Genomic DNA, 66,000 nt, shown 5'->3' with positions numbered 1-66,000 from the left:
AATGCCATTGTTCTTTGCACTTCTCGAGCAATCTGTCGAGCTGTCCAGTCTGCTTTTCCATTTTCTTCACAAATTTTGGAGTTTCCTGATTGGTGTCCTTTGCACTGCATAATTGCTACTTGTTCAGGTTTTTGTATTGCTTTTATCAATTGCAGGACTGCATCTTGATGTTTAATGTGTGTGCCTTGAGAAGACGGCAGTCTTCTTTCTTTCCACAGCACTCTGTGGACATGCACTACTCCAAAGCATACTCTGAGCCAGTCCAGATGTTTCCCCTTTTCCCTTTACTCAATTCTAGTGCTCTGCTTAAGGCAACCAGTTCTGCCCTCTGGGCAGATGCATTTGCTGATAATGCTTTTGCCTCCACCATTGCACTGACTGTTGTTACCGCATATCCAGCGTATCTGGTCCCGTTCTCCACCAAGCTGCTTCCATCTGTGAATAGCTCTCACTCTGCTTGCTCCAGTGGGATGTCTTTCAGGTCTTCTCTTGCCAAATAGGTGTCCTCTATAACTTCTACACAGTCATGCTCTAATGGGCCTTCTTCAGTTGTGGTACCCAGGAACAGAGCTGCATTCAAGAGGTCAGTTGTCTTTAGTGTGACATCATCCTGCTCAGTCAGGATTACCTGGAATTTCATCATCCTGCTTGGAGATAGCCAATGGCCCCTCTTTTGTTCTAAAACAGTGCTCACCATGTGTGGCACAGAGACATCTATGTGTCTACCCATGGTGAGTTTCCTGGCTTCTTGTGGCAGCATCACGCTGGCTGCAACTGCCCGCAGGCATGAAGGCCATCCAGCACTCCTCTTGTCAAGCTGTTTGGAAAAGCAGCCTACCGGCCCTTCCCAGCTTCCCAAACCTTGGCTCAGCACTCCCAGTGCTAGGTGTAGTCTTTCATGCACAAACAGCTGGAAATCTTTGGACAAGTCTGGCAATCTGAACGCCGGAGCAGTTGTCAATGCCTCCTTCAGTTTGAGGAAGGCCTCCTTCTGTGCTCTGCCCCAGGTAAACGGCTGCGTCTTCTGGGCCTCATCCAGGGCTTTTGCAATTAGTCCATAGTCCATGATCCACAGGCAGCACCACCCTGTCATCCCAAGGAAGACTCACAGCTCATGCACGTTCTGGGGTTCTGGAATAGCACAAATAGCTTGAATACAATTAGTACCCAGCTTACATTGCCCTGGTGAGATTTCACATCCCAGGGAAATCACAGTCTGCCAGGCAATTTGTGCCTTTTCTTTAGACTCCTTATATCCTCCCATTCCCAGCTGATTTCAAATTTCAATTGTTACCTTTATGCAGGGTGTTCTCTCTTCTGTAGCTATCAGTACACCATCAACATACTGTAACAGCAGGTATTGTTTTCTCACTACTTGCCTGTTCTTGGTCCAAATCTCCAGCTCCTTCCCCAGCTGGCTTCCAAATAGGGTTGGACTGTTCTTGTATCCTTGTGGGAGTCGTGTTCAGGTGAGCTGAGTTTTCCTTCCATTTTCTGGATTTTCCCATTCAAAGACAAACAGTTTCCTGCTTTCTTTCTCAAGGGGTATGCAGAAAAAGGCATCTTTTAAATCAAGTACAGTAAACCATTTCTATTTCTCTTTTATAGATGTTAACAATGTGCAAGGATTAGCTACCACTGGGCAAATATCTTTAGTTGTTCCATTTATTGTTCTCAAATCCTGCACCAGTCTTTATTGGTCAACACAGAAATTTGGGCTCCAGTGTTAACTACAAAAGTACAAAGTGGATGTATAGGACCCACTATTATTGAGAAACTGCTCAGACTATTCAGCCTAGTCTTCACAGAAGTATGGAGAACATCATTTATTTCTATCTTTAGCACACTTTTATAGGGTTTTACAGGGTCCCTGAGCTAAGCAAGTTACTCTTGGTTAATCCACACAGGTTTACATTTTTCTCTTATACGCAAGGATGTTGTTTTGCTTCATTCTCTCTGCTTCAGGAAAGTTTCAAGGACATGAGCCTTTAATATCACAACTTATACCAAAGGCTGGTTTGTGCAGACAGGCCTTTACTAAAATATCATGCCCACCTTCTGTTCAAATATTCTCTACACACTATTGCTGTAATCAGTATGTCTCCAGTTTTGTTATTTCCAGTTTTGAGCATTTGAAATAAAAGCAACCTCTGCCTCTCTGCTCACCCAGGAGAGGCAGAGTTCCCAGTTTCCTTGATTCTGAGGCTCTTTGGGCTCCACTCCCAGAAGCTGAGAAGGAGACGGCTTTGGCTCACAGCCCAGAGCCTGTGGAGCTGTGCTGGGTTATCCAATGGGGCATTCCATACAATGAACTTGGGACAGTGCCAATTAGAAACAACTTCACTCAACTTTGAAGTGAGAAGCCATCTATTACCTTGCTGGGGACCCCCTTCTTTATCTCCAGTGACCACCAATACTGGCAGTGAGAGATTTCTTTTCTCTTGTCTGGGTTTTCCTTAAGAGAACCAATGCATCTAACACCTTTGCTTTCTCTGATTTTTCTTCTGCCATTTTTACAGGTCCATCATTTCTACTGGAATGAATTAGCTCTTTTGTAGGGTAAATTTGATTCAGGACAGGGGTTTCCCCCTCTTCTGTTTCTTTTAGCGAGTCAGCATTTTTGAATTTTCATCCTGGAGGGCTGCTCGCAACAGATTGTTCTTACTCTTTTCTTCATTGAATTGTTTTTGCAAAATTTCAACTAGGTTTTAGAAGGAGTCTATTCTAGTTCTTTCCTCACTTCTTTGCTTAAAGCCAGTTTTTGGAGCTGCTGTAAAACAAGCTCCCAAAACTGAGCAGAGTAGAGTTTTATTTTTGCCCAGTTTAAATTTTCTTTCACCTTGTAAAGAACATACTCTATCAATCACATTTTCCAAATTAAACCAGTGACTAAGCACCCACTTTTCCCCTCTTGGAGAAGGTCTGGCATTGTGTTTTGCTAACAGAGCATAAAATGCAGCTTTAACTTCTGCACTGCCCTTTTCAGTCATTTTTACAAAGGGAAAACCACTACAGGGAGGTATAAACTTCAATTATACACACACACACACACACACACACACACACTCACTGCTTTTTGCTTCCCTGTGTGGGTAAAAAGACCAAATCTGCTCCGGAGGCACTCTTTCAGTTTAAAATTCTGATTGTCTCTTCATTACACCAAGCACTCAAAATTCACACACACAACAACAACAAAAACATTCCCGCCCTTTTGCACTAAGAGATCTTTTGTGAAATTCTGCAGACAGAGCCCTCAAGTGAGTGTGGGGTGCTTTTCACCTCGGCGTGTGCAGTTTGTGGGAAATTCGAGTTGCCCCCCTTGCTTTCTAGACACCGCTCACTCTCTTGGGAGTGTCGGGCTGGGTGCGGCTGGAGCAAAACATCTTTCCCCTAATACAGACTGCACAACAAACCTGCAGCCCCTTCTGTCTGTCAGAAATCCTGTCCGTGACTCCAGTTTAAATGTCACGATTCGCTAACGCCAGTGGGAGTCGCGAGAAGTTTCCTTGATCTCAGAGGGCACAAAGGACACAAGGGATTTCAGTTTAAATCACAACAGCAATAATGTACATTTATTTTAGTGATAACAAGGGTTATGTGATAGAGGAGAGGGAGTGAGAGAGAGAGGGAGGAGAAAGAAAACAAAGTAAAGAAAGAGAGAGGTTATAGCTACCAACAGATGAGACAGTGTCACAGGGGTCTTTTTCCATGGGGAGATCTCACCAAAATTAATTTAGCCTTATGTAATTCTTCCCCAAAGTGACCTTGTTTCCAATGTGCTAAGAAGCACCCCAAAGGAGAAGTACCTGCTATGAGAGCATTGCTGCCCAAAACCCCTTTAAGCTTCTCCATGTCACAACTACAATACACCACAAATGCCGATCCTGCGACGCTTTCGCAGTCGTCTGACGGACGGCGCCCAGGCAATCCCAACAGGAATTCCTTTAGCCCAACCAAGCGCAGCTTTTGCTGCGTCTTATTGGCAGGCACCCAAACCAAAGTGAAAGCACCTTACCTCTTCTCCTGGGGACGCTGTGAGCAGCGCAGACGGTCGTGCGGCTCCCCGAGAATCCCTCGGTGCCGGCTGGAGCAGGATCGGGTCGCAAGCTCGCTCAGCAGCACTCACAAGGTCCCATCTGGGTCACCAAAATGTTAGAGTTCAGGAACACACATCATCACACAATGATTATATGCAGGTGCTTTATTGAAGAGCTCTGGGTGTCAGGGGTACACAGACCCAAATCTGACCCATCTTGCTTTTGAGTTGAACATGTTTTATACTCTATCGTTATACAACTTAGATATTAATTATTAAACTTACATTGCTCTATTGTATGCATTGTTTTTACCCAAGCATGGATTTCTCGTGATCCCACCCCAGCCCCCTAACATTGTTCCTCATGTTCTTTAAACAATAATTATATCTAATCACATCTAACAATTCTATCATTTATCATATACTGATTACACAGGTGCAGTTTCACATGATCTTTAGCAAGCACAAGGCGTAACATTTCCCCGGGCCTACTTTTCCCAGGGCTTACCAAGCCTAACTTTCTTTCTGAGTTCCCGAATTTCCTAAGATTTTAAAATGTTTTACGATCACCTCCAGACACAAAGAGTCCTGTCTGAACAGTCACAGTGCTACATCTATTTTTAATTTTAATTTTTATCAATTTTTCCAGAGCCTGCTGGCTGTGTTCAAGGTTTTCTCCCTATTTCCTCCCTAGTACACATTCTCCAGAAACTCTGCTTTTACATCCTTTTGCATTGATTAAAGTTACCTGCAATGACGAGTCAATCGAAACCCTGGGAAAACTTGAACTTAAATGTGTACCTAGGCAAAATATTTACCTCCCACATCTGAAGCCATGAGCTGCCAAGTACTGTCCCCACTGTCATACCCTGTCCCCTGGAGGTGTGCTGATGCCATTTCAAAAGGGTTGCCAATGAAAACAAGTTTGAATATTTTGGTAGTTTCCACATTGGCATTCAAATCCTTGACTAGAAAAATCACAAGATTTCTAGGATTCTTCCATACCAAAGCTGTCATTCTCCCCCGTGATTTTAGAGTGTCTGAACAGTCAGACAAGGTTTTAGTTTTAGACTCTACAGACAAAGTCCCTGCTGTTCGGCGATCCCATTCCATCAGCATATAGTCCTGATGATTCCTTTAGGCAGGAGCAGCAAAGGCAAGAATGAGCAAAACAAGCTGCTCCTGTGTTCTCATGTCCAGCACAGCAGTAACTGGGAATTCAAGAATGGATTCAGGAGACAATGGGTGCACAGGGAGCCACCAAGACTTTGGGATGCTGAAATGGACCAGCCTGGTGCCTGTGCCCGGGCTGCACCGCGCTGAGCTCCAACTGGACAATCTAACAATGGTTGAATGGACACACCATGGGCCACTGGAGACTCCTACTCCTAGTTCTGTGAGCTACACTATTCACCTGTCATTCACCAGATGATTTTTTCATCTTTGCTTGAAATCCAGGAGAGGAAAAGGTCAACATGGAAAAGTGTTCTCCCAATTCTAGTGACACCTTGTGCCTGCACACCACCTGTGCCCATGGCAGGGTGCTTGGAGACTGGATGATGTTGATGATACTTTGCAACACCAAGTGCTCAGGGATTCTGGGATTGCCCAAGTGGAGAGCAAAACTGAGCCGTGTAAGTCCCTGCTTTTTTTCAGCACATGCTGCTTCTTCCTTTGTTCCAAGCAAGTCCAGGATTTGGTTTCATGTGTCTTTAAGGTGCCTGGACAGATGACAGGGAGGGCAGCTGCCCCATCAGACTCTCCCTCTCTCTCTCTCTCTCTCTCTCTCTCTCTCACTCAGGATGGCGCCAATGCCGCTGCCTTGGGACACCTGAGTGTGGAAGGCGAGCTCGCCCTCAAGTACGGCCATCCAAGTCAGTCACGGGCACAGGCTGCAGCTGAAGCTGGCAAGCGTTGCTGTGAGGCTGCAAGTGAAGAGAAAGCCATTGTGGCCAACTCTGCTGAAGCCTTTTGCCAAAGCAAAGGCAATTGTGCCCACAGCCTCCCCCTGTTTGGCACCCGGCTGCTGCGGACGCCTCAGTGCGCAGGTGCCGACGTTGGGGCTGCTGCTGTTCCTGGGCACACTCTGCTGCTGTTTCTGTGCGCTCCAGAGCCACTTGGGCAGCAGCCACTGGGCAGCCCTGCTGGAGGAGACATCGCCACCCTCCCCATGGTGGCAGCAGCTCTGTGGGCCCCGAGCTCTGTGTCAGGGGGCCTCGGTCACAGCAGCGTGGCCTGGGCATCCGCGAGGGCCCGGGCTGGCCGTTAGCCCTGCCTCTGCCCACTGCCCCTTCCTGGAGGCACCCAGTGGCCGTGGCCTGGCAGCACCCCCTGCCCTCCATGTCCCCAGCCAGCCCAGCCTGGGCACCTCGGGCTGTCCCCACCCTCCCGCTGGGGTGGTGTCCCAGCCTCCAGGCCTTCTGCTGCAGGCCTGGGGGACATTTTGGGGCAGCACCGGAGCAGCCGGGTGTCAGGGACCAGGCGGCTGCCCGGGGGTTGCTTATGGCCTCTGACACCCAATTCCTCAGGGCTTCCCACCACCCCGGCTCCTCCAGGGCCTTCTGTCCCCTTGGAACCTCCTGCCACCCACTCCCTCACACATCCCCCTCGTGCCTTCCCAATGCCTTGTCCCGTCTGGGCCTCCGCAGCCCCTCATCCCCTCATGGTCTCCCAGCACCCCGTGCCCTCAGGGGCTCCCCCAGCCTGGCCCGGCAGCAGCGCCGCAGCCCCACAGGAGCTCCAGCAGCTCCTCAGCCATCACGGCAGCAACACACGGGCAGCAGGACACAGATGGCGCTTCCTGCCTGCCACAGGGCTTGTGGCTTCAGCACAACCACCAAAGGCCAAGGGGCTTCTGGCCATTTCCCCTGCAGCACTGAACGCCCCGGCAGGTTGCTGAACACAAGAACCCTTTTCCCTCTCTTCCCCTATGCCCCACACACCCTGGGCAGCAAAAGAAAGGTCTTGGGACTCTTGTGGTTTATAACATATCCTATATTATTTACATACTAGATGGAAACGAAACAAAGAACAATCTCTATGAAACAAAAACTAACAGATGGCCCATGTGGCCCCAGAAGACAGAGCCTCTCAGCCCTAACATATCCTACATTATTTACATAGTAAAAAGAAGAGAAAAAAGGAAAAGAACAACCCTTATGAAATAAAAAATCCTGGCTGGCCCATGTGGCCCCAGAAGACAGAGCCTCTCAGGTCAGCTCTGAGTACACCTCCAGCAGCGCAGCCAGCCCAGGCCCGACAGACGAGGCCGTGTCCTCCATGCCCTGAGGATTTGGTCTTGCATCCTCTGCAGGATGGAATATCGGGCACTCTGGATGGCCCGGAGTACATACAGCGTTTCAAGTGCCAGGTCTGACACGGCACCGCTTCTGTCCTCCGTCAGGCGTTCGAGGGCTGCAAGAGAGACGAACAGAGCCACGGTCAGATCCCAGAGCTGTGGGGGCCCAGCGAGAGCCCCCTGCCAGGGCCATGCCAGCCGGCTCTTGCCTTGGCCAGGAGGGAGCAGGGACCAAGGGGGTCAGCCCGAAGCTGCTGGCCACAAATGCCACACGTGGCCCTGAAATCTCGCTGTGCTCTGCCCATGCTGCCCCTCATCGGCACAGGGAGCAGAGCCCTCCACAGCCTGGCCAGGGCTTGCAGCTGCCCCCAACAGCCAACACTGTCAGCCCGCTGCCATGGCTCACCTCTGCACAACACCTGGAGCTCTGCGTGCTGCCCCCTCAGCTGCTCCCCGGCCATCCCTGAGAACACAGAGCCTGTCAGGGTCCCAGCAGCACAGCTCCCTGCCAGCGGCGCTGCCAGCCCTGTGGCCACACGGCCTCCTGCCCCGGCAGGGCTCAGCCCGGGCCCTTACCGCATCCTAACCCAGCCCAAGGGCACGGCTGCCAGAGGCCGGCAGCAGCAGCCCCGAGGGCAGCCGGGGATCCAGGGAGCCGGGCCCGGGTGCCGCTGCCGGGGCAGCAGCCGGGGCTGGGGCCGAGCTGCGGCGGGGCGGGGAGGGAGCCCGGGCTCGGGACTCACCGATGACCCTGATGGCCGCCGCTCGCAGGGTCTCCTGTGGGTCCTGCAGGTACTGCAGGGCCCGGCGCAGGTGCTCGGCCAAGGGGATCCTGTGGTCGGCCAGCTGGAGAGAGCGGCAGGAGGGAAGGGTTGGCGTGGGCTCTGCCCCTCGGCCGGCGCTGCTGCCTGCGGCCAGTCCCGGCCTCCCGTGCCCGGCCGGCCCTGAGAAGCCGTGCGGCCCCCGGCTGCAGCAGTGGGCAGGGGCACAGCTGCCAGCCCCACACACTGAGCACCGGGGCCAGGGGGCTTCTCTAGCCATTGGCTGGCACTTGCAGGCTGCCCTTACCACGAGCTTGGCAAACTTCCACAGCTTCTCCTTCCTCACAGCTTTTTCCAGGTCTGGCCTCTTCAGAAAGCCAGCCGCGCGAAGGAGCGTTGTCCGAGAGGCCTGGGGAGCAGCAGAGAGCCGCAAATGGCCCCACAAGGCAGGGCACAGGAGTGTCCCAGTGCCAAGGGCTGGAGGAGGCTGCAGCCTGCAAGCCTGCGTCAGGGCAGGAGGCAGCTGAGCCCCCTGCCAAGGCGCAGCAGCAGCCCAGGAGTCCTCACCTCTGCCACATGCCGATTCTCATCTTGGCAGTGGAAAAAGAGTGGGAGCAGGCTCTGGTACACTCGTTCCCTCAGGGGCTTTCTTCCTTCTTCTTCTGCCGAAGACATCACTCTTCGAAGGAGAAACATGGAGAGCAGCTGCACCTGGCTATCGGGCTGTATGAAAGGAAGGAAGGAAAAATGACCTCATCATTGGCTTCTTGTGGCCCACATTGGCGCAGGCCTGCAAATGCACAGGGCACAAAGTGTCCGGGCAGCAGGCAGTGGCCGTGGCTGGGGCACAGAGCCTTACATTGTCCAGGAGTTTCAGGAGCGGCTCAGCCAGCTGCAGGGCCCTGCGCCAGGATATTGGAGTGTCTTCATCCGTGAAAATATAGCTCAGGAGAGCAATGCTCATCCTGGCCACATCACTGTCCAAGTCCCACAGGAGGTGCACTAGTCTTCCTGTCAGGCTCTGAATTCTTTCGGCCTGTGCAGAACACAAGGGTGTGAAAGCCCGGGCAGCTGCCGCAGGGCCCAGAGGCCAAAGGGCTGTCCCAAAGCACTCGGGCAGCTGAAGCAGGAGGCAGGAGAGCTGCGAGGAGCTGCCTCAGTGCCCAAGGCAAAGGCCAGCCAAGGCCAAGTGACAGCATTGCCCAGCCTCATGCTGCCCACACGGCTTCAGCTGCTGCCCCCTTCTCACCATGGAGGGACGGTCCTTTAGCAGGAGGAGAGCCCTGAGGACCTGGTGATGCATCTCTCTGGAGTTGTACTACAGGTACTTATACAAGATCTCCATTAGGCTGTCACCACAGTCACTCAAGTCCAGGCAATCTAGGAGCTGAAAGGCACAGGGCAGTGAGAGGGGAGCCGGCTGGCAGGAGCCTGGAAGTGCGCAGGGCTGGGCCCAGGCAGCAGCACAGGGCGGCGGGTGCCATCCCAGGCAGCTGTGGCCATGCCAGGGGACAGGGATGGCAGGGAGCTGAACGAGGTAGTGCTGGCCATCAGGCTCACCTCCACAAGGAATGCCATGGCAGAGACATCCCAGTGTGGCAACGGTTTGCTGAGCACCTCAAGCAGGTAGCTTAAGATGCCTTTACACAAGTGGCCAGATGCACGGCGCATTACCCTGGAAGGCAGAAAATGGCAGAAAGAGTCTCAGCAAGGGCGTGAAAAAGCTCTCCCAGGACTGATGGACACAGTTGTCCTATTGCCCCAGCACCCTGTGAGGGTATTTGGGCCCTTCAGATGTGGCTGCTCCTGGGCACCCTCCTCTCACAGCCTTTTGCAGTCTCCTTGGCCATCCCTCGGTGACAAGGCCCTCAGGCCCATGGCCACGGGGACTGTGGGGGGCATCCCGGGCAGGGGGCACAAATGCCAGAGGCAGTGGGGAGAAGGGGGGCTCACCTGGCCAGCAGACCCACGGCATAGTGGTGGGTGTCAGCACAGAGCAGCGTGTCCCAGCCACGCTTGCGTTCCATTGCCACCACCACATGCTCCAAGTGGAGACTGCAGAGCAGGGCCTTCAGGGTCTGCACTGCAAACCTGTGTGCACAGCAAAGCCCAGGTGACGCTGGGAGCGCTGGCTCCGAGGCTGGGGAAGTGGCAGGGACAGGAGGAGCGGCATGGAGCACCTGTTGGGGCTGGTGGAGAGGCCGTGTTGCTCCTGGCATTCCTTCCAGAAGGTATGGACGTCCTCTGTCATATACAAAGTACTGAAGTATGTTTGGAAGAGCAGATGCACAAAGAGGCGGGGGAAATAGACTGTGAGGATCTGTGGGCAACAGGGCCCCTGGAGGATCTTCCACATCACCAGAGTTGCCTGCAGAGGACAAAGCAGCCCGAGACAGCGCTCAGTGCCGGGGCGTCCGTGTGGCAGGGCCTGAGCGTGGCAGGGAGAGGCCGGGGCAGACGCAGGGGGAGCAGCGGGCCTGGTGGCCCTGAAGCTGCCCCTAGGCCATGTTTGTGGCCAGTGCCTGAAGCAGGGAGATGCAGTGGGGGAAGGAGGCAACAGAGCTGCTGGAGAGGCGGCCGGCCTTGCGGTGAGCAAAGGCCAGCTCCAGAAACTCACAGTCAGGGAAAAGACAGCCGTCTTGTCCCCATCAGAGGTGCCCAGGTTTTTCTGCGGCCAGCTCCCCACCACATTGATGAGGAGCGGTGTCACTTCCTCTGAAATCCAGGGCGAGAGCAAGATGGTCGTCCACATGGCCATAGCAGCTCTGCGGGGTCAGACACAGCTCCGTGGGCTGGGCAGCAGCGGGGAGCTGAGCTGGCCGCCAGTTCTGCCTGTGCCCACTGCCCCTGAGCGGCAGCAGCAGCCAGGCAGCCCAGCCCTGTGGGGACAGGCCCCTGAGGGGCAGGCTGGCAGCACGGCAGTGGGCTCAGGGGCCGACTTTGTAGCAGGGCTGGCAAAGGGAGCAGCCAGAGGGCCCTGCAAGTCTGTGTTGCTCACAGCCCTGGGCCGGGCTGTACAGGGTGATGGGCTGGGGAGCCCTGAGGCCTCAGGGCAGCTGGGCCCCCTACCTGTCACACGTTGGGGCCACCCGCAGGAGAGTGATGGCCACATCATCGGGCTCTGCCTCGGCCACTTGTATCAGGGCCCAGTCCATCCTGTGCTCAGCAGCCTCATTGGCCATGAGCCACTGGTGGATGTACCTCACCACGCCGGGCACCTGGAGAAGGCACAGGGAGACTTGGAATGCTAGCAGAGGGAGTCAGCAATGTGCCCAGCTTCTTCCCCAGACAAGTGCTTCTCTTCCACCATGCTGCCATGGCCTCAAAAGCTTCAAGTGAGCAGCAGGCGTGGCTTGGGAAAGCCAAGCAATTGCTGGAGGATCAAAGGCTGGCCACAGGCTGCTTACTTGCTCTGGATTGAAAAGAGCCGTCTCTACAAGCAGATCCAGCTGGGCAGCGCTGCTCTGTTCTGCCAAGACCTCTGAGGATGCTTTGACCTCAGTGTCCATAGGTCTGGTGTCTTCCTTGCCAATTCTCTTGATGAATTGGTAAAGAAACTGTAGGAGAAGGGCAGGAAGGCAGGGAAGTTGCATGGAGTGCTCCAAGTGCGGTGCTGGGCTGAGCAGTGCCAGCAGGCCCAGCGCAGGTGGGGATGGCTGCAGGTACCTGCGCTGCTCTGCGGAAGCGGCCACGGGCGGTGTCCTGCTCTTGTGTGCCGTCCATGGCTGCATCTGGCAAAGAGCAGCCAGAGCTGAGGGGCTGCGGGAGAGGCCGGAGAGCACAGCCCAGCCCTGCGTTCCCCAGGCAGGGACAGTCCCGGGATGCCCCAGGGGATGCAGCACGGCCACTGCTGCGGGGGCAGCCCCAGCCCCTTTTTTGTGCTGTCCATGGGTGTGTGTCCACAGGACAGTGTGGGATGGGATGAGATGGGATGCAATGGGATGGGATGGGGCCAAGATGGCCGCAGGCACCAGCCCTGTGGCCCAGCTCTGCCACTCACCCTCCTCCAGCGGCTGCAACTGCTGCACCTCTTCGGTCTCTGGTGCTGGGGCAGCTCCAGGGCCTTCTTCCTCGACCTCCTCCTCTTCCTCCTCCACCCAGGCCAGCTTGGGCACTCTTGGGGGTCGCTGCTCCATATCTTCTTCCAGACTCTCCAATCCTTTCCATAGGAACAGCACCAGGGGATGGCATGGCATGGAATGGGATGGGGCCAAGCTGGCAACAGGCACTAGCCCTAAGGCCGAGCTCTGCAACTCACTCTCCTGTGGTGCCTGGAACTCCTGCACCTCTTCAGACTCCTGTGCCAGGACAGCTCCAGAGCCTTCTTCTTCCTCCTCCTCAAGCCAGGCCAACTTGGGCACTCTTGGGGGTCGCTGCTCCATGGCAGTGACTGGATTTATGGCTGCTTGCAGGAGAGATGGCTCGGAAAAGCTCAGAGTCAGCAAGTCCTGCAGTCGTGCCTGGAAGGCACCTGCAAGACTCAAGTCCTGGCAAGACTGCAAGACAGCGAGTCCTGCACTTGGGTCTTGAGGGCTCCTTCCACAAGGACAGGAGGCTCCTGGTCACGGATTGTGGTCTGGCCTCAGGGGCAGAGACTGCAGGGATTTTAGATGCCTCAGACAGGAACCTCCGTGAATGAATGAAATGTTGCAGGTCCTGACACCGCTCCGGGCGCTCCACGATGGCGTTGGGGAGCTCAAACCACTCCAGCAGCTGCACCACATTGGGGAAGCCTGTGGACACCTTGTCCAGCAGCACGATCTCCAGAGGTGCGGTGGTGCCGTTCGGCTGCGGGAGGAGCACGGTGCCGTCAGTGGGGCTGAGGCCGTGCCAGGGCTCGGGAAGCTCTCAGCCAGCCCGGGATGCTCTGTGCCCTCCACTGGCCCCATGCCCGCTCTCCCTCCAGGTGTCCTGGCGGCTCCCACCCTTCCAGGCCCCAGCTCATCCCCGCCTGGCACTCCCCAGCTTCTGCCGCTGGCCCCGCTCACTCACCAGCTCGCCCCAGTGCCGGATGCGGTTCCGTGGCACCTTTTTGATGGCCACCTGCAAGCCAAAAGGAACAGCGGATTCAGCTCGCCGCCCACCACATCCAGCTCCATCCTACTCCTCTGCTCCCTCCTCCTCTTCTGCCCTCTCCTCCTCCTCGGCCCGCCACCGGCCCCACCGCTCACCGGGAGTCCGTCCGAGAGCCTCGTGGCCACGAAAACTCTGCCGAAGCCACCGCGGCCCAGCAGCGAGTCGATCCTGTAGTGCTGCTGCAGGGCCTGCTGTGCCTTCCCTGGGGAAGAGACGCTGCCGTCAGCGCTCGGCCCCAGGAACGGCCCCCGAGCGCTCCCCGACCACCCCGGGCCGGGCATCCGCAGGCGTTCCCTCATTGGAACGCGACAGCGGCGGCTCGGGACCGGCGGCTGCACCGCTGAGCGGTGGAGCTCGAACCGGGGAAGCCGCAGCGGAGGCGGCGACAGCGGCCGCGCCGCCTGTGTCCTCCGCGGGCCCCGGGAGGAGCCGGGTCCGGGGCCCGAACCAGAACCGGAACCGGAGCCTGCATCGGGGCCGGGGCCAAGGGCAGGGCAGGCGGAGCCAAAGGGTGGCAATGCCGCCCCAGCCCCAGGCACTGATGCCCGCCCAGCACAGCCAGAGCCAGGCAAAGAGGAGACCTCCGCGGGACGGGCAGGGATGGGGACGGGGACGGGGACGGGACAGCCCCACCTGGGGCCGGGCGTGGGCCGGGGGCATGGCCCAGCCGGGCACAGGGAGAGGGAGGCTTGGAGAGGAGGGGGCACCGGGAAAGGGAGACCGGGAGAGGATGCGGGACTGCGGGAGAGGGAGAGGAGAGACAGAAAATTGCTAAATTCTCTTCTTGCCGCTGCTGCCGCTGCTGCCGCTGCTGCCGCTGCTGCCGCTGCTGCTGCTGCTGCCGCTGCTGCCGCTGCTGCCGCTGCTGCCGCTGCTGCCGCTGCAACTGAAGCACCGGGGCCGTTTGTCCCCGTGTCCGTTTGTCCGTTGCCCGCTCGGCCCCGCGCCGAGCCCCGCGCTCCCCGGGCAGCCCCTGAGCCTGGCCAAACACGGGAACTTTGCCCTGGTGAGCCGAGAGCCAGAGTCTGGACTCCTGCACAGGGACACAGCAATGCCCTTGGCTGCTGCTGTGCCTTGTCCCTGCTGAGCGTCAAACACTGACTGAGCACATTCCCTGAATGCAGAATTTGTACCTGAGCCAAGCACTGCACTTGTGTCTCCAGCATTGCTTTCCAAGTAAAACAGGGGAAGGCAAACTGGGTATAGCTCATGGTATTTTACAGTGTCTAAAACTTGCCAAGTCTCAAATCTTAGAGGTGAGATCCATTTGGAATGAATGGGATGGAGAAACAGTGCAAGATGGAAAAGGGGAACATAAAAATAAATAGAGAAAAATAGAGAAAAACATATTGGTTGTTTCTTTTGATTTTATTTTCATTTCTTTAAAAAGCTGTTTCAATTTTCCCAGAATTTTCTCCACAGTCCCATCTGTTCTTTCCAAAAACCTGTCCTGAAGAACGAGGTGCAGCTCCTGTCACAAGATGTGCCCCCAGCTGCAGCTTCTCTTGGCTTCCCACACTGTGCGTGCAGCACAACTCTTGCAGCAAAGCAGGACAAATGGTTGAAGAACCTGACAACTTGTTCTTTCTTTTCCTTGTGCACTGGGGAGTTGTGCCATTGCTAAGGTTTTCATCGTTACTCTTCTAGCCAAAGAAAACATGATGAGGTACCAGGAATTGTGAGGGAATACAAGCCTGGCTGAATGTGGAGAAAGAATCTCCAGAGCCTGCAGCCAGCAGTGGAGAGCTCATCATTCCAACAGCCCCGTGGGCATGTTGAAAGTGATCTGGAACATGAAAATGGGCTGACAGAGTTTGTTTCTGTGTTCAGTTTAGATGATTCTCTATCTCTTGCAGTGGTTGAAATCAAGAGCACAATCAGTGGATGTTAAGCACCAGAACATGATAAGCTGGACCTCTCAGTAGATGAAAGAAAGACTGAAAAGGAGAAATGCAGGGAATGACTTGGTGAACTTTGTGTGTAAGAGGGGTCATTTTTTCCTAATAGTTCCCAATTCATTCCCTTTGCTTTTATCCTTTTAACAAGACCAATTGCATCTCCGATTCCCCAGGAAATGAGAACCCCGAGCTTGTGGAACTGCCTGAAAGGTGCCCTGTTCCTTTTTCTTCTGCTGCTCAGAAGAAACAATGAAGTGAATTGGGAAGTTCTGGTTTTTCTTTCTCCTGGTGGATTTTTTCATTTTATTTGCCACTGCAGAGGCAATTTCTGTGATGGCCTCTGTCAGTTGATTCTACTTCAGCAGCAGCAGCAGCAGCAACAGGGCTGTGTTTGAGCACTGCAAATGTGACCTGTGTGGCTTCAATTCCCCTCGACTTAGTGCTCAGGGACTTGGGAGCATTTTAATGTCTGCTACTCATGATGCCTGAAACAAAAATCCTGAGTTCCCCATCACAAAAGCACAGTGGGTAGCACTGATTGGAAGAGGCAATTGCAGCTGTACTGCTAAAATTCAGGTGGCAAGTAGAAGAGGGGCAAGAGCAGCCAGGATCTAAAACTGCCAAGACAAATGTAGGTTAAATAATTTTGTGTGACTTTTCTCAAATTTTGTGGGATTTTTCTGAAATTTTGTGGGATTTTGAGCAGATTTAAATAATTTTGTGGGATCTTTCTTTGTAAATATATTTTGTGGGAATTCTGAGGTATTTTTCTTGAATTTTGTGAGAATTTTTGTGGAATTTAGTGGAAATTTGAGGAGATTTTGTGGGATGTTTCTGGAATTTAGTGGGGTTTTGAGAAGATTACTGCAATTCTGTGGAATTATTCTTGAATTTTGTGGGATTTTTCTTGAATTTTTTTGGATATTCAGGAGATTTTGTGAGATGTTTCTGGAATTTTCAGGGATTTTGAGAAGACATGAAGAATTTTAAGGTATTTTCTTAGATTTTGTGGAAATTTATGGAGATTTGCTGGGATGTTTCTGGAATTTAGTACAGTTTGGGGAAATTTTAGGAATTTTTTTAGTTTTTGCAATTTCGTTGAGATTTTCTTGAGATTTATGGGATTTTGCAAAAGTTTAAATAATTTTATGGGGTTTTTCTGGAATCTTGAGGGATTTTGAGGAGACTTGAAGAATTTTGTGGGATTTTTCTTAGATTTTGTGGAATTTTGTGGAGATTTGGTGGGATGTCTCTGGAATTGGAGGGGTTTTGAGAAGATTTAGGGAATTTTGTGGGATTTTTCTGTATTTTCGTGGAATTTCTCTTGAATTTTGTGGAATTTGGAGGAGACGTGAAGAATTTTGATGCATTTTCCTGGAATTTTGTGGAGATTTGTGGAGATTTTTTGGGATGCTTCTGGAATTTTGTGGGATATTGAAAAGATTTAGGGAATTTTGTGGGATTTTTCTTGAATTTTGTGGAAATAGGTGGAGATTTTTGAGATGGTTCATGAATTTGGTAGGGCTTTTTCATGGAGTGACTTGACCTTTAAGAAGCTTTGGGAGCTGGGAGGAAGTTGGAGCTGCGAGAGGCTGATGGGAGTCTTTTCTTGTGACCAATTATTGGTCATTTCTAAGAACTGACAGCAGTTTTGACCATTGAAAAGTGAGATCAACTTGTGAACACCACTTTGAGATGTAAAGCCAGGGCTCTCTTGTTCTCTTTGGTTTCTGGCTTCTGACGAGGTAACAGGCTCTGTCTCGGCCTCCTCCCCCCTCCAGGCCGGACAAGGCCGCAGAGGGCGGCGGGGGAGAAATGGAGCCGGCCGGCCTGGCTTGGTTTGCAGTTTCTGCTGCTGGACTGAAACCTGACACCATCAACATCTGCAGCTTTCCAAGACTTTAACTCTTTTACTACCTGGATAAAACATACAGATTACTCCTTTTTCCCAGAGAGACAGAGAGAGACAGACAATCAACATAAAGACGACATCATAAAACCATCAAAAACTGTGATGAAAGGAGTTAAGTTTTAGATGCGGAAGAGAGAATAAGGAGATGCTTTAATTAAACTGAAATATTTTTCTGTTAAAGCTATGGAGATGGACAATAGTGTTCTGAAAAAGAGCTCCTTTAATTCATGACAGAGTATATTGGGAGGAATGGAGTGTTCAAAGTGTGGATTTTGAGCAAATAGTGAAGCGATTGTGATGCTGTGAGATACTGAAACAGAGGGAGAAGTAATACTTGAAGATTTGTGGCCTTTTGCGAGGCAAAGAGAAAACTTCTCTTTCCAGGGAGGCTCACGGAGACAGATGACGAGAACTTTTGCCTTTGAATAACTCATCCTTAAAAATGACATCCCAAGACTCATTTGACCCATAACACACCTCAGAGTGATGTGAAATGGGAGGAGTGAACTGCTGACAGATTTTTTCCAGGCAGCTGGCATCAGAGAAATAGAAAACTATAACAGAAATGGTTTTCTTGCGAAAACTCCATAGATTAGCAGAAGACTTCTGTTTCTCTACAAAGCTGATGAAAAGACTCTAGCAGTAATTGGGAGTGTTTTAAACACCAAAGTTCCAAGTTTTTTGTCTCTATGTTGTCATGTGAACAAAGGAATGGTTGGGTAGTGGGGGAGAAAGAGGTTTTCTGGAAGTTATTCTGGTTTTCTTATTCTTGTAGTTCTGTTAAAAAACTTTCTTTATTCCTTTTAAGTCTCTTTTGCTCTTGTTCTAATGTATATCTCACAGCAAGAAATAATTAAGTTTTCTTGTAATTTTTTAGCTACTGTTTTAAAACCATGACATTTATTTGGTGCGTTGGCTGGGAAACAAAATTAGCAAATCTAAACCACAACATTGTGCTGCACCCCAGGGCCAGGCTCTGCCTCTCTTTGCTCTGGCTGCTGCTTCCAAGCTGTCCTCTGTGATTTGGATTTGCAAGCCACCTCTCTGACCAGCTTCCACTTTGCTTGTAAAATTCAGCACCATGTGGGTGGCTGAACAAGTCCCAGAGCTGGGGAGAGGGATTTGAGATGCAATTTGCATCCCAGAGTTGTTACAGTGGGGAAAATGTTGCATCCCTCCTGTGCCTGGAGCTGCTAATCTTGTTGCAAACACTGAAAACCTCTTTAGCTTCTCTCATTCTACCTAAATTTGATGACTGCTTTGATTTCACACCTCTTCCATGCAGGTTTTTCCTCTGTCCTTGACTAGAATTGTCAGGCCTGAGAAATTTTGTTGAGCCTTGGGACAGCTCCCATCATCACTCCCTGCTCCTAATGCTGCTTTGAATTCTCTTGGGAATGTGAGCATGAGGGAAACTGGGGGGACTTTAGTGAGAGGAAAAGTGAGGCACAGAGGCTGAAGTGCAAATGCAGAGTGTGCAGGGTCAGCACAGTCTGCAGTGTTGTGGGGATTTGGGCCATGCAAACAGATGTTTCTTCTCTGGGAATGGCTGATTCCTTTGGTGTGTCTCCTCCTGAAATTGCTGTGCACCAGGGCTGGTGCTGGAGCTGCAGCAGCACAAAGTTGCCAGGGAGCCATGTGGGAGCCAGTGGGAATCATTTCTTTGCTGCTTTGGATGAAAAGTTGTGACATGAATCTCAGTGTCAGGGAGGTGCCACGTTCATGCTGCTGCAGTGCCCACACACTGTGTCTGGAGACAGCTCAGGAGAAAAGGAAGAAAAGCCAGGATGAAATCCCATGTGCTACTGAACTCTATCAGAAAGTGCTTGGAGTGAAGTGTGTGAAGTGACTGGGGAGAGCTGGATAGAAGGGACAGCTCTGAGAAGTGTGTGGCACATCACTGACATCCTTGCAGTGATCTTTGCACAGAGATGAAAAAGTATCAGTTTGCATGGCCTGAATCTGTGGGTCTGGAAATTCTGCGTGTTGCACAAGCTGTGCTGAGCTCATCTGGCTCTGAAATATCTGAAATATCATCTCTGCACCTTAGGCAGGAAGAGCATCAGAGTTGTGAAGAGATGAATAAAAATCAGTCATAACCCAGAAGCAAACCTTGGCAATAGACGTGTGGCAGGTGAGGAGACAAAGCTTTCATTCTTGTCCTGGGAGAATGAATTCAGCAATAAAAAATCCTGTCTCTTGGCATTAAAATACTTTAGTTTCAGCTCTGCCCCAGCCCATCAATGTCCCTGTGTGGTTGGGGGTAGGTTCTCCCCCTGTAGCCCTCTGCAGGTTGGTGCTAATTCAAGATGTTCTGGCAGGTTCCAATGTTTTGGTGCCCGAGCAGGGAGTGCAGAACAGGGATTACAAGTGCTGACATTTGCTGTGCTAGAAAGTCCAAGGGACAAATTTGTGCCAATTAAGGTCTCCCCTTTAACTAGGAGGAACAATTGATGTTGTGCTTGTAGCAGAGTGTGGTGAGAGAGGGGGTTTCCAAAGGAAATCTTGGTGCATGTGGGCCAGAGGCCCCTGTGCTGAGGCTCCCTCCAGGCTGGCTCCAGCCCCTCAGGGTGCCCAGGAAGCAGGCTGCCCGCAGCCCAGTGCAGCCTCCTTAGCCCTGGGGCGAGCCAGGGAAGAGCCATGGATGAGACTGAGCCCTGCTCCCATGTGGGATGCCATGGGACAGGGCCCACTGGGATTTGCCCCTCCAGCTACCAAGTGTGTGCAGAGAAACTGCAAGGAGAGGGTGAGCTCTGTCAGTGGGACCCCCTGTGCACAGGGAGCCCACTCCTGGGGTGGCTGTGCCAGCTCCCGCAGGGACATCCAGCCCTGGGAACCTGGAGCGAGTGGAAAGCACAACTTTGCAAATGTGCCCAAAGCAAATGCAAAGAGAACTGGGGTGTGAAAAACAAAGAATGTTTATTTGTAGAAGAAAAGGAACAAGAATGAGCTACACAACATATTTACATTGTAAGAATACTGGTAACAACAACAAAAAACTATAGAACCTATTTACCTAAGAACATATCTAACAAAACTATATGGAACGTATTTACAGAACACTTAAGCAAACTCTAAAACATCTATCAGAACACAACAACTGTAAAACGTATATACAGCAGGGTGGCATCTGTGTCCGGGATGTGCCTCAGTCCTGGAAGAAAAACAAGTAGCACGGTCAGTGCAGTCAGGCATGGAGGGGTGTTCCATGTGCTGCCAGGCTGGGACACTGGCACAGTGGGACTCTGCTGCCAGAAGTGAGGCTGGCTGGGGCTGGGGGCTGTGGCCCAGGCACTGGAACAGGGCTTGTGTGGCCCAAAGCAAGCCCAGGCCAGGCCAGGGATGGCCAGCAGAATCCAGTGCATGGGCTAGCGTGTCCCTGAGCAGGGAGTGCCCAGCCCAGCCCCAGGCTGGCAGCAGGGGACCCACTCTGCCTGTGGGGAGCACCTGCCTGTTCTGCTGCTGGCATCGCTCTTCATCCCAACACCATGTCCTCCTCCTTGTCTTCCGTATCAATATCCATCTCCTCAATATTGTCTTCCATGTCCACCTCCATTTCTACTTCCGTCTGATCCACATCCACATCCATCTCTTCCTCTCTGGTGTTCTCTCCATCCACTTCCATTTTCTTGTCCGTATCCATCTGTGTATCCACCTCCATCTCCTCCTCTGTGTCTGTGACAGCCTGCAGAGGTAGCAAAATCTCCCAGTGGGGTCCCTTTCCCACACTATCCCACAGAGCTCCAGCCCAGCCAGGCAGCTGCGGGGTGTCCACCTCCGTGGAATAGTACCATACCTTCTTTGGAGCAAATGCAGACATCCTGCAGGGATGGAGAGCAAAATGCACACACTGGGGAGCTTTTGGGACTGCTGGGGGTATGAGGGAGCAGGTGACAACAAGGTGACAGGGGTAGGCCTGGAGCAGGGTGAAGAGCGTGCTGACACAAGGAGCCAAGGGTTGTGTTGTGGCCGTTGCTGGATGCTGGAAGTTCTAGCTGGAGCGTGCACTGTGACATCAGTGCCAGGAGCCCAGGCCCAGGCTGAAGTGGACAAGGGAGATGCTAGAATGATGGAATCCCTGGGTGCTTGGGCTTGGAAGGGACCCTAAAGACCATCTTGTTCCAAGCTGAGCAGTCTTCCCCCAGAACAGGTTGCTCAGAGCCCTGCTCCCAGCTTGCCTTGGATGTTGCCAAGGATGGAGCATCCCCAGCCTCTGTGCCCAGCCTGGGCCAGTGGCCCAGCAGCCTGAGTGGAAAAGAGCAGCTGCATTAGATCCAACTTCAATCTCACTTCTGCAGTTGAAAGCCTTCTCCTCTCTGTGCCCATCTTTCCTAGAGCTGCAGGGAGGCCTCCCCAGCCCCTTCTCTTTCCAGGCTGAGCATCCCCAGCCCCACATGGACAGCACTCAGATCCGTGGGGGTCGAGGCTAAAGGGTGGCAAACGGCATCAGGAAGTGAGAGATGGAAGCTTTTGGAGATGGAAGGTTTGCCTCTAAATGTAGAAAAGAAATGAAAGTGGAGGGGAAAATGATGGGACTGTGGCTCTGTTCTAACTGGGGAAGATTTTCTTTTCCTCTTTTCTGTCGTGCTGATCGATGTATTGTTGTTTGAAAGGAGGTTTGGCAAAATATTCATTGTCTTCTCGATTAATAAAAAAATCCCAAAAAATTCCAGTTAAATCTGACAAAATTCCCACAAAAATCCCATAAAATGGCAGAAAAATTCCACAAAATTCCCTAAACTTTGTTTAAATCTCACAAATTGCCGAAAAAATCCACGAAATTGCAGAAGAATTCCACAAAAAGTACTGGAAAAACCCCATAATGCTTTAATTTTTCCTTAAATCCTACAAAATTCTTGAAAAAATGCACAAAATTCCAGAAAAAAAACAACAAAATTCCCTAAATCTCTTCAAATTCCCACAACATCCAACAAAAATCCCTCAAAATTCTTAAATTCTCCTCAAAATCCCACAAAATTTCAGAAAATTCCACAAAATTCCTGAAAACTTTGAAAAATTTTACAAATAGTCCATAAAATGCACCCTACAAAAAACCTTAACTAAATTCTGTAAATTATCTCAAAGTCCAACAAAATTCCAGAAAAACTCCACAAAATTCCCTAAATCACCTCAAAATCCCACAAAATTCCACAAAACTTCCACAAAATTCCATAAATCTCTGCAATATCCCACAAAATTCCAGAAAAAATACACAAAATTCCAGAAAAATCCCACAAAATTTCCTACATTTTCTCAAAATCCCACGTCTGATATACTGACATTTCAAAAAACAAACACCTAAGGAAGTTGAAGCTGCTGGAGGCTGAGAGGAGTTTTTCTCCTGGCCCATAAGAGGCCATTGCTGAGAAGTGCCAGCAGTTTTGCCCATTGCAAAGTGCCATCAAGCTGGGAACAGCACTTGAAGCCCTAAGGCCGGCAATTTCTCTTGGCTCTCTTTGCTTTGCGCCTTTTGAAGAGGTAGCAGGGCTCGGCTTCAGCCTCCTTCCCCCCAGGCCAGCCAAGGCCACGGGAGGGGAGCGGGGCTGGCCGCAGCTCTGCGCTTCCCGGGGAGGATGGAGACTGGCAAGTGCCAGGAGCCCCTTCTCAGAGGCTTGGCTGGGCCTTGCACAGCGGGGCTGCCGGGCCAGGCCGCTCCCTGCCTGGCCTGCACTTTGTGCCGCTGCTCAGTTTCACCACAGGCTGCCACTAAAGGCAGGGAAAGATAGCAGCTTGCAGCTTTGTGCTCAGATAATGGCCACACTCCCCACAGCAGCCATGGGGGAAAATCATCTGTGTTCCTGAATGCCAACAATTTCAGCAGATTTTACTGGAATTTTGTGGGATTTTCTGAAATTCTGTGGGATTTTCTGGAATTTTGTGGGATTTGGAGGAGACTTGAAAAGTTTTGGGGGATTTTTCTTAGATTTTGTGGAAATTTGTGGACATTTTGAGGAATTTTGAGAAGAATTAGTGAATTTTGTGGGATTTTTCTGGAATTTTGTAGGAATTGGTGGAGATTTGGTGGAATGTCTGAAATTTGGTAGGGACTTCAGAACATTTAGGGAATAGTGTGGGATTTTTCTTCAATTTTCTGGAATTTTCTTAGATTTTTTGGAAATTGGAGGAGATTTTGTGGGATGTTTCTGGAATTTTGTGGGATTTTTTTTTGTAATGCTGTGCAATTTTCTGCTATTTTGTGCGATTTGGAGGAGACGTGAAGAATTTTGATGGATTTTCCGTGAATTTTGTGGAGATTTGTGGGGATTTTGTGGGATGTTTCTGGAATTTGGTAGGGTTTTGAGAAGATTTAGGGAATTTTGTGGGACTATTTCTGAAATCTTGAGGGATTTTGAGGAGATTTGAAGAATTTTGAGGGATTTTTGTTAGAGTTTGTGGAAATTTGTGGGGATTTTGTAGAATGTTTCTGGAATTTGCTAGGGTTTTGAGAAGATTTAGAGAATTTTGTGGGATTTTTCTGGAATTTTGTGGGATATTGAAGAGATTTTGTGGGATTTTGGTGGGATGCTTGTGGGATTTTGAGGTGACGTGAAGAATTTTGATGGATTTTCCTTGAATTTTGTGGAGATTTGTGGAGATTTTGTGGGATGTTTCTGGAATTTTGTGGGACTTCAGAACATTTAGGGAATAGTGTGGGGTTTTTCTTTAATTTTCTGGAATTTTCTTAGATTTTTTGGAAATTGGAGGAAATTTTGTGGGATGTTTCTGGAATTTTGTGGGACTTCAGAACATTTAGGGAATAGTGTGGGGTTTTTCTGTAATTTTGTGGAATTTTTATAAAATTTTGTGGGTTATTGGATATATTTTGTGGGATTTTGGTGGGATGTTTTTGGGATGTTAGTGGGATTTTGAGGAGACTTTAAGAGTTTTGATGAACTTTCCTTGAATATTGTGGAGATTTGTGGGGATTTTGTGGGATGTTTCTAAAATTTGGTAGGGTTTTGAAAGATTTAGAAAATTTTGTGTGAATTTTCTGGAATCTTGAGGGATTTTGTGGAGACAAAGAATTTTGTGGGATTTTTTCTTAGATTTTGTGGAATTTTGTGGAGTGCTGGTGGGATGTTTCTCGAATTTTGTGGGATATTTTATTCTAATGTTGTGGAATTTTCTGCTATTTTGTGAGATTTTAAGGAGACTTGAAGAATTCTGTGGGATTTTTCTTAGATTTTGCGGAATTTCTTTTTAATTTTGTGGAATTTGGAGGAGACGGGAAGAATTTTGATTGATTTTTCTTGAATTTTGTGGAAACTGGTGGAGATTTTGTGAGATGTTGCAGGAATTTGGTTGGGTTTTGAGAAGATTGAGGGAATTTTGTGGAATTTTTCTGGAATTTTGTGGAATTTTTCTGGAATTTTGTGGGATACTGAGGAGATTTTGTGGGATTTTGGTGGGATGTTTGTGGGATTTTGAGGAGACGTGAAGATTTTTGATGGATTACCTTGAATTTTCTGGAGATTTGTGGAGATTTTGTGGGATGTTTCTGCAATTTGGTAGGGTTTTGAGAAGATTTAGGGAATTTTGTGGGACTTTTTCTGGAATCTTGAGGCATTTTGAGGAGACTTGAAGCATTTTGTGGGATTTTTCTTAGATTTGGTGGAAATTTGTGGGGATTTTGTGGGATGTCTCTGGAATTTGGTAGGGACTTCAGAACATTTAGAGAATAGTGTGGGATTTTTCTTCAATTTTGTAGGATTTTCTTAGATTTTTTGGAAATTGGAGGAGATTTTGTGGAAAGTTTCTGCAATTTTCAGGGATTTTGGAGAGACATGAAGAATTTTGAGGTATTTTCTTAGATTTTGTGGAAATTTGTGGAGATTGGGTGGGATGGTTCTGGAATTTGGTTGGGTTTTGAGAAGATTTCGAGAGTTTTGTGGGATGTTTCTGGAATTCTGTGGGGCTTTTCCAAAATTTTGTAGGATTTTGAGGAGACTTGAAGAATTTGAGGGATTTTTCTTGAATTTTGTGGAAATTGGTGGAGATTTTGTGAGATGTTGCAGGAATTTTGTGGAATTTTTTTTGTAATGTTGTGGAATTTTCTGCTATTTTGTGGGATTTTGAGGAGACTTGAAAAAATTTGAGGGATTTTTCTCCGATTTTGTGGAAATTTGTGGGGATTTTGTGGGATGTTTCTGGAATTTGGTAGGGTTTTGAGAAGATTTAGGGAATTTTGTGGGACTTTTTCTGGAATCTTGAGGGATTTTGAGGAGACATGAAGAATTTTGAGGTATTTTCTTAGATTTTGTGGAAATTTGTGGAGATTGGGTGGGATGTTTCTGGAATTTGATTGGGTTTTGCGATGATTTAGGTAGTTTTGAGGGATGTTTCTAGAATTCTGTGGGACTTTTCCAAAATTTTGTGGGATTTTGAGGAGACTTGAAGAATTTTGAGGGATTTGTCTTGGATTTTGTGGGCATTTGTGGAGATTTTGTGGGATGTTTCAAGAATTTTTGGCATATTGAGGAGATTTATGGAAGTTTGTGGGATTTTTCTTGAATTTTGTGGACTTTTGAGGACATTTTGTGGGATGTTGCTGGAATTTGGTAGAAATTTGAGAAGATTTAGGGTATTTTGTGGGATGTTTCTGGAATTTATTTGGGATCTTTAACAGATTTTGAGGGATTTTGAAAAGAGATGAAGAATTTTGAGGGATTTTTCTTAGATTTTGTGGACAGTTGTGGAGATTTGGTGGGATGTTTCCGGATTTTTGTAGGGTTTTGAGAAAATTGAGAGGATTTTGTGAATTTTTTCTGGAATATTCTAAGGATTTTCAAGAATTTTGTGTGATTTTGAAGAGCTGTGGGAATTTTGTGTGATTGTTCTTCAATTTTATGGGCATCTGTGGAGATTTTATGGGATGTTGCTGGAATTTGGTAGGGGTTTGGGAAAATGTAGGGAATTCTGTGAGATTTTCCTGGAATTTTGTGGGGCTTTTCAAGAATTTTGTGAGATTTTGAGGAGACTTGAAGAATTTTGAGGCATTTTTCTTAGATTTGGTGGGAGTTGGTTTAGATTTTGTGGGATGCATCTGGAGTTTGGTATGGTTCTGGGAAGATTTAGGGAATTTTGTAGGATTTTTCTTGAATTTTTCTGACATTTGTGGAGATTTTCTGGGTTGTTTCTAGAATTTTCTGGGATATTGAGATGATTTAGGGAATTTTGTAGGATTTTTTTCTGGAATATTCTAAAGCTTTTCAAGAATTTCTTGGGATTTTGAGGAGCTGTGGGAATTTTGTAGGATTTTTCAAAAATATTGGCATTTCTGTAGATTTTGTGGGATCTTTTTGGAATTTGTTAGGGTATTGGGAAAATTTAGGGAATTTTGTAGGATTTTTCTGAAATTTTGTGGATTTTTGTGTAGGTTTTGTGGAATGTCTCTGGAATGTGGAAGGGTTTTGAAAAGATTTAGGTAATTTTTTGGGATTCTTTGGGAATCTTGTGGGAAGTTTCAAGAATTTTGTGGGATAAGGGGGATATTTAGGGAATTTTATGGCATTTTTCTTGAATTTTTTTGACATTTGAGGACATTTTGGTGGATGTTTCTGGAATATGGTAGACTTTTGAGAAGATTTAGGGAATTTTGTGGGATTTTTAAGGGATTTTGTGGGATTTTGAGAAGAGCTGAAGAATTTTGAGGGATTTTTCTGGAATGTTCTGGATTTTTGGTAGATTTTGCGGGATGTTTCTGGAACTTGGTAGGGTTTTGTGATAGATTGGCATTGAAGAAAACAAAGTCAAACACCTAAGGAAGTTCATACTGCTGGCGGCTGATGGGAGTTTGTCTCCACGCCAACAGCTGGCCATTTCTAAGAATTGACAGCAGTTTTAAGCACTGCAAAGTGAGATCAAGCTGTGAACAGCAGCTTAAGCCCTAAGGCTGGGAATTTCTTTGTCTCTTGGTTTGCTGGCTGTGAAAGGTAACTGAGCTCCAGCTGGCTTCCCGTCCCCGGCCCAGCCCATGCGGCCCGGGCAGGGGCTGGGCTGGGCCTGCCGCGGCTCCCGGCCGGGAGATGGGGCCTGCGGGGCTTGCCCCGGGCTCTGGCCGGGCCAGGCCGCTCCCTGGCTCGGCTGCACTTTTTGCTGGGACTGAATTCACCACAGACTGCCCAGGAAAGAAAGAACAAGCTCTTGAGCTGCGGCGGGCTGAGACAGTGACCACACTCTCCAGAGCAGCCATGAAGAATCTTCCAGCGCACACAGCTCCAGCCGCTGCTCCGGCAGAGATCACAGAACCATCTACAAAGCCTGGGCAAGATTTTAACCTTTTCATTACCCAGATGAGACTTGCAGATTAATACTTTTACCCAGAGAGAGAAAAAGAGAGGAATCAACATGTAAAGAGACTTTATAAACTATCAGAGACAGTAAAGAAAAGAATTAAGCTTCAGAAGAGGTGGAGAATAAGGAGATGCTTAAATTAAGCTGAAATATTTTTCTGTTAAAGTTATGGAGATGGACAATAGTGTTTTTAAAAAAACTCCTTTAATTCATGACAGAGTATATTGGGAGGAATGGAGTGTTCAAAGGGTGGATTTTGAGTAAAAGGTGGAGTAATTGTGATACAGTGAGGTGCTGGAACAGAGGGGAGAAGCAATAGTTGAAGATTTGAGGCCTTGAGAGGCAAAGAGCAAACTTCTGTTTCCAGGGAAGCTCACAGAGACAGATGAAGAGAACTTTTGCCTTTGAATAACTCATCCTTAAAAATGACATCCCTAGACTCATTGACCCATACACACCTCAGAGTGATGTGAAATGGGAGGAGTGAACTGCTGACAGGATTTCTGGGCAGCTGGCATCAGAGAAATAGAAAACTATAACAGAAATGGTTTTCGTGTGAAAATCTCCATAGATTAGCAGAAGACTTCTTTTACTATACAAAGTCTGATGAAAAGACTCTAACAGGAATTGGGACTGTTTTAAACACCAAAGTTCCGAAGTTTTTTGTCTCTATGTTGTCATGTGAACAAGAGAATGGTTGGGTAGTGGGGGTTAAAAGTGTTTTCTGGAGGTTTATTCTGGTGTTCTTATTCTTGTAGTTTTGTTAATAAACTTTCTTTATTCCTTTGAAGTTTTAAGCCTGTTTTGCTCTTGTTCTAATCCCTATCTCACAGCAAAAAGTAACTACGTTTTCTAGTAGTTATTTCATTTCAGCTTTAAAACCATGTCAATGTCTCATCAAAATCCCACAAAATTCCACAAAAATCCACAAAATTCTACAAACATCCCAGAAAATCTCCATCAATTTCCACAAAAACTAAGAAGAATCCCTCAAATTCTTCAAATCTCCTCAAAATCCCACAGAATTCCTGAAAATTCCACAACATTCTAAAAAAATAGCACAAAATTCCGGAAATCTTCTCAAAACCCTACCAAATTCCTGCAATTTCTCACAAAATGTCCACAAATTTCCACAATAACTTTCAAAATTCTTAAAAAGCCCCACAAAAGTACAAAAAATATCCCACAAATTTCCCTAAATCTTCTCAAAACCCTGCCGAATTCCAGCAACATCCCACAAAATGTCCACAAACGTCCACAAATGTCCACACAATTTCGGAAAAATCCCACAAATTTCCCTAAATCTTTTCAATATCCCTCAAAATTCTAGAAACATCTCACAAAAATTCCTCCAATTTTCACAAAATCTAAGAAAAATCCCTCAAAATTATTGAAAAGCCACACAAAAATCCAGAAAAATCCCTCAAAATTCCCTAAATCTTCTCAAAACCCTTCCAAATTCCAGCAACGTCCCACAAAATGTCCAAAAATGTCCACACAATTATGGAAAAAAATCCCACAAATTTCCTCACATCTCCTCAATATCCCACAAAATTCCAGCAACATCTCATAAAATGTCCACCAATTCCCACAAAATCGAACAGAAAAATCCCACAAATTTCCCTAAATCTCAATATCCCCAAAAATTCCTGAAACATCCCAAAAAATTTACTAAGTCTTGTCAAAATCCTACCAAATTCCAGCAACATCCCACAAAATGTCCACAAATGTCCACAAAATTATGGAAAAATCAAACTAAATTCTTGAAAAGCCACAGAAAATTACAGAAAAATCCCATAAAATTCCCTAAATTTTCTCAAAACCCTACCAGATTCCTGAAACATCCCACAAAATCTCCACAAATGTACACAAAATTCAAGAAAAATCCCACAAAATTCCATAAATCTACTCATTTCCCCACAAAATTCCTGAAACATCCCACAAAATCTCCACAAATTTCCACAAAATTCCAGAAAAATCTCTCAAAATTCTTCATTTCCTCTAAATCCCACAAAATTCTGGAAAAGCCCCACAAAATTCCCGGTAAATCCCACAAAATTCCCTAAATTTTCTAAATACCTATCAAATTTTAGAAACATCTCACAAAATCTCCACCAATTCCTACAAAATTGCAGAGAAATCCCTCAAAATTCTTCTAGTCTCCTCTAAATCCCACAAAATTCCTTAAAATCCCCACTAAATTCCAGAAAAATCCCACAAAATTCCCTAAATCTTCTCACAACACTACCAAATTCCAGAAACATCCCACAAAATCTACACAAATCTCCACAAAAATTCAAAAAACATCCCACAAAATTTTTAAAATTTTCTCAATATCCCACAAAATTCCAGAAACATCCCACAATATTCCCTAAATCTTCTCAAAATTCTACCAAATTCCAGAAACATCCCAGAAAATCTCCACACATTTCCACAAAATTCTATAAAAATCCCTCAGAATTCTTCAAGTCTCCTCAAAACCCCACAAAATTCTTAAAAAGCCCCACAAAATTCCAGGAAAATCCCACAAAATTTACTAAATCTTCTCAAAACCTTACGAAACTCCAGAAATATCCCACAAAATGTCCTCAAATGACCACCAAATTCAAGAAAAATCCCACAAAATTCACTAAATCTTCTCATTATTTCACAAAATTCCTGAAATATACAAGAAAATCTCCTCAAATTCCCACAAAATGCCCTAAATCTTCTCAAAACCCTACCAAATTCCAGAGACATCCCGAAAAATCTAAACCAACTCCCAGAAAATCTAAGAAAAGTCCTTCAAAATTTTTCAAGTCTCCTCAAAATTCCACAAAATTCTTTAAAAGCCCCACAAAATTCCAGAAAAATCCCACAGATTTCCACAAAATCTAAGAAAAATCGCTCAAAATTCTTCAAGTCTCCTCAAAATGCCACAAATCCCACAAAAATCTCACAAAATTCTGAAAATATCCCACAAAATCTACTCAATATCCCAGAAAATTCCTAAAACATCAAACTGAATCTCCATAAATCTCACAAAATCTCCACCAATTCCCTCAAAATCTAAGAAAAATCCCTCCAAATTCTTCAAATTTCCTCAAAATCCTACAAAATTCCAGAAAATTTCACAAAATTCAAAAAAAATCCCACAAAATTCCAGAAACATACCACAGAATTCTTAAAATTTCCTTAAAATCTCAAAAAGTCCAGAAACATCTCACAAAATCTCCACCAATTCCCCCAAAATCTAAGAAACATCCCTCAAAATTTTTCGAATTTCCTCAAAATCTTACAAAATTCCAGAAAATTTCCCAAAATTCCCAAAAAACCCAACAATTTCCAGAAGCATCCCAGAAAATTCTTTAAATTTTCTCAAAATCCAACTAAATTCCAGAATAATCCCACAAAATTCTTGACACAGCCCACAAAATCTCCACAAATTTCCACAAAATTCCAGAAAAATCTCACTAAATTCTTCAAGTCTCCTCTAAATCCCACAAAATTCTTGAAAAGCCCCACAAAATTCAAGAAAAAATCCCACAAAATTCCCTAAATGTTCTCAAAACCTGACCAAATTCCAGAAACATCCCACAAAATCACTAGAAATTTCCAGAAAATCTAAGAAAAATCAATCAATATTCTTCAAGTCTTTCAAAATCCCACAAAATTCAAGTAAAAGCATCACAAAATTCCCTAAATCTTCTCAAAATCCCACCAAATTCCAGAAACATCCTGCAAATTGTCCACAAATTTCCACAAAATCTAAGAAAAATCCTTTAAAATTCCTCAAGTCTAGATAAAATTTCACAAAATTCTTTAAAAACCCCACAAAATTCCACTCCCCTCAAAATCCCACAAAAAATGCCAAAAAATTTCAGAAACAGCCCACTGAATTCTTAAAATTTTCTCAAAATATCAAAAAAATCCAGACTAATCTAACAAAATTCACTAGATCTTCTGAAAATCCCACAAAATTCCAGAAAAATCCCACAAAATTCTGAAAATCCCTCAAAATCTCACAGATTTCTTGAAAAATCCCTCAAAATTCCCTAAATCTTCTCAAATACTTATCAAATTTTAGAAACATCTCACAAAATCTCCATCAATTCCTAAAAATTTCCAGAAAAATCCCTCAAAATTCTTCAAATCTCCTCAAAATCCCTCAAGATTTCAGAAATAGTCCCACAAAATTCCCTAAATCTTCTCAAAACCCTACCAAATTCCAGAAACATCCCACAAAATCCCCACAAATCTCCACAAAATTCACGGAAAATCCATCAAAATTCTTCACGTCTCCTCCAAATCGCACAAAATAGCAGAAAATTGCACAGCATTACAAAAAAAATCCCACAAAATTCCAGAGGCATCCCACAAAATCTCCACAAAATCTAAGAAAATAGCACAAAATTCTTCATGTCTCCCCAAAATCACAGAAAATTCCAGAAACATCCCACAAAATCTCCTCCAATTTCCAAAAAATCTAAGAAAATTCCAGAAAATTGAAGAAAAATCCCACACTATTCCCTAAATGTTCTGAAGTCTACCAAATTCCAGAGACATCCCACCAAATCTCCACCAATTCCTACAAAATTCCAGAAAAATCCCACAAAATTCACTAATTCTTCTCAAAATTCCTCAAAATGTCCACAAATTTCCACAAAATCTAAGAAAAATCCCCCAAAATTTTTCAAGTCTCCTCCAAATCCCACAAAATTCCAGAAAATCCCACAGAATTTCAGAAAATCCCACAAAATTCCAGTAAAATCGGATGAAATTGTTGGCATTCAGGAACACAGATGATTTTTCCCCATGGCTGCTGTGGGGAGTGTGGCCATTATCTGAGCACAAAGCTGCAAGCTGCTATCTTTCCCTGCCTTTAGTGGCAGCCTGTGGTGAAACTGAGCAGCGGCACAAAGTGCAGGCCAGGCAGGGAGCGGCCTGGCCCGGCAGCCCCGCTGTGCAAGGCCCAGCCAAGCCTCTGAGAAGGGGCTCCTGGCACTTGCCAGTCTCCATCCTCCCCGGGAAGCGCAGAGCTGCGGCCAGCCCCGCTCCCCTCCCGTGGCCTTGGCTGGCCTGGGGGGAAGGAGGCTGAAGCCGAGCCCTGCTACCTCTTCAAAAGGCGCAAAGCAAAGAGAGCCAAGAGAAATTGCCGGCCTTAGGGCTTCAAGTGCTGTTCCCAGCTTGATGGCACTTTGCAATGGGCAAAACTGCTGGCACTTCTCAGCAATGGCCTCTTATGGGCCAGGAGAAAAACTCCTCTCAGCCCCCAGCAGCTTCAACTTCCTTAGGTGTTTGTTTTTTGAAATGTCAGTCCATTAGACGTGGGATTTTGAGAAAATGTAGGAAATTTTGTGGGATTTTTCTGGAATTTTGTGTATTTTTTCTGGAATTTTTTTGGATATTGCAGAGATTTAGGGAATTTTGTCAAAGTTTTGTGGAATTTTGTGGGATTTTGAGAAAATTTAAAGTATTTTGTGGGATTTTTTAATGGATTTTTTTAGATTTCATGAAAATTTGAAGAATTTTGTGGTATTTTTGTAGAATTATGTGGTATTTTTGTAGAATTATGTGGAATTTTTGTGGAATTCTTGGGATTTTTGTGTCATTTTATCAGTTTTTACTGCAATTTTGTGGAATTTTTCTTGAATTCTGTGAGATTTTTGTAGAATTTTATCAGATTTTACTGGAGTTTCGTGAATTTTTGGTGGAATTTTGAACATTTTTTGTGGAATTTTGTGGGATTTTGAAGAGACTTAAGGAATCCTGTGAGATTTTCCTGGATTTTTGTGGACTTTTGTGGGATTTTTGTAGAATTTTTCTGGAATTTTGTGGAATTTTGAGAAAATTTCAATATTTTTGTGGAATTCTTTTGGAATTTTGTAGGGTTTTTTTGAATTTTATGCAATTTTGAGAAAATTTAGGGAATATCGAGGAATTTTGAGGTGATTTGGGAAACCGTGAGATTTTTCTGAAATTTTGTAAGGACTTTGAGGAGATTTAGGGAATTTCATGGAATTTTTTCTGGAATTTTGTCGGATTTTGTAAAGATTTGGGGAATTTAGTAGGTTTTTTGTGGGATTTTTCCATAACTTTGATGGATTTTTCTGGAATTTGGTATTTTTTTTCTGGAATATTGAGGGTTATTTCTGGCCATCTGTAGAAACTGGAGGAGATTTTGTGGTAAAGTTCTGGAATTTGGTGGGATTTTGAGTAGATCTAGAGAATTTTGTGGAGGTTTTCCGGAATTTTGCGGGAATATGAGGTAATTTAGAGAATTTAGTTAAGGTTTTTTGTAGAATTTGTTGATTATTTGTGGAATTTTTTGAAAGTTTTCAGGAATTTTGTGGAATTTTCTGAAATTTCATAGGATTTTCAGGAGATGTCAAGAATTTTGAGGGATTTTTCTTGGATGTTGTATGAATTTGAGGAGATTTAGGGAATTTTGTTGGTTTTTTTCTGGAATTTTGTGCATTTTTTCAAGAATTTTGTGGGATTTAAAGAAAAATTAAAGAATGATGGGATTTTTCATTAATTTTTGTGGAATTCTTCTGGAATTTCATGGATTTTTTTCTGCAATTTTGTGGATTTTTTCTGCAATTTGTGGGATTTTAACAAAGTTTAGGGAATTTTGTGGGATTTTCCTACCATTTTGTGGGATTTTTGTGGGAATTTTGTCAGATTTAACTGGAATTTTGTGGGATTATTTTATTAATGGAGAAGACAATGAATATTTTTCCAAACCTCCTTTCAAACAACAAAACTTGGGGCAGCATGACAGAAAAGAAGAAAAGAAAATCTTCCCCAGTTAGAACAGAGCCAGAGTCCCACCATTTTCCCCTCCACTTTCATTTCTTTTCTACATTTAGAGGCAAACCTTCCATCTCCAAAAGCTTCCATCTCTCACTTCCTGATGCCGTTTGCCACCCTTTAGCCTCGACCCCCACGGATCTGAGTGCTGTCCATGTGGGGCTGGGGATGCTCAGCCTGGAAAGAGAAGGGGCTGGGGAGGCCTCCCTGCAGCTCTAGGAAAGATGGGCACAGAGAGGAGAAGGCTTTCAACTGCAGAAGTGAGATTGAAGTTGGATCTAATGCAGCTGCTCTTTTCCACTCAGGCTGCTGGGCCACTGGCCCAGGCTGGGCACAGAGGCTGGGGATGCTCCATCCTTGGCAACATCCAAGGCCAGCTGGGAGCAGGGCTCTGAGCAATCTGTTCTGGGGGAAGATTGCTCAGCTTGGAACAAGATGGTCTTTAGGGTCCCATCCAAGCCCAAGCACCCAGGGATTCCATCATTCTAGCATCTCCCTTGTCCACTTCAGCCTGGGCCTGGGCTCCTGGCACTGATGTCACAGTGCACGCTCCAGCTAGAACTTCCAGCATCCAGCAACGGCCACAACACAACCCTTGGCTCCTTGTGTCAGCACGCTCTTCACCCTGCTCCAGGCCTACCCCTGTCACCTTGTTGTCACCTGCTCCCTCATACCCCCAGCAGTCCCAAAAGCTCCCCGTTGAGTGCATTTTGCTCTCCATCCCTGCAGGATGTCTGCATTTGCTCCAAAGAAGGTATGGTACTATTCCACGGAGGTGGACACCCCGCAGCTGCCTGGCTGGGCTGGAGCTCTGTGGGATAGTGTGGGAAAGGGACCCACTGGGAGATTTTGCTACCTCTGCAGGCTGGCACAGACACAGGGGAGGAGATGGAGGTGGATACACAGATGGATACCGAAGAGAAAATGGAAGTGGATGGAAAGAACACCAGAGAGGAAGAGATGGATGTGGATGAGACAAAGGAAGAAATGGAGGTGGACGTGGAAGACAGTATTGAGGAGATGGATATTGATATGGAAGACGAGGAGGAGGACATGGTGTTGGGATGAAGACCGATGCCAGCAGCAGAACAGGCAGGTGCTCCCCACAGGCAGAGTGGGTCCCCTGCTGCCAGCCTGGGGCTGGGCTGGGCACTCCCTGCTCAGGGACACGCTAGCCCATGCACTGGATTCTGCTGGCCATCCCTGGCCTGGCCTGGGCTTGCTTTGGGCCACACAAGCCCTGTTCCCGTGCCTGGGCCACAGCCCCCAGCCCCAGCCGGGCTCACTTCTGGCAGCAGAGTCCCACTGTGCCAGTGTCCCAGCCTGGCAGCACGTGGAACACCCCTCCATGCCTGACTGCACTGACCGTGCTACTTGTTTTTCTTCCAGGACTGAGGCACACCCCGGACACAGATGCCACCCTGCTGTATATACGTTTTACAGTTGTTGTGTTCATGATAGATGTTTTAGGGTTTGCTTAAGTGTTCTGTAAATACGTTTCATGTAGTTTTGCTAGATATGTTCTTAGGTAAATAGGTTCTATAGTTTGTTGTTGTTGTTGCTACCAATATTCTGACAATGTAAATATGTTGTGTAGTTCATTCTTGTTCCTTTTCTTCTACAAATAAACATTCTTTGTTTTTCACACCCCAGTTCTCTTTGCATTTGCCTCGGGCACATTTGCAAAGTTGTGCTTTCCACTCGCTCCAGGTTCCCAGGGCTGGATGTCCCTGCGGGAGCTGGCACAGCCACCCCAGGAGTGGGCTCCCTGTGCACAGGGGGTCCCACTGACAGAGCTCACCCTCTCCTTGCAGTTTCTCTGCACACACTTGGTAGCTGGAGGGGCAAATCCCAGTGGGCCCTGTCCCATGGCATCCCACATGGGAGCAGGGCTCAGCCTCATCCATGGCTCTTCCCTGGCTAGCCCCAGGGCTAAGGAGGCTGCACTGGGCTGCGGGCAGCCTGCTTCCTGGGCACCCTGAGCGGCTGGAGCCAGCCAGGAGGGAGCCTCAGCACAGGGGCCTCTGGCCCACATGCACCAAGATTTCCTTTGGAAACCCCCTCTCTCACCATACTCTGCTACAAGCACAACATCAATTGTTCCTCCTAGTTAAAGGGGAGACCTTAATTGGCACAAATTTGTCCCTTGGATTTTCTAGCACAGCAAATGTCAGCACTTGTAATCCCTGTTCTGCACTCCCTGCTCGGGCACCAAAACATTGGAACCTGCCAGAACATCTTGAATTAGCACAAACCTGCAGAGAGCTACAGGGGGAGAACAACCCCCAACCACACAGGGACATTGATGGGCTCGGGCAGAGCTGAAACTAAAGTATTTTAATGCCAAGAGACAGGATTTTTTATTGCTGAATTCATTCTCCCAGGACAAGAATGAAAGCTTTCAGTCTCCTCAACTGCCACACATGTCTATTGCCAAGGTTTGCTTCTGGGTTACGACTGATTTTTATTCATCTCTTCACAACTCTGATGCTCTTCCTGCCTAAGGTGCAGAGATGATATTTCAGATATTTCAGAGCCAGATGAGCTCAGCACAGCTTGTGCAACACGCAGAATTTCCAGACCCAGAGAATCCTGAGATTCAGGCCATGCAAACTGATACTTTTTCATCTCTGTGCAAAGATCACTGCAAGGATGTCAGTGATGTGCCACACACTGCTCAGAGCTGTCCCTTCTATCCAGCTCTCCCCAGTCACTTCACATACTTCACTCCAAGCACTTTCTGATAGAGTTCAGTAGCACATGGGATTTCATGCTGGCTTTTCTTCCTTTTCTCCTGAGCTGTCTCCAGACACAGTGTGTGGGCACTGCAGCAGCATGAACGTGGCACCTCCCTGACACTGAGATTCATGTCACAACTTTTCATCCAAAGCAGCAAAAAAATTGTGATAGATAGAAACTCTTTTGTTCACCTAAATATATAGATATGATAGAATGCTTTGTGAAATTGTACTTTAGATATAAAGTTGAGAAAGGGGTTTGAAGGCCACTATCTCGCTGAAGTTGGCATAATTAATAACAGCCTAGCAGAAATTCCTGGAACACTAGGACAAGATAAACTTGGAGAGAGAAACAGTGAGAAAAGGTCAATGGAACAGGAGTGAGGAAGACTTGAAGCCTCCCTTCTACGACCACAAGAGGGGAGAGAAAGATCATCTAATGACCAGAGACGCATGCTCAGAAACGCTGCAGGAAAGCCACATCACCAGGAGGCCGAAACAAATAAAAGGACAGACACGGAAGCGGGAAGCGGCGGCAGCTCTGTGGGAAGAGGTTTCTCCTCCTCCTCCCTGCCGCCCGGCGCCGACTTTGCTTATTGCTGGCTTGCTATAATTAATAAAAACCTTTTCTTATATATCCTTTTTTAGTGTATTTATAACAGAAATGATTCCCACTGGCTCCCACACGGCTCCCTGGCAACTTTGTGCTGCTGCAGCTCCAGCACCAGCCCTGGTGCACAGCAATTTCTGGAGGAGACACACAGAAGGAATCAGCCATTCCCAGAGAAGAAACATCTGTTTGCATGGCCCAAATCCCCACAACACTGCAGACTGTGCTGACCCTGCAGACTCTGCATTTGTACTTCAGCCTCTGTGCCTCACTTTTCCTCTCACTAAAGTCCCCCCAGTTTCCCTCATGCTCACATTCCCAAGAGAATTCAAAGCAGCATTAGGAGCAGGGAGTGATGATGGGAGCTGTCCCAAGGCTCAACAAAATTTCTCAGGCGTGACAATTCTAGCCAAGGACAGAGGAAAAACCTGCATGAATGAGGTGTGAAATCAAAGCAGTCATCAAATTTAGGTAGAATGAGAGAAGCTGAAGAGATTTTCAATGTTTGCAACAAGATTAGCAGCTCCAGGCACAGGAGGGATGCGACATTTTCCCCACTGTAACAACTCTGGGATGCAAATTGCATATCAAATCCTTCTCCCCAGCTCTGGGACTTGTTCAGCCCCCAACATGGTGCTGAATTTTTCAAGCAAAGTGGAAGCTGGTCAGAGAGGTGGCTTGCAAATCCAAATCACAGAGGACAGCTTGGAAGCAGCAGCCAGAGCCAAGAGAGGCAGAGCCTGGCCCTGGGGTGCAGCACAGCCACACAACACATGCCTGAAACTCTGAGAAATGAAAGAATTTGCCACAGGAGATACAGAAGGTACTTGATGGAATCCCTGCCTCCTTCATGATGCATCAGCATGCAGGAGAACACAAGGATGAAGATTACAGCACCTTCTGCTGCTGCTGCTTCCATCTCCTGAGTCAAATCTCACCAAAATCTCTCACTCTTGGGCATTCCCAAAGCCTCAGATTCACTCAGTCCTTGCAGGATTTCAGTGCTGAGGAACATGATGGGAGATAAAGGCACTTGCAGACACCAGAGATGCATTTTCTGCCTGAGGTGCATTTCACTGCCCAGAGTAGCTCCTCTAAAACCATTCCAATCAGCCCCTTGGACAGCACCAAGCCAGCAGCAGAACATCAGCGCCTGAAAATGCTTGGAAATGCCATTCTTTGAGATTTCTCTCCAGCTCTCCCATTTCATGGTGCCATTGCAGGGCTTTATCCCATCACTCAGAACTTGCAGCAAGTCTTGGCAACCAGCTTCAAATGGATTTGTAGTGCTGAGCAAATAAGAGGCAATTTGACTTTGTCTCCAGTGAATGGAATTTCACCTCAATCAGATGAACTCCGTGTTCTGTGATTGGCCATGTATAGAGCAATGGCTAGCTAGCAAAGGTCATGTTCCCATGCAGCAATTAGCTGAGAAAGAATTAAATAACAATAGAGTACCGTTGGTTTGAGATGTTGGAAGGTCAGAAAGACCTTGGTGATAACTGTGAACTGAGAACAGGACACTGTGATCAGAAGAATGAGAATTCAGCACAGATGAGAGACCACAAGAATGTGGGACTAGGTGGAGTCAAGCTTAAATGAAATATCCAAGAATGAGCTTGCTTTTGCACTATGTATGAGCCTAATTATTGATGCTATATAAGTGGTTTTAGAGTTACCAATAAATGAGACTTGCTGATCATTCATATTGAGTGCTGCATTCCTCCAGCCGAACTCATCAAATGGCGCCTGAACAGGAGGGACCTTTGGGACCTTTGGGACCTTTGGGACCTTTGGGGCCTTTGGGACCTTTGGGACATTTGGGACCTTAAAAAAGAGTTGGGAGTTGGCCAAGGGAGTTGGTGACATGGGATGGGTCCTCTGTAGCAAGGACGGTGAAACGCAACAGCTGTGCCGCGTTCCAGGCAACCTCACAGGAGAGTCCTGATCACACAGCAACGGTGCCGTGCCCAGGCGACCTCAGAGGAGAGTCCTGCCGTAACGTGCTGCCGAAACCTTGTAGGGGCTGCAACAGCGCTGACGGTAAGATGGAAAGGCAAGCCGCAAATGATTTATTTACCTGCTTTTTAGAAAAGCGACAGGTTAAAGACTTTGATTTGCGCAAAGAGCTCCCTGGACTTCTTGCTTATGGGTATGCCCAGGGTTGTTTTCAGAATCCCCATACAGTCCATGAATTAAATGAGTGGCGAAAATTTGGAGATAAATTGTGGGAAGCTACTTTAGATGATGATAAAACTGCTAAAAAATTGGGAAAACTGTGGCGGACAGTTCATAATGTTCTTTTGCAGTATCAGGCTGAACAGGCAGCTGCCACAAAAGCATCTGCAGCATGTCAAAAAATAGATTATTGGAGGGAATAAATGAGTGTCCATTGCCACCCGCCACGAACACAGTAATTTTGACCCCCCCCACGCAGTCACTGTCCTCTGCTGCCGCTGCTAATCCTTTTGGGCCATCTCCAATTCCTTCACCTACTAACCTTGATTCTGGAACGGAGCCTTCGGCACCGTTACCATCCTCCCCTATGGGAAATAAATCTGTCCCTGGGGTAGGGCGTGAGTTAGGAGAGGCTATTGCACGGGAAAGAAGGGAGACATGGGCTACGTTGGCACGGAATATTTTGCAAGAAGGAGATCAGGAAATAGCAGATGTTGTATTGGAAGTAGCATGTCCCGTAACCTTTGCAACGATGCAAGGGGGAGGAATACAAACTCAAATTACAGCTTTAGATTGGAAATGGTTATCACAGTTGCGATCTACAGTCAGTCAGTTTGGAGTGACCAGCGAACGGGTTAGACAGATGATTGATTATTTATGGGGTACACAGATTTTGTTGCCTGCAGATTGTAGGAGTATTATGAAATTGATTCTTAGTCAGCATCAGCAGTTGTTGTTTAATGTGCACTGGCAAGCTTATTGCCAAGAAAGTGTAAATGTGCAAAGACAGGCAGGTGATCCACTGCATGGGCTAACTTTGGAAGAACTTATGGGATTAGGAGCATATAGTCAAGTGGAAGCACAAGCTATTTTGGGGCCAGGTAAGTTGAGAGAAGGAATGCGGTTGGCACGAGCTGCATTTGATCGGATTAAGGAGCCAGGAGGTATTCCATCTTATATGGGTATTACACAGGGGCGAGATGAGCCATTTGGAGCATTTATTGATAAAGCGGCTGCAGCTATAGAGAGGGCAGGTGTTCCTGAATATATGAGGGGAGCATTATTAAAACAATGTGCATTACAGAATTGTAATCCAGCAACCAGGTCAGTTTTGAATTCCCTAAATGCTAATTGGACTATTGAGGAGGCATTAGAGAGGATGTCTAATATACCGGTGGGCTCACAGGCAATGTTAGCCCAGGCAATTAAAGAACTAGCATCAAATCAGAGTCAGGTTTTAGCAGCTCTTGCACCCCTACAAGCAGCTACAACCAACAATGGCAGGATTCCAGCCTCCCGATACAAATGTTTTTGCTGTGGCAACCTTGGACATATTCGGAAGGAATGTACTGTACCATCTGTTTGGTGCAATCAGTGTCGCTCCAATACCCACACTGATAGTGTTTGCCGCCGGAGATCGGGAAACGGGAAGGTCAGCGCGAGAAGCCGCCGCGCCAGGACACAAATAGCAGCTGCCAGAACATCAGTGCAACTTCCCTCCAGCCTGCCACAGCAGGGAGCCTCGGCCTGGACCTGGCAGCCTCAGTGACTGTGGATTTATTGACATCTCAGCCCCACAAGATTCCCACGGGAATTATGGGACCAGTGATAATAAATGGAAAGCTGTGGGTGCAATAGTGTTGGGACGTTCATCTGCTAGTCTAATGGGATTGTTTATTTTACCTGGAGTAATTGATATGGACTATTCTGGTGAAATATATATCATGGCATATACACTGGCACCACCAGCCAGAATTGATAAGGGACAGCAAATTGCACAACTGGTGCCAGTACCACAATATACCCATCAATTGACACCATTGAAAAATCAATTACAGGGTACAGGTGGATTTGGTTCTACAGGAGGACTTACATTGCTTACCCTGGGCTTAAACACTTGACCCAAGCGAAAAGTTGTTCCCAATTATAACGGAGAATCCCACCAATTAGAAGGACTATTGGATACTGGAACAGACTCAAGTATTGTTGCTCCACAGTACTGGCCCCAGGAATGGCCTTTGTTGTCCAGTATGGTTACTGTTACAGGGGTGGGAGGCTTAACTTTGGCAAAAAGGTCTCCTCAAATCCAGACTCAATTAGATGGGAAGGTCATCAATTCTGTTTTGTCAATTGTTCCATTACCAGACAAGGTCCAATGTCTAATAGGGTGAGATATTTTGTCCCAACTTGGTGTTATTTTGACCAATGAGCACCCTTTAGAATAGAGGCCATTGTTTGGACTTTCCCACTCCCATTTAAATGCATAATTCAGGAACCAGTATGGGTTGAACAGTGGCCTTTAAAAAGGGAAAGTCTGCAGCTAGCTCATCAATTAGTGCTGGAACAATATCAACAAGGACATTTAAAGTTGTCAACAAGTCCTTGGAATGCCCCTATTTTTGTAATTAAAAAGAAATCTGGGAAATATCGATTGCTGCACGACTTACGTGCACTAAATGAACAAATGGAGCCAATGGGGGCACTGCAATCTGCTTTGCCCAATCCTGCAATGTTGCCAAGAGATTGGCCCTTGTTAATAATTGATTTAGAGGACTGTTTTTTCACCATCTCACTGCATGAACAGGATACTTGCAGATTTGCTTTTACCTTGCCCTCATTAAATCGAGCAGAACCAGACAAGAGATTTGAATGGACAGTTTTACCACAGGGTATCCGTAATTCTCCTACCTTGTGCCAGCTTTATGTTGATAATGCTTTGCAGCCACTACGTGTTCGATGGCCTACAACCATTATTTATCACTATATGGATGATATTCTTTTTGCTCAGTCACAACCTTTTGCCGATAAACAAGTTACAGACATTCAAACACAACTACTTCAGAATGGACTGGTTGTTGCATCTGAGAAAATACAGCAGTCATCCCCATGGAAATATTTCGGGGGGACTTTAACTGAGCAGTATGTTGCCCCTCAGAAACTGTCATTGAACATGTCACTTCATACTGTTCATGATGCTCAGCGATTGCTGGGGGATTTGCAATGCCTTAAACCTGTTGTGGGTATTCCTAATGAACTTTTACAACCCTTATGACCTTTGTTAAAAGGTACTGATCCTACAGCACCTATACAGGTCACCAGTGAACAACAAGAAGCTCTCAATAAAATAATGGACTGTATCCAGACAGGTGTTGTTTGTAGGCGAGATCCAGACTTGGACATTAACCTTTCTGTATCGTTTGGACCTCAACATCTCATCGGTGCCTGAATGCAACAACAAAAGAAAACGGGAAATATGGGTATTAGAGTGGTTGTTGCCACCACTACAACAGAGACATACCTTAATTCAAAAAATTGAAATTTTAGCAGATTTAATAAAACAAAGGTAGAAGCGATTGTGACAAATTATGGGTGCAGATCCAGCTGTAATTCAGATACCAATAAAAAAGGACACTTTAGACTGGTATTTAATTCACAGCTCCACACTGCAAGAAGCATTGCTTGACAACAGCAGTGTGGTCAGTACTGAGGAGGTGCCTCGAATACCACTACGATGGATAGGCCAGCAGAATTGGATTGAAAAGCCCAAACAATCATTTGTGCCGTTACCAGGGGCATCAACGGTGTTCACTGATGCTGGAAAGAAATCTCGCACAGCTGCTGCTACATGGCAAGATTCAGAAGGACAATGGAATCATCATATTATTCCAGCTCAAAAGGAGGACACATTACAAACTCTGGAATTAGTCGCTGTTGTTTGGGTTTTGGTGCAGTTTAAGGGTCCTGTTAATGTGGTAACTGATTCTTTATATGTTGCAGGAGTGAGTGAACGTATTGAAAATGCAGACATAAAGGAAGTAAAAAACCCGCCTTTATATGAACTGTTTTTGCAGCTTCAAAGAGCAGTAAAGTTGAGGACTGCTGCCTTTGCTATTATCCATATTCGTAGCCAGAAATGGGATGTGGGTTTAGGAGAAGGAAATGCCAGGGCAGACCGATTGGTTTCATTGACACAAAATAGTCCTGTCCCACCACAGACATTAGCTAGAGAAGCTCATGCCATCTTTCATCAAAATGCAAATGGTCTCCATCGGGAGTTTCAGATACCTTTGGAGGAGGCTCGGGCTATTGTCAAAACATGTCCTATTTGTAGTTTTCATAATCAAGGCAGTGGATTGGGTCTTGGGGTAAACCCTAGAGGATTACAGGCTAATGAGTTGTGGCAAATGGATATTACTCATGTTGCAGAATTTGGGAGAGTTAAGTATGTACATGTCACCATTGATACTTACAGTCATTACATCTGGGCCACAGCTCAATCTGGTGAGAAAGCACGGAATGTTGAGCGACATTTAGTAAGTTTTGCAGTCATGGGAGTTCCACGTTCTATCAAAACAGACAATGGGCCTGCTTATTGTAGTAGTAGAATTAAGCAGGTGATGCAATCATGGGGAATCAGACACATAACAGGGATTCCTCATTCCCCCACAAGTCAGGCAATAGTAGAATGAGCTAATGGTACTTTAAAGCAATATCTGAACAAATTTAGAGAGATCAAAGATCCACAAGAATGATTATTGCATTGTTTGTTTAAAATTTTCTGTGTATTTTCGGAAACAGTGATTTGCCTGCAGCAATACGTCATAGTGCACCTGAAACAGAGAAAACTCAAGGTCTAATATGGGTTTGCTATAAGGATCCAAAAACAGGACTGTGGGGAGGTCCCAGCAAGGTACTGTATTGGGGACATGGTTATCTTTGTGTGTCTACCCCCACAGGGCCTGTCTGGGTGCCGAGCCGATGGACTAAACCTGCTGATCCCAGGGATTTATCTTCAGCTGATCCAGAAAATTCTGCAGATACTTCTCGCTCTCTGCCAGCAACATAGAGACGGGATCTGATGAACCCTCACATGAAAATCTTGTGTACAGTACCAGAGTGTGAATGTTATCCTTTTGTATTTTATATTTGTAAAGTGTGTAAAGAAAAGTGGTGGGCACATTCTAAGTGGGGTTGATCCCCAAGAGGGATTTGTACAGAGTGTTACAACTTTGAAAGAAATTTCAGTGAAGTTGCATTACAGGAAGGTGTGCAAACAGGACAATTTGAAAAAGGATCTGATAGATGGTGGGAGATTTATGCTTTTGGGATAAACCCAGAAAATTATTGTTATCATCCTAATACCCCTTTGCCATATATTATTGAAGTAACCACAATCCGCTGTCATAAAACACTTACAGAGGTCAGGTGTGATATTCCAGGGATAAAAAATAAAAATTGGGAGCAATTCTTAAAACGGCAGTCTCGAGAGAAAGGGTCTTTCCCTGAAAGTTATCCCTGCTGCCGAGAAGATGGAACACCCCGTGGTTCGAAGCAACCGAATCGACGGGCCAGGCAGAGGGGTAAAAGAAAAGGGAATCAAGATCTCACATGGGATCTAGCCAAGATGCTGGCTGAACTGCCACAATCTTTTTAAAGTCCTTAAGAGACTATCTCTGATTCGGTTGTTGTAGTGGTTTACCATGATAAAGGGAAATGAAGGGTTTTTGATTGACATGGATGAGAGACAAAATATGTGGATAATGTGGGCCAATCAAACTGGACAAGATAATTTTTGCCTTTCAATGGCCACCCCTTCAGATCCTTTTCGAACTTGTTTAGTGGGAGCACCTTTAGAGGATTCACTCAATGCCACAATGTTTAAAAAATGGACAAAGAATTGGAAAATGCCCGAAGAAGCAAACAAAACATTATGTGAAATCACATCAGGTAAATTCACGATCAGTATTTGTGATACAGGTTTAATCCCAGCAAATCCCATTGGTGCTCAAAATTAGTACGTTGCTACAGGTTTAAATGTTACCGGGTCAGAGCCACGAGAGTTAAGACTGTTAGGCTCAGCCCCTAGCAATTATTGTTTAACTTTTGTCAATTGGGCTAGGAACAATCATGCAAAAAGGTCTCATGGGCCAAATGGTACAAATGTTTCTCCACAAAATTTACTATATTTGCAAAATAATGATGCATACTGTGGCAATTGGTCTCACAAGATAAATTCTAGCAGTTCACCTCTACAATTACCACCTGGTATTTTTCTAATCTGTGGAGATCGTGCATGGCAAGGACTGCCAGCAAACATTTATGGAGGGCCTTGTTATTTTGGTAAACTGACATTGTTTGCACCCACTATACAGCAACTATGAGGAGCCAATAGAACCAGGTTACGAACAAAGAGAAGTGTGTTCCAATTGGGGCCAGAATGCAAGGATCAGGTTGAACTTTGGGAACGTCCTACAGTGATTGTGTCATCTGTTTTTACACCTGGAGTATCTAGTGCTCAAGCCTTAACACAGTTACGACGACTGGCATGTTGGACAGGAAAACAGTTTAATATTACATCAAAGGTTTTGTCCGATTTGCTTTTGGATATGAAGAGTGTTAGGCATGCTGTATTGCAGAATAGAGCTGCTATTGATTTTTTGCTATTAGCACAGGGCCATGGCTGTGAAGACTTTGATGGGATGTGTTGCATGAATCTTTCTGACCATTCAGTGTCTATTCATGCTCATCTCCAACAACTACAGAAGAATATGAAAATATTAACCATGGAAACAAATCCATTAGAGGAATGGTTTCAATCCCTAGGTCTCACAGGATGGTTAAAATATTTGGCACAAATGGCAATTGTTGATATATTGATCATTGTGATTGTGCTACTGTTTATTCCTTGCATACTGCAATGCTTGCAAAACATGATGAAAAGGGCTACTTCTACAGTTTTGTTAGTACAAAAAGAAAACAGGGGAATTGTAGAGGAATGGCTAGAGAGCAAAGGTCATGTTCCCATGCAGCAGTTAGCTGAGAAAGAATGAGACAATAGAGTACAGTTGGTGTGAGATGTTGCAAGGTCAGGAAGGCCTTAGTGATAACTGTTAACTGAGAACAGGATGCTGTGATCAGAAGAATGTGAATTCAGCATAGATGAGCGATCACAGGAATGTGGAATTAGGTGGAGTTGACCTTAAATAAAAATATCCAAGAATGAGCTTGCTTTTGCACTATGTATGAGCCTAATTACTGATGCTATATAAGTGGTTTTAGAGTTACCAATAAATGAGACTTGCTGATCATTCATATTGAGTGCTGCATTTCTCCCGCCGAACTCATCATTTAGGTCCAAGTTTCAAACTGCAAATTTTTACACTCAAGACACAGTCATGAAGAACATGTATTTCAATTTCCTATTCCTTTAACTGCAGTGTAAAATATCTTAATATTGGAAAACATCCATAAAATCTCTCAAAGAAGGCAGCTAATGGATTCTTTTCACTAGCACGGGTACAAACTAAGAACTAAAATCAAAGCTGAGTTCTCTTTTTCAAAAGATCAGTTACCTCTTTCTTACTCCAGTGTTATAGAAGATTTTTCACTACACACTTGGGGGTAATTTTTATCTTTCATATTTTTGGGGGTTTTTTTTTGTTTGCTTTTGATGTTTTTGTTGGTTTTTTTTACAGAAAACATGTCCTAGAAAAGGCATGTCCTTTGCTCCTGGTTCCCGTGTGGAGCAGCTCCCTTCCCGCTGGCTGAGCTGCTCAGGCAGAGCCCAGCAGCTCCTGGCCCTGCAGGGCTGAGGCTTTTCCCCGTTGCTGGGCACAGACTGATGGAGCAGCAGTGCTGAACACGGGCACACGCAGAGGGAGCAGAGCAGCTGCCTTTGCCCACCTGAAGCTCCAAGGCCAAACTCTGAGCAGGCACGGCTGCAAGAGACTCGCAGGCTCCCTGTTGGCTCTGCTGCCCCACTTGTGCCCGGCCCAGCTCTGTGGGAGGCAGAGGGAGAACAAGGGGCAGCTCCCTCCCAGCCCCAGCCCAGGGACCCCTCCAGCCCCGGGCCTTGGGCCACTGTCAGCACCCGGTGCTCCAGCCACGGCTTCTGCTGACACTGACAGCAACAACCAAACTGGGGCTGGTCCCGAGGGAGCAGCAGCAGTGCCTGGATCTGATCCCTCAGCCTGGGGCAGCCCCCTGGGGGAACAGAGGGCACAGCAAGAGGGACAAAACCAGTCAAGGTCAGAGACTGGGAAGAGCCAGAGCTGGGAGCAGGAACAGCTGCTTCATTGAATCCTGGAGAAAGCTCTTGGCTGGTTCAAAGCACTGAAAGGTGTGAAGAGCAGAAGAGGAGGCCACACCAAACAATGCTCCTGTTTTCACATTTCCCCTCTCCGTGTCCCAGAAGGAATTGAATGAACTTATTCTTCTCTCCGAGTGGTCTCCTTCAGCTTGAGCAGCTCAGCACCAGGAGCTGAAGGAGCTGAAGCCTCAGGCCACAAGAGCTGAGCAAGATGGGGCTTTTGGACTAAAGTAATGTTGCTAAGTAATGGACCTAGCTGAATGCAGCAGATAGAATCCTGGTATTATAGAATCCATTCTGCTGGAAAAGACCTCTGAGCTCATCCAGTCCAGCCAGTCACCCAGCAGTGTCAAGCCCCCCACTAAACCTCGTTTCTGAAGTGCCAAGGTCTGCACAACAGGCCCTGAGTGAGGCCTGAACAACAGGCCCTGAGCCAAAGGTGATCTCTGGATGAACCTTCCAACCAAGGGTTATCTGTCCATCTGCTCATTACTGAAATATGCATGGTCATGAACACTGTGATAGATGTATCCACTCATCAATGAAACATGGATTGACCTTTCTGTGTTTAGAAGCCAGACAAGGCCATGAAATCCAACATCTGGCCTTGTTTGGGGTGTATGGTCAGGGTCGACTCCCTTGGTTCCTCCTTGAGGCCTGGCCAGGCTTTGGCAGGGACCCAAGAGGAGGATGAAACCAGATATTCCCACACCAGAAGTGCTGTCAGTTTGTTTATTCAGCACTATCAAAGCTGGGCCCTCTCTCACAGCGGGGTTGGAGCCTCATCTGTGGCTGGAGGCACCTGCAGGAATTCCCAGTGTCTGGAGTGGCTCTCCAGCCCTTGGCTGTGACAGCTTCCCCAGCTGATGGGTGGATCTGGGGATGGCAAAGTCTGAGGGGAACTGGTGCTGGATCTTTGTTAATCCCTGCAGGCAATCTTTGGCACTGATGATTGGATTCATTGCTGAGCTGCTCCTTTTGTCATCCTTTGCTGCTTGGAGCTGCAGTTAGTGACACTGATTCCTTCAGGTGGAGTTTGTGCCTTTGGTGCTGACTCTGCCCGCTGGTGAAACAAAACTGGCAAAGTCTAGCCAGATCACAACAAAATGTCACTTTTAAAATGTAAATGTAAGGAATCAGTCCCATCTGTAATTCCCAGAAAGGAAGCTCTCCCCGGAGTTCGCTGGCTCTGGAGTGGGGCTGAGGTCGGAGCACCGTGCGAGCAGTGGGGCAGTCGGTTAAAAGAGGCTGAACCGCTGGATGTCTTAAAATGCATCCAGACATTGCATATGGGAAAATGAAAAGAACTCATGGGTTTGGGAAGACGAGGATGGATTTTGTTAACAGCACAAATAGAAGGAACAATTGTTTTCGGAATGCTCCCACGTGGAGTGACAGAAGAAGGTTTTAGTCTTTAGCTCAGGTTTGTTTGTCCAAGTAAAATAATAATAACAATAACAATAATAATAGTAATAACAACACAATAATATATATTTATATATATAACTAAAAATCAAAAATGTGAAATAATGTTGACAATTCCAATTTGTTAGCTTTGGCTGCTCACTGTAACACTAAAATACCCTACAAAAAAGGACTAGCAAAGACCCAAATGTCAATGGTAAACTTTGTGAATTGTATACAAGGAATAAAGGAGGAAGGGATAAAACTGGCTATTTTTATAGGGTTTGCCGATGCTGTGATGTGGAATGCTTTGTCTGTTCCTGGGAAAAACACAGTGATTAAGACTGCTGGGTATTTCATGTAACACACTATCTACAAGTTGCAGGATTGGTTGAACAATTGTTAAAAGAGCAGTTGATAAAATGAGGAGATGGGAACCTGTCCCGGTGGAGAACCCATCTCCCAGATGGGCTCCATGCCCTTAACAATGGGCCCACTGGGAAATGGAAACCCCTGGGTGTGCACGGCTGCACCCAATTTGCAAACACAGCCATGGACAGTGAGACTTGGACTGCCTGGGAAATTGTTCTGGCTGTGATGGCCCCTGCCAGGGCCACCCCAGAGGCTGCAGGGCTGGACCTTCATGCACTGGAATTCATTAGGAGAAATCAGAAGCAAATGAGAGCTTACAATGCAGGAATAAGAATTCAGATGCCTCCAGGACACTTTGGTTTGATAACTGCTCACTGGAGCTTGGCCTTGCAAAGGGTTCATGTCATGGGAGGAGGAATTGATGCAGATTATCAAGGAGAAATTGAAGTAAGTCTGTTAAACAATAATGAACAAGATTTGATTGTTCAACCCCATGACAAGGTAGAAGAAATATTGATATCGCAATTGAAAAAATAATTGTGAAGAAAGAATATCCACTTCAAATTGCCTCCATTTGTGGATAAAAAGAGTTTGGACCCAGCAGTCCTAATAAAGGAGCCAGAGTGTGGGTCCAGAGGCCAAATGGCCTTCCCGAGCCAGCTGAAGGAACAGCTCTGGGCAAAGACAACACTGTTGGAATCCTGAGACCTGGGCAGGAACAATGGGAATATGTCCCTGCAGCCAAGTGTTCTCTGCCAGAACAAGTCAATGAGATGGGATATTGTTTTACAGCTGCTGCCAGACCAAATCTCCCTGTTTGCCCCAACGGCCCCTTTGGAAAATGCTCAGATCCACGGGGCTCCATGTGAAGGCTGATGTGACCCTGAGGGACTTCCACACCAATTCCAGCCAGGAGCCTGGCTGTCCCTCAGGGACTGGGACCCGGCACCTCTCCAGCCGAAGGGAAAAGGACCCCAGCAAGCCTTGTTAGCCACAGACAGCGCGGTAAAGCTGAACAGCAAAGGACCTTGGGGACATTATTCTGGAATTCAAAAGGTGCCAGCTCCATGGACAACAGAATTATTGTTCCTAACGTGAATGAGGGTGAGGAAAAAGAATGAGTAAGCTTGTGATGGTAAAGCACAGAAATCCTTTCACATTGTGGCCTCCAACTAGAACAGGGCTTGGTTTCTCCGGAAGGGAAATCTCAGTCAATCCTGTAAAACTGATAATTGCATTCCTGTGTTCCACAGCACAGTTTTCTGTCAGTGTCCCTGCACTGGATCCGTTACAAGTCAGAGCCCATTGACAGAGTTTTGGCCACCCCACAGGGTGAGCCCTCCGAGGGAACCCCATTCCTCCCAACCTGAGCTGAGAACATACCCAGCAATTAGTTACATTGAGTATTTTGGCTACTTTGATCTTTAAATTTTCAAAATAATTTTGATGACTAATGCCTTGATTAAACTTCAGAGGTGTTTCTGGCAAACAAAGATCCTGGCTGACTCTCAAGATACAACTTACAGGTGTTGGGGGTTAGGTGTCCTTTATTTTCTATTTAGTTCTGGCTTGCCTGTGGAATTTTTACTCATGACTTGCAGGGAAAACTTAACTGCGGGTACTTGGTGGGTGCTTGAGGAAAGATAAAGAGTTTGGCTGGGCCCAGGGGGGGAAGGGGTCAGGAAAAGGGGAGGTTGGGGACAGTTTGGTGGCTTCTTCAGCTTCGGAGAAGAACACTTTGGGTGCAGAGCTGTTGTGGTGGGGAGAAGGGAATTTCGCCATCACCCAGATGGAGCTGCTGCTTCTTCTCCTTCTTCCCTCTTCATTGGTGGCCTCGCACCCCCTGTCCTGCCGGGACGTGTGGCAGTGCCAGCCATCGCCACGGAGCTGCTGATCCACCTCAGCCACTGGCCCGGGATCTCAGCTCATCCCTGCTGTTCCAGCTGAGTGTTCCTCAGAGCCCTGCAGGAGCACCAGCACTGACTGCCAACCTGAGGGGGTTTGTGAAACAAAGCCTCTCCTCCATCCTTTCCCGTCTCAGCCCAGAAAGCTGTCACGGGGTCCCTGGCTCTGTTTTCTTGCTAATGCTGTAGTTATTGTTGTTTGTTTGCCTGGTTATAAATACTAGTGAAGAACTGTTATTCCTATCCCCAGATCTCTGCCTGAGAGCCCCTTGATTTCAGGATTATCATAATTCGGAGGGAGGGGGTCCACATTTTTCATTCCAAGGGAGGCTCCTGCCCTCCCTAGCAGACACCTGTCTCCAAAAACCGAGACATTTGCATGAGAAAATTTTACAAAGTTTTCAATAAAATTCTTATTGATAAATTTGACTCCATTTCTAACAAGCTGTTCCTAAAGATCCCGTCAGGCTGTCTTAGACACTTTGGGCAAGGGATTCCTTCCAAGCTGGGCCACTTGGGGGGGGATGGGGGCGGCCCCAGGGCGGAGGGCAGGGTGTGCAAGGGCCCTTTGTGACACGCTGCAGCACGGTCACCGTGGGATGGTGGCAACGGGAGCAGATGTCAAAGGGCCCTTTGTGACACGTGCTGACATAGGAGCTGGCGGTGACAGGGCCACGCCACAGTGCTCGGTGCACGCGACGGGTCAGGACGCGCCAGAGCGGTGCTGTGAGGAGCCCCCGCACAGCGCACTCCTTTGTGTCGGACCTGGAGCTTTTCTGAAGCACTATTCCTACAGGTGACCTCGAGGCCAGACCACAGGTCTTGCTGACTTGTGGCCTTCCCGAGGCTTCCTTCTTAAGGTTCTCTTGAGGGCAGACCGTGGGACTTGGTGACCCGGAGCTTTTCCGACGTGTTGCCCATCCCTGCAGTCTCTGCCCTTGAGACCAGACCACAGTCCCTGTCGAGGAGCCTCCTGTCCTTGTGGCAGGAGCCCTCAAGACCCAAGTGCAGGACTCGCTGTCTTGCAGTCTTGCCAGGACTTGAGTCTTGCAGGTGCCTTCCAGGCACGACTGCAGGACTTGCTGACTCCGACCTTTTCCGAGCCATCTCTCCTGCAAGTAGCCAGAAATCCAGTCACTGCCATGGAGCAGCGACCCCCAAGAGTGCCCAAGTTGGCCCGGCTTGAGGAGCAGGAAGAAGAAGGCTCTGAAGCTGTCCTGGCACAGGAGTCTGAAGAGGTGCAGGAGTTCCAGGCACCACAGGAGGGTGAGTTGCAGAGCTCGGCATTAGGGCTAGTGCCTGTTGCCAGCTTGGCCCCATCCCATTCCATGCCATGCCATCCCCTGGTGCTGTTCCTATGGAAAGGATTGGAGAGTCTGGAGGAAGATATGGAGCAGCGACCCCCAAGAGTGCCCAAGCTGGCCTGGGTGGAGGAGGAAGAGGAGGAGGTCGAGGAAGAAGGCCCTGGAGCTGCCCCAGCACCAGAGACCGAAGAGGTGCAGCAGTTGCAGCCGCTGGAGGAGGGTGAGTGGCAGAGCTGGGCCCCAGGGCTGGTGCCTGCGGCCATCTTGGCCCCATCCCATCCCATTGCATCCCATCTCATCCCATCCCACACTGTCCTGTGGACACACACCCATGGACAGCACAAAAAAGGGGCTGGGGATGCCCCCACAGCAGTGGCCGTGCTGCATCCCCTGGGGCATCCCGGGACTGTCCCTGCCTGGGGAACGCAGGGCTGGGCTGTGCTCTCCCGCCTCTCCTGCAGCCCCTCAGCTCTGGCTGCTCTTTGCCAGATGCAGCCATGGACGGCGCACAAGAGCAGGACACCGCCCGTGGCCGCTTCCGCAGAGCAGCGCAGGTACCTGCAGCCATCCCCACCTGCGCTGGACCTGCTGGCACTGCTCAGCCCAGCACCGCACTTGGAGCACTCCATGCAACTTCCCTGCCTTCCTGCCCTTCTCCTACAGTTTCTTTACCAATACATCAAGAGGATTGGCAAGGAAGAGACCAGTCCCATGGACACTGAGATCAAAGCATCCTCAGAGGTCTTGGTAGAACAAAGCAGCGCTGCCCAGCTGGATCTGCTTGTAGAGACGGCTCTTTTCAATCCAGAGCAAGTAAGCAGCCTGTTGCCAACCTTTGATCCTCCAGCAATTGCTTGGCTTTCCCAAGCCACGCCTGCTGCTCACTTGAAGCTTTTGAGGCCATGGCAGCGTGCTGGAAGAGAAGCACTTGTCTGGGGAAGAAGCTGGGCACATTGCTGACTCCCTCTGCTAGCATTCCAAGTCTCCCTGTGCCTTCTCCAGGTGCCCGGCGTGGTGAGGTACATCCACCAGTGGCTCATGGCCAATGAGGCTGCTGAGCACAGGATGGACTGGGCCCTGATGCAAGTGGCCGAGGCAGAGCCTGATGATGTGGCCATCACTCTCCTGCGGGTGGCCCCAACGTGTGACAGGTATGGGGCCCAGCTGCCCCGAGGCCTCAGGGCTCCCCAGCCCATCACCCTGTACAGCCTGGCCCAGGGCTGTGAGCAACACAGACTTCCAGGGCCCTCTGGCTGCTCCCTTTGCCAGCCCTGCTACAAAGTCGGCCAACGAGCCCGCTGCTGTGCTGCCAGCCTGCCCCTCAGGGGCCTGTCCCCACAGGGCTGGGCTGCCTGGCTGCTGCTGCCGCTCAGGGGCAGTGGGCACAGGCAGAGCTGGCGGCCAGCTCAGCTCCCCGCTGCTGCCCAGCCCACGGTGCTGTGTCTGACCCCGCAGAGCTGCTATGGCCATGTGGACGACCATCTTGCTCTCGCCCTGGATTTCAGAGGAAGTGACACCGCTCCTCGTCAATGTGGTGGGGAGCTGGCCGCAGAAAAACCTGGGCACCTCTAATGGGGACAAGACGGCTGTCTTTTCCCTGACTGTGAGTTTCTGGAGCTGGCCTTTGCTCACCGCAAGGCCGGCCGCCTCTCCAGCAGCTCTGTTGCCTCCTTCCCCCACTGCATCTCCCTGCTTCAGGCACTGGCCACAAACCTGGCCTAGGGGCAGCTTTAGGGCCACCAGGCCCGCTGCTCCCCCTGCGTCTCCCCCGGCCTCTCCCTGCCACGCTCAGGCCCTGCCACACGGACGCCCCGGCACTGAGCGCTGTCTCGGGCTGCTTTGTCCTCTGCAGGCAACTCTGGTGATGTGGAAGATCCTCCAGGGGCCCTGTTGCCCACAGATCCTCACAGTCTATTTCCCCCGCCTCTTCGTGCATCTGCTCTTCCAAACGTACTTCAGTACTTTGTATATGACAGAGGACGTCCATACCTTCTGGAAGGAATGCCAGGAGCAACACGGCCTCTCCACCAGCCCCAACAGGTGCTCCATGCCACTCCTCCTGTCCCTGCCACTTCCCGAGCCTCGGAGCCAGCGCTCCCAGCGTCACCTGGGCTTTGCTGTGCACACAGGTTTGCAGTGCAGACCCTGAAGGCCCTGCTCTGCAGTCTCCACTTGGAGCATGTGGTGGTGGCAATGGAACGCAAGCTTGGCTGGGACACGCTGCTCTGTGCTGACACCCACCACTATGCCGTGGGTCTGCTGGCCAGGTGAGCCCCCCTTCTCCCCACAGCCTCCGACATTTGTGCCCCCTGCCCGGGATGCCCCCCACAGTCCCCGTGGCCATGGGCCTGAGGGCCTCGTCACCGAGGGATGGCCAAGGAGACTGCAAAAGGCTGTGAGAGGAGGGTGCCCAGGAGCAGCCACATCTCACGGGCCCACATCCCCTCACAGGGTGCTGGGGCAATAGGACAACTGTGTCCATCAGTCCTGGGAGAGGTTTTTCGCACCCTTGCTGAGACTCTTTGTGCCATTTTCTGCCTTCCAGGGTAATGCGCCGTGCATCCGCCCACTTGTGTAAAGGCATTTTAAGCTACCTGCTTGAGGTGCTCAGCAAACCGTTGCCACTCTGGGATGTCTCTGCCATGGCATTCCTTGTGGAGGTGAGTCTGATGGCCAGCACTACCTTGCTCAGCTCCCTGCCAGCCCTGTCCCCTTGCATAGCCACAGCTGCCTGCGACGGCACCCGCGCCCTGTGCTGCTGCCTGGGCCCAGCCCTGCGCACTTCCAGGCTCCTGCGGCCGGCTCCCCTCTCACTGCCCTGTGCCTTTCAGCTCCTAGATTGCCTGGACTTGAGTGACTGTGGTGACAGCCTAATGGACATCTTGTATAAGTACCTGTGGTACAATTCCACAGACATGCATCACCAGGTGCTCAGGGCTCTCCTCCTGCTAAGGGACCGTCCCTCCATGGTGAGAAGGGGGCAGCAGCTGAAGCCGTGTGGGCAGCATGAGGCTGGGCAATGCTGTCACTTGGCCTTGGCTGGCCTTTGCCTTGGGCGCTGAGGCAGCTCCTCCCAGCTCTCCTGCCTCCTGCTTCAGCTGCCCGATTGCTTTGGGAAAGGGCTTTGGCCTCTGGGCCCTGCAGCAGCTGCCCGGGCTTTCACACCCTTGTGTTCTGCACAGGCCGAAAGAATTCAGAGCCTGACAGGAAGACTAGTGCACCTCCTGTGGGACTTGGACAGTGACGTGGCCAGGATGAGCATTGCTCTCCTGAGCTATATTTTCACGGATGAAGACACCCCAATATCCTGGCGCAGGGCCCTGCAGCTGGCTGAGCCGCTCCTGAAACTCCTGGACAATGTAAGGCTCTGTGCCCCAGCCACGGCCACTGCCTGCTGCCCGGACACTTTGTGCCCTGTGCATTTGCAGGCCTGCGCCAATGTGGGCCACAAGAAGCCAATGATGAGGTCATTTTTCCTTCCTTCCTTTCATACAGCCTGATAGCCAGGTGCAGCTGCTCTCCATGTCTCTCCTTCGAAGAGTGATGTCTTCGGCAGAAGAAGAAGGAAGAAAGCCCCTGAAGGAACGAGTGTACCAGAGCCTGCTCCCACTCTTTTTCCACTGCCAAGATGAGAATCGGCATGTGGCAGAGGTGAGGACTCCTGGGCTGCTGCTGCGCCTTGGCAGGGGGCTCAGCTGCCTCCTGCCCTGACGCAGGCTTGCAGGCTGCAGCCTCCTCCAGCCCTTGGCACTGGGACACTCCTGTGCCCTGGCTTGTGGGGCCATTTGCGGCTCTCTGCTGCTCCCCAGGCCTCTCGGACAACGCTCCTTCGCGCGGCTGGCTTTCTGAAGAGGCCAGACCTGGAAAAACCTGTGAGGAAGGAGAAACTGTGGAAGTTTGCCAAGCTCGTGGTAAGGGCAGTCTGCAAGTGCCAGCCTCAGACTAGAGAAGCCCCCTGGCCCCGGTGCTCAGTGTGTGGGGCTGGCAGCTGTGCCCCTGCCCACTGCTGCACCCGGGGGCCGCACGGCTTCTCAGGGCTGGCCGGGCACGGGAGGCCGGGACTGGCCGCAGGCTGCAGCGCCCGGCCGAGGGGCAGAGCCCGCGCCAACCCTTCCCTCCTGCCGCTTTCTCCAGCTGGCCGACCACAGGATCCCCTTGGCCGAGCACCTGCGCCGGGCCCTGCAGTACCTGCAGGACCCACAGGAGACCCTGCGAGCGGCGGCCATCAGGGTCATCGGTGAGTCCCGAGCCCGGGCTCCCTCCCCGCCCCGCCGCAGCTCGGCCCCAGCCCCGGCTGCTGCGCCGGCAGCGGCACCCGGGCCCGGCGCCCTGGAGCCCCGGCTGCCCTCGGGGCTGCTGCTGCCGGCCTCTGGCAGCCGTGCCCTTGGGCTGAGTCAGGGTGCGGCAAGGGCCCGGGCTGAGCCCTGCCGGGGCAGGAGGCCGTGTGGCCACAGGGCTGGCAGCGTCGCTGGCAGGGATCTGTGCTGCTGGGACCCTGACAGGCTCTGTGTTCTCAGGGATGGCCGGAGAGCAGCTGAGGGGGCAGCAGGCAGAGCTCCAGGTGTTGTGCAGAGGTGAGCCAGGACAGCGGGCTGACAGTGTTGGCTGTCGGGGGCAGCTGCAAGCCCTGGCCAGGCTGTGGAGGGCTCTGCTCCCTGTCCCGATGAGGGGCGGCGTGGGCAGAGCACAGTGAGATTTCAGGGCCACGTGGGGCATTTGTGGCCAGCAGCTTTGGGCTGACCCCCTTGGTCCCTGCTCCCTCCTGGCCAAGGCAAGAGCCGGCTGGCATGGCCCTGGCAGGGGGCTCTCGCTGGGCCCCCACAGCTCTGGGGTGTGACCGTGGCTCTGTTCGTCTCTCTTGCAGCCCTCGAACGCCTGACGGAGGACAGAAGCGGTGCCGTGTCAGACCTGGCACTTGAGACGCTGTATGTCCTCCGGGCCATCCAGAGTGCCCGATATTCCATCCTGCAGAGGATGCAAGACCAAATCCTCAGGGCATGGAGGACACGGCCTCGTCTGTCGGGCTTGGGCTGGCTGCGCTGCTGGAGATGTGCTCAGAGATGATTTGGGACGTTCTGTTTGTTGGGCCACCTGGGCAAGACAGGATTTTTAATTTCATAAGAATTGTTTTCTTCTGTTTTTTTCTTTTTAGTATATAAATAATATAGGATATGTTAGGGCTGAGAGGCTCTATCTTCTGGGGCCACATGGGCCATCTGTTATTTTTTTTTTCATAGAGATTGTTCTTTTCTTCGTTTCGTTTCCATCTAGTATGTAAATAATATAGGATATGTTATAAACCACAAGAGTCCCAAGACCTTTCTTTTGCTGCCCAGGGTGTGAGTGGCATAGGGGAAGAGAGGGAAAAGGGTTCTTGTGTTCAGCAACCTGCCGGGGCGTGCAGTGGCGCAGGGGAAATGGCCAGAAGCCCCTTGGCCTTTGGTGGTTGTGCTGAAGCCACAAGCCCTGTGGCAGGCAGGAAGCGCCATCTGTGTCCTGCTGCCCGTGTGTTGCTGCCGTGATGGCTGAGGAGCTGCTGGAGCTCCTGTGGGGCTGCGGCGCTGCTGCCGGGCCAGGCTGGGGGAACCCCTGAGGGCACGGGGTGCTGGGCGGCCGTGAAGGGATGAGGGGCTGCAGAGGCCCAGACGGGACAAGGCAGTGGGAAGGCACGAGGGGGATATGTGAGGGAGTGGGTGGCAGGATGTTCCAAGGGGACAGAAGGCCCTGGAGGAGCCGGGGTGGTGGGAAGCCCTGAGGAATTGGGTGTCAGAGGCCATAAGCAGCCCCCGGGCAGCCGCCTGGTCCCTGACACCCGGCTGCTCCGGTGCTGCCCCAAAATGTCCCCCAGGCCTGCAGCAGAAGGCCTGGAGGCTGGGACACCACCCCAGCGGGAGGGTGGGGACAGCCCGAGGTGCCCAGGCTGGGCTGGCTGGGGACATGGAGGGCAGGGGGTGCTGCCAGGCCACGGCCACTGGGTGCCTCCAGGAAGGGGCAGTGGGCAGAGGCAGGGCTGGCGGCCAGCCCGGGCCCTCGCGGCTGCCCAGGCCACGCTGCTGTGACCGAGGCCCCCCTGACACAGAGCTCGGGGCCCACAGAACTGCTTCCACCATGGGGAGGGTGGCGATGTCTCCTCCAGCAGGGCTGCCCAGTGGCTGCTGCCCAAGCGGCTCTGGAGCCCACAGAAACAGCAGCAGAGTGTGCCCAGGAACAGCAGCAGCCCCAACGTCGGCACCTGCGCACTGAGGCGTCCGCAGCAGCCGGGTGCCAAACAGGGGGAGGCTGTGGGCACAATTGCCTTTGCTTTGGCAAAAGGCTTCAGCAGAGTTGGCCACAATGGCTTTCTCTTCACTTGCAGCCTCACAGCAACACTTGCCAGCTTCAGCTGCAGCCTGTGCCCGTGACTGACTTGGATGGCCGTGCTTGAGGGCGAGCTCGCCTTCCACACTCAGGTGTCCCAAGGCAGCGGCATTGGCACCATCCTGAGAAAGAGAGAGAGAGAGAGAGAGAGAGAGAGAGAGAGAGAGAGAGAGACAGAAGGAGAGAGAGAGAGAGAGAGAGACAGAAGGAGAGAGAGAGAGTGAGTCTGATGGGGCAGGAGCCCTTTGCTGCAGCTGCCCTCCCTCTCATCTGTCCAGGCACCTTAAAGACACATGAAACCAAATCCTGGACTTGCTTGGAACAAAGGAAGAAGCAGCATGCGCTGAAAAAAAGCAGGGACTTACACGGCTCAGTGTTGCTCTCCACTTGGGCAATCCCAGAATCCCTGAGCACTTGGTGTTGCAAAGTAGCATCAACATCATCCAGTCTCCAGCCACCCTGCCATGGGCACAGGTGGTATGCAGGCACAAGGTGTCACTAGAACTGGGAGAACACTTTTCCATGTTGACCTTTTCCTCTCCTGGATTTCAAGCAAAGATGAAAGAATCATCTGGTGAATGACAGGTGAATAGTGTAGCTCACAGAACTAGGAGTAGGAGTCTCCAGTGGCCCATGGTGTGTCCATTCAACCCTTGTTAGATTGTCCAGTTGGAGCTCAGCGCGGTGCAGCCCGGGCACTGGCACCAGGCTGGTCCATTTCAGCATCCCAAAGCCTTGGTGGCTCCCTGTGCACCCATTGTCTCCTGAATCCATTCTTGAATTCCCAGTTACTGCTGTGCCGGACATGAGAACACAGGAACAGCTTGTTTGGCTCATTCTTGCCTTTGCTGCTCCTGCCTAAGGGAATCACCAGGACTATATGCTGATGGAATGGGATCGCTGAACAGCAGGGACTTTGTCTGTAGTGTCTAAAACTAAAACCTTGTCTGACTGTTCAGACACTCTAAAATCCAGGGTGAGAATGACAGCTTTGGTATGGAAGAATCCTAGAAATCTTGACTTGTGATTTTTCTAGTCAAGGCTTTTAATTCCAATGTGGAAACTACAAAAATATTCAAACTTGTTTTCATTGGCAACCCCTTTGAAATGGCATCAGCAGACCTCCAGGGGACAGGGTATGACAGTGGGGACAGTACTTGGCAGCTCATGGCTTCAGATGTGGGAGGTAAATATTTTGCCTAGGTACACATTTAAGTTCAAGTTTTCCCAGGGTTTGGATTGACTCGTCATTGCAGGTAACTTTAATCAATGCAAAAGGATGTAAAAGCAGAGTTTCTGGAGAATGTGCACTAGGGAGGAAATAGGGAGAAAACCTTGAACACAGCCAGCAGGCTCTGGAAAAATTTATAAAAGTTACAGTTAAAAACAGGTGTAGCTCTGTGACTGTTTAGGCAGGACTCTTTGTATCTGGAGGTGATCGTAAAACATTTTAAAATCTTAGGAAATTCGGGAACTCAGAAAGAAAGTTAGGCTTGACAAGCCCTGGGAAAAGTAGGCCCTGGAAATGTTAGGCCTTGTGCTTGCTAAAGATCATGTGAAACTGCACCTGTGTAATCAATATATGATAAATGATAGAATTGTTAGATGTGATTAGATATAATTATTGTTTAAAGAACATGAGGAACAATGTTAGGGGGTTGAGAGGGGAACACGAGAAATCCATGCTTGGGTAAAAACAATGCATACAATAGAACAATGTAAGCTTAATAATTAATATCTAAGTTGTATAACGATAGAGTATAAAACATGTTCAACTCAAAACCAAGATGGGTCCGATTTTGATCTCTGACACCCAGAGCTCTTCAATAAAGCACCTTCATATAATCATTCTGTGATGATGTGTGTTCCTGAATGCTAACAATTTCATCAGATTTTCCTGGAATTTTGTGGGATTTTGTGAAATTTTGTGGACATTTTTGGATATGTTGTGGATGTTGCTGGAATTTGGTAGAATTTTGAGAAGTTATAGGGAATGTTGTGGGATTTTTCTGGAATTTTTTGAGGCTTTTCCAGAATTTTGTGGGATATTGAGGAGATTTTGTGGGATGTTTCTGGAATTTTGTGGGATTTTTGTGGGATTTGGAGGAGACTTGAAGAATTTTGAGGGATTTTTCTTGGATTTAGTGGGAAATGGTGGAGATTTAGTAAGCTTTTGCAGGAAGTTATTTTTCTTAGTGACCCAACGACCCAACACCTGTGTGCTGCACTACGGTATTTTCTATCTAATCACCTCCTACTACCCAAAAACCCCTAGGAGAAGAACATGAAGAAGAAAGAAGAAGGACAAGAGAAAAAAACCCTAAATCCTCCATCTTGTCTCTTGTTCTCTAAACTACTTTTTCACCCCGTGATTTAGAAAACTTTCTAATCTACACACTCACACTTTTCCTATCTAACTTTAACATTTGTTTTCATGTATCACCATGAAAACATGCTCATGAATTTCGTATTATATGAAATTCAGTGTTTCTTTGAATCCTAGAACTAAATATTAAAAACAAGGGGACACACTCAGACTCCAACATGTTATCTACCTTTGACTGATCCAAGGAGCTATTAATCATAATGCTGCCTTAATTAATAGGATTAGTCACCCAAGTCTCAGGCTAGATAGTGAAGACACAGGCAAGCAGCTTAGCAGAAGGTTTTCTAGGAACATAAAGAAGGAATCCAGGACATTGTCCTGTATTTTCCTTTAAAACAGCTCTGAGAAATCCCCAGGATACTCATGTTAGGAGAAAAGTCCTACATGATTTACATGACCCTGCTGAGCTTCCGAGATCAGGCGGGTTCGGGCGCTCTCAGGGCGCTCTGGCCGTAGGCGCTGCTTCCCCTCTCAGGAGCGCTCACCTTCCTGCCGTGCCCCGCAGCCTCACCAACACAGCCCAGACACGCAGAGCACACAGCCCGGCCACCAGGGCTGCCTATGGCCACAGCGGACTCGGAGCCACAGCCAGCAGCACACAGGCCACACAAAGCACAAAACCCACACCAGGCCAGGCACACAAGGCACACAAAGCACACCAGCCACCTGTGCCCACAAGCTCCTGCCCCTCGCCAAGGCTGCCCAAGGAAAACAAGGCACCTGCCGGGACCTGTGCTACTGTTCAAAGTTATTAGTCTCTGCCATATAACAGGAATAGATGGTCCAAAATTAAATGGCCTCAATGTCACCAGGAGTTCTTCACACAGTGCAGGTGTGACATTTGAAAGCAGACAGACTACAGTCCTTTTTTTCTGTGTAACTTCTGGCTGCAAGTCTGTGGCCATAGGGAGATGCCACAACGTGTCATTTAAAAATCATCATTTTTAAAAGCCCAAACAACCAACCACAGCTTCATCTTTCTTGGAGGACTTCATCAGTTTATTCCATAACAGGAGCACAATCTAACCAAGAGAATACAGAACTGTCATTCCAAATACATGGGCTATGCCCCTTCCACTTGGGCTAAGGGGCTGGATTTCCATCAGTGACCACAAGCCAGGACTTTCAACAGTGTTTGCTGCCTTTTTCTCTAAGGCATCATTTGGGATATTTTATGGCCTTTAATTAAATGCAAAAAAATGCTATCTTTTCAAATACTTTGTAAGGAACTGAAAAGACAAACTTTCCACAGCCAAACAAAAATAGTGTGTATGTCTCTAGATGCATATATGGAGGTGGAAAAAGACAAGAGGATGGAAGGTAAGAAAAAATAGGATTTTTTCTTAATAGGATTTTTCTTAAAATAGGATTTTTCGTCTGGGACTGGGGGGAGGAGAGGAGGGAGGGGCAGGAATGGGACAGTGCTCCAGGGTCTGTGGCAAACAGTAAAGAAAAATATGGAGAGGTGTCAGAGAAGTAGAGGTGTCAGAAAATTAAAGGTGTCTCCAATAACATAACTATTTGAATTTTAAGATGGAGTGTCTGTAGGCAGCTAAGTAGGGAGATGACAAGGATGGGAGTGTGAAAGAGTTAAGGATCAAAGGAATTGCTCAGGATGGATCTATCTGTGAATAGCACTAACACAAGTTTGCTGCCATTTTAAGCACCAAGTGCTCCACTCAGCCATACTTTGAGATCAAGTTCCTGTAAAAGTATATATTTAAGTTACGTATGAGGGCATTTCTTCACACAGGAACAATTTGAGCTATTCCTGCAAAGGCAGGCAGCTCAATATTTGAGATATAGAGTGGTTCTGCAAGGAGATCTGTTTTCTTAGACTGATGGACTTGGAATACAAATATGAGTCTGATGTTTCTTGTGACACCCATGTCGGGAAGTTTACAGTAACCCTGAGGTGATGGCCCTGCTTCAAATTCATGCATTATGTCAATGAAGAACTGTGCACGGACTGGAAAAGCTGCTTAGCCGTATTTTCCCAGGAGACTGAGCTGTGTGAAATCATCTAAGATGAGTGTTTCATGGGGCTTTCCATTTCTGTTCCTGTTGGGAAGGCAGATTGCCTCAGTGAGCTGAGCAGTGAGTCATGAAGGTCACACAACAAAAAAAAGTAGAAAAAACTATTTCAGTTGGAAGAGTCCTACACCAGTCATAGAATGACAGAATCATAGAATGGCTTGGGTTGGAAGGGACTTTGAAGATCATCTAGTTCCAATCACGCTGCCACGGGCAGGGACACCTTCCTCTAGAGCAGGTTACTCCAAGCCTTGTCCAGCCTGCTCTTGAACACTTTCAGGCACGGAGCACCCACGGCTTCTCTGGGCAACCTGTTCCAGTGCCTCACCAGCCTCACCCTAAAGAATTTCTAACATTTCATCTAAATGTACTTTCTTTTGGTTTCAAGCCATTTCCCCTTATCCTATCACTACATGTCCTTTAAAAGTCTCTCCAGCTTTCTTGGAGCCCCCCTTTAAGGTGCTTTAAGGTTGCCCCAGAGCCTTCTGTTCTCCAGGCTGAACAAACCAAACTCTCTCAGCTTGTCATCGTAGGAGAGGTATTCCAGCCCTCTGATCCTATCCATGGTCTCCAGCAGTCCCATGGCCTCCTTCAGCTGCTTGAATCAATTCAGGGCTGAGCAAAATGTTAAGAATGTTATTCAGCTCATTGTCTAAGTACCTCTCAAACAGACAGGCTTGGAACCATCAATCATCTCTTTAGGAAGCCTGTTAGGAAGTGTTTGACCCATGTCTATTGATAAAAATGCTTGCTAAACCTCATCTAGCTCAGTTTGGAACCATTCCCATCTGTCTTATCACTGGATACCGGGGAGAAGAGATCAGCACCTTGCCTTCCTCAGGTGTTTGGAGAGAGCAAAGAGTTTGCTGCTCAGCCTCATTTCCCCCAGCTGCCAGCACTGCTGGGTAATTCCCCCTTTTGACCAATTAATGATGCTGTGTTTCATTTGCCCCAGCATGACGTTCCCTGGGGGCACACTGCTGACTCCTCTTTAGCCAACACCCCCAGATCCTTTTCTGTAGGGCTGCTCTCCCCCCACTTCTGTCCAAACCTATACTTGTGTCCAGCTTGACTTTTTTTCTTAGTGTTGACCTCTACAATTCTGTATCACCAGCAGACTCTGCTGATTATGTCCTCACATGCTTCTGCTAAATTTATTTGGCCCATCTCAGCTTTTATCCGTGTATCTACTTGTCCAAATTAGAGGATACATATGAAAATATTTCCCAGCCTTGTTTGTGCATTTCTCACGGTCAAGTACATCCATTGCTTTGAATTGAAGAAGTATTTCAATAGGTGAATGAAAACTATCAGCATTATACAAGGCAAGGTAGAAATGCAAATTAGAGGGAGAAGTTGGTTTTAAAGACACAAGCGATTAGGGCCAGTCACATCGGTTAGTTTTGATTGCAAGGCCACAACTTAGACCTAGTGCTTGGGATTTTCCACAGAAGCATTCAGTCTGGCTTTGATGACATTGAGTTATGAGGCATCTACTCTTTTCTTCATGTTTTGATTTACTGGCCATTCACTCCACATTAAAAAAAAAAAAAAACATAATAAAAAGTTTGATAAGTATTTTCTCCTGAATTTTTGCATCTTTTGTACCCATAGTATTGTTTGCTGCTAGATGAAACAGTTATTTCATATCCTATACTTTTACCCTGAGAAGGCAGTTAGAAACTATGATCAAATAACCCCTCAGTCCTCTTTTTGATATTGATCTCTAAAAGATCTATTTAAAGAGTAAAACTGGGGGGGAGAGGGCAGTGATCATTTTACTTGCATGCTCCTGTAATTACTGATGCCATGGGAAAGATATTTATTACAACAATATGTCTGGAACTGTACAACATACAGAGAAATGTGTGCTCTCCAAATTTACTTGGATTATCTCAAGGTTTTTCCTAAGACTGCATTTATCTTGCATTGCCTTGACTGTCAATGCATCTTTGCTTTTATGTTCTTAGAGGAGCAAGAATGAAGACACTCTGAAATGGTATTAGAATTCCAACCGGGATTTCTTCCAGTGCTGTTCAGCATAAGTAATTGAAACCCAATATTGTATTTTTATATACTCTGGAGCATTTCTTCCAAGGGGCAAAATTCTACTCACTTACTGTTGTGTAGGTTATAAATGACATTCTGCATTTCTCCGGATCCATTCTTTTAGCCTGGGATTGAGATTTTCTGAGGTGGAACAAGCCCTTTGGAGTTGGGATTGAGCCCTTTTGGGGTCAAATGGAGCTGTTTTGCGTGGGATTGAGTTGTTTTGAGGTGACAGATGGATCCCTCCTGGCTTTTGGAGTGCAAAGAGATGGAGATGAGAAGCAAACTGCGGCCAAAGGAGAAGGATTAGCAGCCAGGTGTATTGCCAAGGTGGATCCCAGGGAATGTGCCCAAGGTGGCTCCTCCAGTGGGGGATGGAGCTGCAGCAGCGCACGAAGCTCTTCCCGCACTCGGGGCACTCGCAGGGCTTCCCTTCCGTTGGTGTCGGGTCAAGTGAGAGCTCTGTGAGAAGCTCTTCCCACACTGGGAACACTCGTGGGGCCTCTCCC

At 48.1% G+C, this 66,000-nt stretch overlaps 3 protein-coding genes and 1 long non-coding RNA gene across 4 annotated transcripts; 2 read left to right on the top strand and 2 right to left on the bottom strand.

Annotated features, from left to right (window-relative positions):
* Positions 1 to 7,012: 7,012 nt before the first annotated feature.
* Positions 7,013 to 9,482, bottom strand: LOC147645472 (uncharacterized). The gene is made up of 7 exons (XM_086874578.1): positions 9,345 to 9,482; positions 8,955 to 9,131; positions 8,663 to 8,818; positions 8,403 to 8,504; positions 8,078 to 8,180; positions 7,741 to 7,797; positions 7,013 to 7,450 (listed from the first exon to the last, which is right to left on the bottom strand). The coding sequence occupies exons 1-7, from the start codon at positions 9,396 to 9,398 to the stop codon at positions 7,251 to 7,253; spliced, it is 849 nt and encodes a 282-aa protein (XP_086730704.1). The 5' UTR covers positions 9,399 to 9,482; the 3' UTR covers positions 7,013 to 7,250.
* LOC147645471 (maestro heat-like repeat-containing protein family member 1) lies at positions 9,345 to 14,093 on the bottom strand. The gene is made up of 11 exons (XM_086874577.1): positions 13,267 to 14,093; positions 13,088 to 13,138; positions 12,096 to 12,883; positions 11,762 to 11,826; positions 11,503 to 11,652; positions 11,165 to 11,313; positions 10,713 to 10,860; positions 10,276 to 10,463; positions 10,049 to 10,186; positions 9,656 to 9,770; positions 9,345 to 9,482 (listed from the first exon to the last, which is right to left on the bottom strand). The coding sequence occupies exons 3-11, from the start codon at positions 12,475 to 12,477 to the stop codon at positions 9,414 to 9,416; spliced, it is 1,404 nt and encodes a 467-aa protein (XP_086730703.1). The 5' UTR covers positions 12,478 to 12,883; positions 13,088 to 13,138; positions 13,267 to 14,093; the 3' UTR covers positions 9,345 to 9,413.
* Positions 14,094 to 34,651: 20,558 nt separating this feature from the next.
* On the top strand, positions 34,652 to 35,713 carry LOC147645470 (uncharacterized). The gene is made up of 3 exons (XR_015282343.1): positions 34,652 to 34,820; positions 34,931 to 35,158; positions 35,456 to 35,713. It is a non-coding gene; the product is annotated as an uncharacterized LOC147645470 (long non-coding RNA).
* A 16,324-nt stretch (positions 35,714 to 52,037) lies between these two features.
* LOC147645469 (maestro heat-like repeat-containing protein family member 7) lies at positions 52,038 to 56,902 on the top strand (the record flags this gene model as incomplete). The annotated part of the gene is made up of 14 exons (XM_086874579.1): positions 52,038 to 52,627; positions 52,727 to 52,885; positions 53,155 to 53,219; positions 53,329 to 53,478; positions 53,668 to 53,816; positions 54,121 to 54,268; positions 54,518 to 54,705; positions 54,795 to 54,932; positions 55,211 to 55,325; positions 55,497 to 55,634; positions 55,848 to 56,024; positions 56,161 to 56,316; positions 56,475 to 56,576; positions 56,800 to 56,902. Coding segments are annotated over exons 1-14 (1,912 nt in total), but the record flags the coding sequence as incomplete, so codon positions are not given.
* Positions 56,903 to 66,000: the final 9,098 nt, after the last annotated feature.

This window comes from Cyanistes caeruleus, unplaced genomic scaffold (genome assembly GCF_971803275.1).
Source record: "Cyanistes caeruleus unplaced genomic scaffold, bCyaCae1.hap1.1 HAP1_SCAFFOLD_272, whole genome shotgun sequence".
Lineage (NCBI taxonomy): Eukaryota > Metazoa > Chordata > Aves > Passeriformes > Paridae > Cyanistes > Cyanistes caeruleus.
Note: the sequence above shows the minus strand (reverse complement) of the source record. Positions and strands in the feature narration are given on the sequence as shown.

What these genes read in the sequence shown, in the direction of transcription:
- LOC147645472 (XM_086874578.1), bottom strand. Translation starts at nt 9,398, where the DNA reads ATGCATCACCAGGTCCTCAGGGCTCTCCTCCTGCTAAAGGACCGTCCC. An exon ending in TAAAGGACCGTCCCTCCATG is followed by an intron (nt 9,132 to 9,344) that starts GTGAGAAGGGGG and finishes TGTTCTGCACAG; the next exon opens with GCCGAAAGAATTCAGAGCCT. An exon ending in GCTCCAGGTGTTGTGCAGAG is followed by an intron (nt 7,451 to 7,740) that starts GTGAGCCATGGC and finishes TCTCTCTTGCAG; the next exon opens with CCCTCGAACGCCTGACGGAG.
- LOC147645471 (XM_086874577.1), bottom strand. Translation starts at nt 12,477, where the DNA reads ATGGAGCAGCGACCCCCAAGAGTGCCCAAGTTGGCCTGGCTTGAGGAG. An exon ending in CTCTTTTCAATCCAGAGCAA is followed by an intron (nt 11,314 to 11,502) that starts GTAAGCAGCCTG and finishes TGCCTTCTCCAG; the next exon opens with GTGCCCGGCGTGGTGAGGTA. An exon ending in GTGGCCCCAACGTGTGACAG is followed by an intron (nt 10,861 to 11,164) that starts GTAGGGGGCCCA and finishes CTGACCCCGCAG; the next exon opens with AGCTGCTATGGCCATGTGGA.